At 53.5% G+C, this 70,009-nt stretch overlaps 2 protein-coding genes across 2 annotated transcripts; one reads left to right on the top strand and one right to left on the bottom strand.

The window, feature by feature from the left end:
* Positions 1-6,305: 6,305 nt before the first annotated feature.
* Kdm8 (lysine demethylase 8) lies at positions 6,306-26,065 on the top strand. Its single transcript, XM_076840098.1, has 8 exons — positions 6,306-6,429; positions 13,802-14,329; positions 15,706-15,872; positions 17,765-17,897; positions 20,452-20,496; positions 23,154-23,303; positions 23,968-24,060; positions 24,146-26,065. The coding sequence occupies exons 2-8, from the start codon at positions 13,823-13,825 to the stop codon at positions 24,308-24,310; spliced, it is 1,260 nt and encodes a 419-aa protein (XP_076696213.1). The 5' UTR covers positions 6,306-6,429; positions 13,802-13,822; the 3' UTR covers positions 24,311-26,065.
* Positions 26,066-30,023: 3,958 nt separating this feature from the next.
* On the bottom strand, positions 30,024-59,490 carry Nsmce1 (NSE1 component of SMC5/6 complex). The gene is made up of 8 exons (XM_076840358.1): positions 59,435-59,490; positions 52,408-52,554; positions 37,227-37,348; positions 36,958-37,035; positions 35,761-35,907; positions 31,582-31,698; positions 30,656-30,776; positions 30,024-30,252 (listed from the first exon to the last, which is right to left on the bottom strand). The coding sequence occupies exons 2-8, from the start codon at positions 52,541-52,543 to the stop codon at positions 30,173-30,175; spliced, it is 801 nt and encodes a 266-aa protein (XP_076696473.1). The 5' UTR covers positions 52,544-52,554; positions 59,435-59,490; the 3' UTR covers positions 30,024-30,172.
* Positions 59,491-70,009: the final 10,519 nt, after the last annotated feature.

The raw sequence follows: 70,009 nt of genomic DNA on the forward strand, positions 1-70,009 counted from the left end.
ACCTGTGGTGTAACTCTGTCTCCATACTGTGACCTGTGAACAAAGCAGAAGCTGAATTTCCTCCCATGGTCCAGCTCCGAGGTCCCACGCATCACCTCTGCCATGTTCTGTTGGCTGAAGCAGCCGCAAGCCTGCAGAGCTCAGGGGAGGCACAGAGGCTGCACCTCTCACAGAGGCCCTGTCCAGGGTTCCTGGCCATCTTTAACTCTGCACTGAACCTGTGATGTGAGCTCGTGGTTCCTGCTGGAAAAAAAAAATCGCAGGAGGCATGGTCTGGACTAAGTTCCTCACCAGGCACCAACCCACTGGGCTCAAAATCAACGTGGAGCCACTGACGCTTCAGTTCAGCTCTCCAGGCTGAAACGAAGCTCTCCTCTGATCTCATGAGAATCAAGGTTCCCAACAGCCCAGTTTCACTGGCACGATGATGAAGTCCCTCTGCTTTAATCCTGATGTCCACCAACCAGCGACTGTGGTCTCCTCTCCCTGTCCCAGCTTGCAGGCCAGCGGCTTTGACACGCAGTGACCAACCAGTCTTTGCTATTTGCTTCTGCTCTCCGGCCTTTCTGTCTATAAAACCAAACTCCTCTTCAGAACACGTGTTCTATCTTAGGGAAGGAAGAGTGGCCCAATTCTAAATGGCAGATGAAGCCAATGAAGGTTTTTAAATTTGTTCTGATTTCATCTTTAGACATTCCCCTTACGTCAGCTGCCGGAACAACTGCTCGCAGGTATTGCTATTTATGACTCTTTTATTAAATATCCCTGTACCTGGCTTCTCCTCCACACTGTGAACTCCTCACACTGCAGTGATGTTGCTCTTCTCTCCCAAACTCCACGTGGCCTCAGCTTCACGGCCATCCCCAGGGCTCTCCCAGGCCCTCTTCCAACCTTCGTAGCCTCCGCGCTGTGCCTTTAGACGCCCAGTGAATGTCCTTCTGTTCCCTTGGCCTGAGTCTTTCTTCCCACAGCTGAACACATGGCTCAGGCTCTCCCTGCCTCAGTCTCTGCTCAGGTGTCACCTTATCAGAGAGGTTTTGAGCGTCCTGTGTAGTGAGTGCAGTTCCCCGACCCACCTGACACTACTGACCTCCCTTCCCACCTTCTTTATAATATGGCCAGCCTCCATTATCTAAGGGTTCTGTTTGGTTTTGGTACCAGGGATTGAACCCAGGGGCACTTAACCACTGAGCCACATCCTCAACTCTTTTTATATCTTATTTTAAGACAGGGTCTCACTGAGTTGCTTAGGGCCTTGCTAAGTTGCTGAGACTGGCTTTGAACTCGTGATCCTCCTGCCTCAGCCTCCCAAATTGCTGGGATTACAGGCATGTGTCACCACGCCCGGCCCCCTATCTATGGGTTCTGCGTGCACAGATTCAACCAACCTCAGGTAGAAAACCTCATGAAGGAGGTTTTCAGGGGGAAAATGATTGCATCCATACTGAACAAATTCTTTCCTTATTGTTATTCCCTGAGCAATGTAGAATAATAACTCTTTGCATAACATTTACATTGCATTGGGTGTTTTAAGTAATCTAGAAATGATTTAAAATATGCTGGAGGGGTGTACAAGGAGTATGCAAGTCCTACACCATTTTATATAACGAACTAGGGCAACATAGATTTTGGTATCTGGTGAAGGGGGTCCCTGGAACCAATCTCCCGCAGATACCAAGAGATGACTGTGTAGATAATTATACACATAATTATGATTTTTTAAAAAATTCTGTTTCTCAGGCTGCAGCTGTAGCTCAGTGGTAGAGCACTTGCCTGGCTTGTGAGAGGCACTGGGTTCCATCCTCAGCACCACATATAAGTAAATAAATAAAATAAAGTTCCATTGACAACTAAAAAAATTTTTTTAACTTTCTGTTCCCATTGCCAGAATGTGGGCAGGGATGTGTCTGTTTGCTCACTGTGATCATAGCAAAATTTGTCCTGACTCTTCACCTTCTCTGTAGCTAAGATTCTTGCGTTGTGACTTCGCGTCTCTGACCTCCAGCAGTGGATTCTCTTTTAACATTGTGCTAGAGTTTGGACCCTGAATTTTCCTAGTGGCACATGTGTTGAAGGGTTAGTCCTAGTTTGGGCGAAACAGTTAGGAGGTGGGGCCTAGAGGGACATCTTTGAGTTACTGAGGAGGGGCGTGTCCTCAAAAGGGATGCTGGAACCCCAGCTCTTCCTCTTGCTTTCTCTTGACTTCCTGGCTGGCCTGACGTGAGCATCGCTGCTGCACCAAGTGCTTCCCCGCCATAGCGTGCTCCCTCACCACAGGCCCCAAGGCAACAGAGCCAACTGACCATGGACTTAAACCTCTCAAAATGTAAGCCAAAACAAACCTTTCTTTCTAAGAGTTGATTCATTTCAGATATTTGCACAGTGGTGGACAGTTGGCTAACACACCCTTGTGACTTGTCTGTCCAGTAGAATGTGATTTGATTTAGCCAACAGAAGTAGTTCAAGTCATGGATGAGTTAAGAGGCATATAGCACCTGTTCCTTCTTTGAAATCCTGCCACATTCATGTGAACACGCCCGTCTGGTGATAAGAGGCTCATGACTCATCGCCTTAGCCAACAACTAGCTGGCCACTCATGTGAGCAAGTCCCACCAAGATCAGCCAAGCCTGCCACAAAGGTGATCTGTAGATTTATTGTTTTAAACCATTGAGTTTGGGAATGGTTTGTTACGCAGCATCACCTGTGGTCCTAGATAACTGATACAAACACTTAGCCCCATTCCTGGTATAGAATCATGCTCAAGAAAAATTTGCAACACAGATGAATCAATGAATGAGGAGAAGGAATACATTCATCTTATTGGTCATTATTACTCCAACACCATATACAGTCTTTGATAAATATTTGTTGAATGAATGAGTAGAGAATGATTTCAGGGTTCTACTGTGGGGTGAGGTGGGGATGAGAGAGATCAAAGAAGATCCGTCTTTCAAGAGTTCAAGGGCTTAAAATAGTACCTGAGTGGGGAAAGGCAGTATCATTCATCTAGAAGAGAACTAATGCTTGCGCCTGTCTGACCAGGAGCTTTGGGCCGGCTGTGGCCCAGGTAAGGGCTCTGTGTGCAACACAAAGAGGTACTACCTGAGAAGGTCTCGAAATAGGAAGAGCTAGGAGCCAGCCCTGGCCACGAGGCTCCAGGCCTGAACCTCAGGTCAGTTTGATGCAGTTGCCAGACCCTCTAGACAGACCTCTGACTCCCCCTCTCTGGACCTCTATAATCCCCTGGACTGTTTCTCAAGATATGGTTGCCATCCATCTCTGAGTTTCCTAAAATGTTAGTGAAAATTCAGAATCCTGGGTCTGACTTTAGAGCTCCTGAATCAAAATCTCCAGAGGACGTGCCCAAGAACCTGTATTTTAGGAAGTTCTGCACCTGCTTGGGGGTCCTTGAACTTGGAACAGGAAGGGCAGACTGCTGCTACCAGCAAGTGAATGGAGGCTTGGATCATGTGAATTCTGGGACAGGCAGAGCAAGGAGAAGAGCTTGTCTTATCTAACCTTCACAACATCCTTAGGAGGTAGTGGTCACACCCATTTCAAGAAGATACTGAGCCCCAGAGACATAGCAAGTATCCCATTTGAAAGGTCTTGCTTGCACCCTAGAGGAATCCACACAATATGGTACCTTGTGTAATAAACAACAAAGGTCATTTTAGGTCACCAGGTCCTAGCTCAAGCAGGGATGGTCCCATGCCACAGAGGAATTAAGACACAGAATAGGTGAGCCACGCCCTGCTGTGTGCAATGGAAGGTCTGGGTGGAGTAGCTGGAGGATCCCGGAGGTGGGAGGTCTCACTCTCCTCTTTAAGCAATTGGAATAAATCCAATGTCTCTTCCGTGGCAAGCTAAATGTTGTTTTCAAGTCTGGAGCCTTTGTTTGTATATTTTGAATAAATTTGATAATTAAGCCACACATGCTCCCAGCACACTTGGATATATTTAAATTACAAGCTTTTGATCTAATGGAGAAAAATCACAAATATGGGCCAAAGCAATGGCTCTTTGTGTGTGTGGCGCCTTTCACAGCACTCAAATGGGTCCGTGAGCTTAATGGCCAATTCCAAAGCCACCAGGAATGAGGGGAAGGGGTGGGGTGGGGTGGCAACAAGACTGTGGGAAGTGAAACCCAAGCGTGAAAAATTGTGGTTCTTTTCTATTAAGAAAACATTTCACTTGTGCCCATGATTCATCTCACCAAGCCACTCTTGGAAACAAGCAAGCCCGGGGGCGGAGCTCGGTAGTGGGGCAGGCTCAGCCTGCCTGAGGTCCTTCAGTCCCCAGCATCAGAAAAACAAAACAAAAACACAAAAGAAATCCGCAAAAGGGTTTGTCTCTGTAAACAGCTGGGCTCCATTCCTGAGCACCGTGGAAGGAGGTCCTGGAAGCAGGGTCCTGGGCTCAAACCTCCTGTGGCCCCCCATTATGGGGTTTGTCTCGGCAACTTGGGGGCCAATGTGCACCCGACTGGGTAATCCCTGTAAAGTAACAGCCCTGAACTGTCCAGTACACACCAAATTCAGACTCAGCAAAGAGAGATTTCTATTTGAGAGGATTATTTCAAGGAGGAAAGGGTCTATGCTTTGGGGGAGGGAAACTTGGAATAGCGACACTATTGTGGCCATTGGGTCTGCAAGCACCCTAGGAATTAGGCAAGAAGAACTTTGCTTTTATAGGGAGTAGGCTAGTGGGATTAAACAGAAGAACAGGAGAGGTAAAGAGGTGTGGGCTAGAAGGCCATGAATACTTTATCCTAAGAGCTAAAACATTTGGGGCTGCTTGCTGTCCCAGGCTGAGAGTGGGCCAACGTCCAGGGGCCTAGAGGAAGGAGAGGAGCTAAACCAGAGTTTGGTGCACAAGCACTTTGTTCTGACTTGTGGGAACAAGCAGTTCTGTGCATCACTTGTGAGATACAGTGTTATGGTTTGGATGTGAGGTGTCCCCCAAAAGCTCACGGGTGAGACAATGCAAAAAGGTTCAGAAGTGATCAGATTATGGGGGCTGTAACCTAAATCACTGGATTAATCCATGGATATGGATTAACTGGTGGTGACTGTAGGCAGGTAGGGTGTAGGCAGAGGAAGCAGGTCACTGGGGTATATATTTATATTTCATTCCTGGCAAGCTGAGCTCGCTCTGCTTTCTGGCTGTCAAGTCCTGAGCTTCCCATCATCACACCTTTCTGCCGTGATCTGTCTCCCCTTGGGCCAGGGCCACGCAGTCAGCCAGCAGTGGACCGAACCTCTGAAAACCCATGAGCCAAAGATGAACTTTCCCTCTACATTGCTCTTGCCAGGTCTTCTGGTCACAGTAACAAAACAAAACAAAAAAAAAAAAAGCTAATTAAAACCCCGGAGTGTGGTGATCGCGATGGTCTGTGTCTGCCCTTGACGCAGAAAGGCTGGCCCAGAGCGGGGCTTCCCGAGTTATCACCAAAATCCTACGAGGAACAATGTTGTGCTTTCAGTGAGTCGCCTCTGGCTCGCGGACGGCTGAGAGCACTTCCTCTTTGCCTGCACTGTTTTCCAGGGGCACCGAGCAACACTGTCGCCGCTCAATGGTGGGGTCATCCCCCGGGGACTCTGGATGCATGACCCTGGAATCAGTCCCCAGCTCCCGGTGAGCCTGGCAGGTTATGGGGACGTGCTTCCGGGAGGCCCTGATGACAACAGCTCTCACACACACCCGCTGACCACCTCCCAGCCTGTTCTCGGACAAGGTCTCCCTAGTTTCCGAGGCTGGCTTTGAACTTGAACTCGTCCTGCCTCCGCCTCGGAGCCGCTGGACAGCAGGCGTGCGCCACCGCCCCGGCTGATCTGGACACTTCCGAGGTGTCCTGCGGCGGTGGCGGCTGCGCTGGCCTGGGGCCTCGGCTCCCCGTTGCTAGATAAGGCCCGGTAACCCACCTCTCGGGTGGGCAGGCCGCGTGAAGGGTCCCCTGCGGACCGGTCCAGACCCAGGGCGGGCCGCGCTCTGAGCCGCCTCTGCTCACAGGGAGCGCGCCCGAGGCCGAGCGGGGCTCATGTCCCTGGCCATCTGCCGGGTCCTTCCAGCGGAACCGCCGCGGACGCAGCCCCACTGAGGGTCCAAATTCTGGCGCTGTGGCCACTTTATTTCACCCAGCCTGTTTACTTTTCTATAAAATGGAATATACACCTCGTTGCTGGAGTCAGAGTAAACGGAGGGCGTGAACCTGGCGGTACGACGCCGCACCTTAGGCCCAAAGGCGCCCTCCCGCCTTCCGTAGGGAGGGCGGGGCCGCCGCATCCATCGCTCGGCGCTCTCCTAGGCAGTCGGTCGTGATCAGACGAGCAGTGAGCGATCGATAGTCCGTGTGCCGGACTGACCACTGGGAGAGGGCCGCAGTGTCCGGACTAAAGAGGACAAGACATCGTCCACATGCGAGAGGGGTGAGTTTGAGCAATTGGGAAGCGCCGGTACCTCCGGCTTCTAAGAAATGGGGTCGGGAAAGACTGCGCAGGCGTCCAGATAAGGAACCGAAGTGGGGAGAGGTACGGCATTACGCACACGCCGCGGCGAAGCTTCTGAACACAGCGCATGCGTTCTGAGAACGCATCCCGCTGTCCTGTGCTGCGGAAGGATTGGGGAAAAACCCAAGCGTGCGCAGTGTGCGTCCCGTGGCAGTCTAGTTGCGCATGCGCCAGACCGGCCTCGCGACTGCATTGTTGTGCGCCTGCGCTGTTCTTGGAGCGGTGTGGGTGGCTTTGGTGGAACGCCAGTGCGCCTGCGCGGCTGTTTGTTAACGTCGATAGAAACGGGTCTTCGCGGTGCTGGACGGTGGTTGTCCGCGTGGAGATAGGCCCACTGAAGACCCTGCGCTCGGCCCCGAGTACTAGCCATGAGCAGTGCAGCTGCGGGAAGGCACTGGGGAAGGGGAGGCGGACGGTTGCTGTGGAGCCCGCCTGCAGCCCCGGGAGGAAAGACAACAGTCTGTCACTCGATAGGGTTAACTCAGCATCCTGTCGCCTGCCCACTCAAGACCCAGCAAAGGGAGGCCCCTGCCTGAGTGTCAGGTAGCAAGGTCAAGGCAGGTGTTAGGGCCAGAGCGACGACATTGCACACCCGAGACGTCGTCTGCGTGGCCCTTAGAGAGCCGGAGGTGCCCTGTGCAGTGCAGACTCCCTGCAGGGTGTCACAGAGCTCTTCCTGTGCCATGCTGCCTGGAACTGAAGAAGTTACCCAACTGACCACCTCCCTGCAGGGTGTCACAGAGCCTTCCTGTGCCATGCTGCCTGGAACTGAAGAAGTTACCCAACTGACCACCTCCCTGCAGGGTGTCACAGAGCCTTCCTGTGCCATGCTGCCTGGAACTGAAGAAGTTACCCAACTGACCGGCACCTGGAAAGCCAGACGGAGGCTGCGAGATCTGGAAGTCCCCCTTGGGAGGCTTCCTCATGGCCTGTGTGGTGCTGGCTATTGCATAAGGCCTGCTTGAGACCCTCTGGAACCTTGGTGGCTTCTCCCCGCACCCTTACCCAGGCCGTGTCACCAGCCTGCTTCAAGGCTGCTGGGGGCAGGGGGTGCTTCAGAGCAGTGGGGTTTTAAAAATAGTGGTCCCAGTGGCTTCCTAGAAGGCTGTGCCTTATAATCAACTTGCTTTGACTGTGTTCCAGCAGCACCATGAACTCCGGATGGCAGATTTAGGAAGCCGAGACCTGCCCTTGGCTCCTTGGTTTAGTACAAAGCCCCACTGTAAGGCGCAGGCTGATTTATAAAGCCAAGTAAAACCACTCAGGCTTGCTCACACCATCTTTATCTGACCCTCTTAACAAAAAGGTTTGTTTTGTACGCCAACAAGCCTTTATTTAAGGCCTTTTAGGGGCTGAATTATTAAGTCTATTGAGAAAAATTGTTGATGTAGCCTGTACCTGACCTTTCCGTATTACACGTGGTGTCTTCAGGCCAGTGTGCAAAGCCAGGACACAGGACCACTCAGGATCTCTCTATAACAGATACCACCACTGTCAAAAAAAAAACCCCAAAACAAAAAACTAACCGCAAGACCGCAAGAGGTATTCAAGGCCGATACCTGTTAAGTTCTGGGAGACCGACTTGTTAAGCGAGGACATGGAACCACTGAGGCTTTTTCAAGGTTACATTGTTGAGTGATGGAGGTGTCATTTTGCCTGGAGTAACCGCAGCTCTTTCCTTTTCCAGACACTTAAATTAATAACATCCTGGTTTAGATGATAAGTCGTATGTGTAGTTAGTGTGCACCTGACTCTTTATGCAACTCACAGTAAGCCCTTTGATGTGAAGCTCTGGGAACCAGTCCGCACTGCCATTCTAAAAAGACTTCCACATCTTACACTCGTCTCCCTCCTGGGGAGGGCTGTTGGGTGACTATGACCTTTTCTAAAAGGATCTCACTAAGAAGTTCCAGGAAGCCGATCCATGAGGCCAGCTCACCAGGCTACTCAGGCTGGTGCCTTCTGGAAAATGGCTTGAACCATCAAGAAATCTTTTTACCAGATCCACACTTGGAGACTGCTCAAAGTTTGTTTCTGAAGCCTGCACAAAAGGCCGTGCAGAATGGCAGCTCCACTGAGCCCGGACTGCCCTGCCCTGCCCTGTGGGGCCAGTCCAAGCAGCTGCCTGTGCAGAGCCTGCTTCTTGCAGCCCACATGGGGCCGGCTCCTCTGGGAGACTCTCAGAGCCAACAAGAAAGTGTTGAACCCTATAGTCTAAGGCTCCTCCTTTTTTTGGGGAGGGGCGTACCAGGGATTGAACTCAGGGCCACTGACCCACACCCCCAGCCCTATTCTGTATTTTATTTAGAGACAGGGTCTCACGGAGTTGCTTAGCACCTCACTTTCGCTGAGGCTGGCTTTGAACTTGCGATCCTCCTGCCTCAGCCTCCCAAGCTGCAGGGATCACAGATGTGTGCCACCTTGCCCGTCAGGCTCCTCCTCTTGTAAGGCCATTCGCTAAGTTGACTGGAGCCAACATGAGGCTGCTTCCTGGAGACTCAATAGATAAAATCAAATGGAACATTTCAGGTGTTTGATTATAAAGCAACCATAAAAGAGTGATTTGTAAAGTGAAGACAAAATCCGATTACACCTGGTCCTCAAGCCTCAGTCTATAAGGAGGCTAGTTTTAAAAACAGGTCACAAGGCCACTTTGGAGGAGTTCCACCGATCAGGCTGTGGCGCCTCTTGATGTGGCAACATGAGAGCTTGTGGGAGGGCCCTGGAAGCAGGCTGGCAGGTCCAGTGTGCCACTTCACTCTGACCGTCTCCTCGTGCTGCCAACATACAGCCCTGGCTGGGGGTCAGGGGTTCCGTCAGCTGTGAGGCCTGTTGGGACACCATTCCAGGTAGCCACAGAGGTGCTCTGAAAGCCATTTTGAAAACCGACTCACCTGGCCTGGAGCTCTGGGCTAGTGCCCAACAGGGCCGACCGCTGGCAGACACCAGCTACGGGACTCCACATTAAAAAAGAAAGACTATCTTATTTGGTCCAGAGGAGACCTGTACGGCCAGCTCGGGACCCGTCCCAGAGGGCAGTTCAGGTGGTCTGCAAGGTCCTCCCAGAGGCAAAGGAGCACACAGGACACCTGGGGAGGACCAGTGAGAAGACACTCGGGCCCCTGGGAAGCTGGCCTTGTAAGGCCCATGTGACCCTGTAAGGGGCCATTTCAGAATCCACCGTGACACCAGTATATAAAGCCCATAGTCTGCATCCAGGGGACTGGTCCTAGCCTGTTGGAAACCCTCTGGAGACCATTCACGGTGGCTCTGCAGAGCAGTTCACAGAGCTGCCAGGGATGTCCCCAGTGGGGGCCGATTTTGAAGTCAGGCGGGGTCTCCTGGGGACCTTCTCACAGATGTGTAGGAGAAGCTGGGGGTGAGGCTTCTGGGATCTTCGGGCCCCAGGTGAGACTTGTGTGAGGCGCTCAGGCCGTGAGCCTGGAGGCCCTGGGGAGGCCAGCTGTTGGGTCCCCTTGTCATGCCAGGGGACACCACATTGGAGGGTTGGATGTGACTCTCCTCAAGAAAGCTGAATGGGGCCAGCACTAGACCCCCAGGAACTTTCTGGGGCTGGCAGTAAGACCCGTCCTGGTGGGTTGGCCAGGCCAGCGGGGCTCCCCAAGTCCCCCATCCAGCCACGCCAACTAGAGGCCCATCCACTGTGAGCCCAGGACGGCGACAGGCCCTGATGCAGGTGCCCCGACACTGACACCCCTCTGAGGCCGAGGGCTGCTGTGGGCCGTCACTGCCACTCCTAGTCTTGGACCTCAGACCTCACTGCCGCTCTGCGGGTGTCACCACAGGGCTGCGGGCTGTGCCACGGTTTCCACGCACTGCTGGCCGGACTGCGCCACGTCGCTTCTTGCTGGCTTTAGTTCCCTCAGCAAGGTGACGGGGTGGGGACGTGAGCACGGCCCTCTCCATCTCCCGCAGCACCGGGGGCTAGACCCGAGGGAAGGGCTCGGAGCCAGGGCGAGGGCCGCAGAAGCCGAGCAACCTGACGCCACCGGTGACTGGGACAGGAGGAGGGACTGCAGAACACGGAGGCCTAGCGGTGAGGAGCAGGGGTGGCCTGTGTGCAGCTGACCCCCGCGCCTCAGATTCCCCGACTCCGTTTTCTCATCCGCAAGGTCACGGGTCCAGGGGACGTGCCACCTGTGTGGAGTCTCTGCGGCCCCCGTGGTCCTCCTCCACCTCAGCTGGTCTGGGACATGGGGACGATCATTCTCCTCAGGGCTTCAGCGAGTGCTCCGAGCCCCTGGCCTTGTGTGTCATCAGCTGGGGTCACCGTGAGGGGGTCTCGGTGAGGGCTGAACGAGGACGTCTGCTGCACTCAGAACCCTGCCCGCAGTGGCTGCTCCTGAGCTGGGGCTGGGGAGCGAGCTGAGGAGGAGCCGGGGGTGGGGGGTGGCACCTTCTGGGACCTCTCCAGCGCCCTCACTGTCCTTGCTCCCTGTCTGCTGCTGGGTGCACTAGGCTCGTGTGAGCTGAAGGGGCCATGCCTGCCCGAGCTTCTGTGAGTCGCCCGCGAGGCCCGAGCTTCTGTGGAGGCCCGGCTGCTGCGGAGGGATGTGGCTGGGCTGTTTGCAGCAGCGCCGTGGGCAAGCGCTCCCCTGGTGCACAAGGCCCTGGGTTCTGTCCCCAGCACCTTGGGGGAAAAAAATGTCTCTGAAAGTCCACGTGTTGGAGACGCGGTCCCAGCGCAGCCGTGTAGAAGTGGGGAGCTCTCGTGGAGGCTGGCGCACAAAGGCTCTGCACTCGTGGACAGAGTGACCCACTCGTGGACTCTGGGGTTAACGGGCCGGGGAGGGAGCGGGCAGTCACCTCCAGGGCGGGTTTGCTACAAAAACCAGTTGGCTGTGGCTGGTGGCCTTGTCCTACCCCAATGTGGAGGAAGTCCCCAGCAGCAGGACAGCCCTCTGCAGGTGCTGGGCTCTGCTCCTGGACCTTCTAACCGCCGGAGCCATGAGCTAAACGCACCCCTAGTTATAAATGCCCCGCCGTGCGTTCAGTCACTGCGACAGAACACGAAGACAGGTGTCCCTGAAATCTGGACCAGCTCTGTCGCTGCGCAGCAGGTCATAACTGGGTGGCCTGAAACAGCACCCATCGTGACCTCGGTGTGTGTGGGTCGGGAGTGTGGCATGGCCAGCAAGGTCCTCTGCACGGGGAGCGCTGGCAGAGCTACGGTCCTGTGTCAGTCAAGGCCAGTTCCCACCCAAAGGCTCAACTGGACAGGGGTCCAGCTCCTAGTCTGTGCCGTTCCTGCAGGGCTGCTGGGCAGAGGCCTCAGCGCCTCTGTTGACCACAGGTTCCCCCAGTTGTGGCCACCCAGGGCCCTCCAATGTGGCCTCTTGTGTCATCAACGTGTGCAAGCCGGTGGGCAGAGGGTCTGCTGACAGGGTGCCCCTCAGTCTCATGGAACCTCATTACAGAAGTGGTGCCCCCAGCTTCACCCAGTCCTGTTGGTTAAAACGAGTCGTACTGTCCACGACTGCTGGGCAGCTCACCACAAGCCTGTGCTGCCAACAGCACAGATTCATCACCTGTCACACCTGTGGGTTAGAAGTGTGCCGTGGGTCTCACTGGGTTAAAATCAAGGACTCAGCAGGACCTCCTTTCTGCAGGCCCCAGGGACAATCCATTTCTTTGATTTTCCCAGCATCTGAAAGTTGCTCACGTTCCTGTGGGGAGTGGCCTCTTCCTGTGTCCCCAGCCAGTGCTGCTAAGTACCCCTGTTAGAGACCCTGAGCATGTTTCCAAAATCACAGTTAAAGAAACCATTCCTTAAGGCCTCAGGTATTAGGATGGCCTCATCCAAATAACCCAGAATAGTTGCCCCATCTCCAGGTCATTATTCTTAATCACCTACAGGCCATGTGGGTTCTAGGGAATTGGGTGTGGACATCTGCAGGGGGCCATTTTCAGAAATAATAAGCCTGCATCAGGGCAGGGTTGCTGTTGTAACAAGCATCACCAGCACCTTTGTGCCTAAACAAGTTCATTTTTCGCTCATAAACCATTCCAGCCTGTCTGTTCCTAGCTGGGTGGCCTTCCCAGGCTTCTTTTCTTAAAGTGCCAACTTCCTGCCATCCTGTGGCTCTCTCAGGGAACTTCACTTGCAGCCAGAGGACAGGTAAAGTGTGTGGGATCCTGTGGGAGCTGTTTCTGGGCCAGGCCTGGGAGCGGCACACATCCCTGCATTCACAGTCACCGGCACACAGTAGGTGACAGCTAATTGCAAGTGAGCCTGGGAGACACAGCCTAACTCTGTGCCTGAAGAAGATGAAGACTTTGCAGCATACAGGAGGGGTTGGCAAGCCACATCTAGGTCACCATCTGCTTTTGCAAATAAAGTTTTATTAGAACACAGTGATGCCTATCGGTTCATAAATGGTGTATGGCCATTTATGTGCTGCTGTGGCAGAGGAGCAGCAACAGCGCGTGGCACCCCTAGCCTAAAACATTCTCTGCAAAGAGCATCAGGGCCCCTGTCACTTAGCTCAAATGAGATGAGGGATGCATCTCATTCTGTTTTGTGTTGCTGTAACAGAATACCTGATACCAGGGAATGTATGAAGAAAAAAGTTTTATTTGGCTCACTATGCTGGTGACTCTACGTCCAAACAACATGATGCCAGCATCTGGTGTGGGTCCCTGGCTACATCACAGCATGGTGGACAAGTGAAGGGGAAGCAGGTGCAGGGGGCCAAATGCAGGGGACCTCACTTAACAACCTGCCCCGTGGTGATAGGCCCACCTTGCAATGGGAGTCCCCAGTGACCTTGTCACCTTCCGCGGAGCCCCGCGTCTTAAAGGCCCACCACCTTGAGCATCGACACGCAGGGACCACGCTGCCAGCAGGGGACCTCTGGGAGGTGGACACGTGCCAATCACACACATGAACTGAGGGAGGACTGCAGTCCCGGGGGGTCTTGTGCTAGCGCCCAGGGGGCTCAAGGCCTGGCGGGGGGGGGGTGTAAACAAGTGTGAGGGCAGTGGGGACCAGGGACCTGGAGAGCCCTACAGGCCTCACAGGGGTCATGGAGGTGGGCCTGAGGTGGGTGGGGGTTTGCCAGGCAGGGGGGGCTGGGGATCCAGGCCCCGACGCACCCGCCCTCCCCGAGCGTGCACTTATGCAGTGCTGACTGCATACCAGGCCCTGGAAATCACAGACCTGGACGGGGGGCTGCAGGCCATGGCTGCAGAGAAGGCCGCTCTGAAGAGGGCCCCTGTGGGCTGCGGCCAGGCCCCTCCTGGTCCCTAACGCTTGTTTTGTCCCTGTCAGGCGCTGATCTGACCCCGCTGGATGGCCCAGATGACGGAAGGCACCCAGAGTCACGGAGGCCCCGGGGTGGCAGCTGGCGCGCTCTGGGAAGCCCTCAGGGCTCTGCTGCCGGGCACTCGGGAGGAGCTGAGGCTGGAGCTCGGGGACACGGTGGACAGGAGCGTGGTGCTGCTGCTGCGGCAGGCCACCGAGCACTTCTACGGGGACCTGCTGGCCGAGTGCCTGCAGGACAGTGAGGCGCTCCTGGACGTCTCCTGGGAGAGGCTCAACACGGGGCCCTGGCGGGACGTGCACAAGGACTGGCGGCGGGTCTACGCCTTTGGCTGCCTCCTGAAGGCCCTGTGCCTGTGCCGGGCGCCCCCCGAGGCCACCGCGGTCACTGAGGCCCTGCGGGTGTGCGACATGGGCCTGCTGATGGGGGCGGCCATCCTGGGGGACGCCCTCCTTAAGGCTGCCATGGTCCTCCAGGCGCACCTCGGCTCTGGAAAGAGGCCCGCCCACCCCAGCCCGGAGCCACCTGTCACCAAGGTACAGGGACGTCCGCCCTGTCCTGCTCTCCCTGTCCGCTTCTGCCCCGGGTGAGGCCCCCACGGGGACCTGGGCGCCCTGACAGTAGCCTCTTGCTGATGTGAACGAGCCCCCGGGTTTGTTTTGTCAAAAACCCTCTTTTTCCCATTTCTGCGAGAGCAGCGCCCTGTGGAGCCGGGGTGGGGACACTGTGGTCAGAGAAGCAGCTGAGGAGGCTGAGGGGGCTGGGCGATGTCCCCCAGCCCCAGCGCGGTTGAGTTTATGCAGCAGGCGTCAGAGCCCACCCGTCCAGACCCCGGGCCACCTTGCTTGAGCCAGGACGGCTCCGCTCTCAGCCTCCGTCCCCTCCTGGTTGTGAAGGGGCAGTTAGGGTCCTGAGCCCCAGAAGGGAAAGGCCAGCTTGTCAGGCACCAGGAGTGGCCTCGTGGCTGTCCCTGTGGCCTGGACACTCCCCAGGGTGAGCAGGGTTTTACGCCAGGTAAGTGAAAGGATGTCATTGTCACACAGCCCAACGAAAAGGAGATCCCACTGGGAAGAGAGAGGGACTGTCCCTGTCACCCGCCAAGATAGGTCAGCAGGGCGTGGGAGCCTGCGGGACACCAGGCAGGGGACGCTGCTGACGGCAGGACTGGAGCCGTGGAACCATGTGCCAGGAAGGGGCGACTCCACCTCTGGTTAAAGAGGAGAGGGACGTGGCCAGCACAGCAGCCGGGCAGCCACGGGCTCTTCCTCAGCCGCAAGGCCACGCAGGTCCCAGTGTCCCTGAAGGTGCCAGGGGCCAAGGGCCGGGCATGGCACCTGGCCTCGAGACAGCAGGACAGGTGCACAGATCAGGAACCAGTATCTGTCCCCTGGACCCCGGGTACAGTCCCCAGTCCACCACGTGTCCCACGAGGAGGTGGAGGTGGCCTTGCCCAAGGTCGTCCTGGGGGGGGGTGCGGCAGAAGGATCCGGGAGCCGAGGGTGCCCCGGCTGGTCCCTGCTCTGGGCACTGTGACCTTGCCCAGCAGATGTGGACAGAGGCTCAGGGACCCAACGCACCTGTCAGGTCCCAGGTGGGAGAGGCCAAGGAAAGCTGCTGGTGCTGGTGACAGGGGACTCTTCATCATGCTGTCACCATGCGGTTCCCAGGGGTGGCTGTGAGGACGGGACACTGTGGTTAAGGTGGCGTCCACGCAGGCAGCACAGCCTGCAAGTCCACAGACGTTTGTCCTGAGATGCGAGGGGCCGTTGGCACTGGGTCTCCTGGTGGCCACAGCAGCAGCAGCGATCAGGCCTGTGTGGCTGTGGTGTCACCGAGGCCACCTCAGCCGCTGCCATGGTGTGGGTTCCTGGCTGCCGCCTGAGCTGGTGCCTTGTGTTCTGACTTTGAGCAGAGAGCCAGGCGCCACCGCGTCCCCACTCCAGAGCTGGAGCCGGAGAGGGCCGTGCCCCGGCTGCGCCGCCCGTCCCTGCAGCACTTCCGGGAGCAGTTCTTGGTTCCCGAGAGGCCGGTGATCCTGGAAGGCGTGGCTGACCACTGGCCGTGCATGAAGAAGTGGAGGTGGGTGGTCACCGCAGACCATGAGGACTCCCCTCCCTTCCACCCAGTGTCCCCAGGCCTCCCTGAATCACTCTTCCGGCCACCCACAGGTCACCAGAGTCCCCACAGACACTCACTAGCAGCCCCCGGGATGGATGACAGGAGGCTCGAGGGGCTGCCCGAGGCCGGCCACGTCCCTGGGACAGCTCACTCTGCCCTGAGCCGAGTTTTCACAGGGTCTTAGGTGGCGGTCTCCAGATAGGTCCACTCTGCCCCTCTGCAGGGTCCAGGAGTCCCGCAGTCTCCTCAGGGCCCCGAGGCCCAGCCCAGAATAGCCCAGAGACAGCCGCTTCGCAGACTCAGGCCGCTGGGCAGTGACCACGGCGCCCTGGCTGGGCCTACCCTGGGAAATGAGGTGGCGCAGTGGGCCCTCATGGCCGCGGGTTCCGCTCCTCAGTGTCCACCGACCACGGGTCAGGACTGGACGCAGAGCTACCGTGTCGCCTCTGTTGATCACACCCAGACTTATTGTCACTGTTCCCTAAGCCAGGCAGTGGGACAACTACCCACAGCTTTGACACCGCGTGCCGTGTTTTGAGTAGTGAGGAAGTGACTTATGCGGGCAGGTCTGGGCTGGGTGGTTGTTTTTGTTTTGTTTTGTGCCAGGGATTGACCTCGGGGAGGCACTTGACCACTGAGCCACACCCCAGCCCTGTTTTGTATTTTATTTAGAGACAGGGTCTCACTCTCCCTTTTGCTGAGACTGGCTTTGAACTTTCCATCCTCCTGCTTCAGCCTCCCAAGCTGCTGGGATTACACTGTTTTTGTTTTTTAAATAAGGAACTTGAGCATCACTGGATTTTTGGCATCTTCAGGGGACCTGGAACCAATCCCCTGTGGTGCACATGTCCAACTGTGTAGCTCAAGAGAAGTGGATTGGGGCAGCTTTCCATCACTGTGACAGAACAGCTGAGAAAATCAACCTAAAGGAGAAAAAAAAATTTTTTATGGTTCCAGTCCGTGGTCACTTGTCTCTGTTGTTTCTGGGCCTGTGGGGAGGCAGGACATCGTTCAGGGGAGGCAGGACATCTTGCAGGGGCACGTGGTGGAGCAGGAAGCAGAGCGAGCCAGCAGGGGGCTGGGGACAAAATACAAATGACCGCTTCCTCCGACCGCCCCCTCCTGGCCTCCACCGCCCCCAGCAGCCCATTAACACCGCGGATCCCCCGGGAATCACCCGCTGATGAGGTCGTAGCCCTCAGGGTCCAGTCACTGCGGCGTCTGTGGGGGCCAGGCCTTCAGTGCCCTGAGCTTTGAGGTCCAATCAGCACAGTGGGCATGGGGGGAGTCCTGGGGGGCACTGAGGCTGGCGAGGGGCGCTGGGCTGCCGGAGCCATCGCACAGCAGCCCTCCCGGGTGCTGTCCCTCGGTCCCTGTGTCAGGACAGGCACGTGGCGTGTTTTGCCTCGTCTCATTCCCTGTGGGTCAGGCACTATTGTCACCTCCACCTTGCACGGGCACAGGGACTCTGAGAGGCTGGGCAGCTTGCCAAAGGTCCCCTGGTCTGTCGCTGGTGACGCCCGGATTCCATCTCAGACCAACAGAGTTCAGAGCCGGGCACCTCCCCCCCACCGCCACTGCCCACCATTTGTTAGCTCAGTGACAAGATGAGCAGAGGGAGATTCAGAGGGACCACAGCCTACAGGGGAGCGGAGCAGCCCAGCAGACCTGGCTCTGTGCATTTGCTGTGTGACCTTGGGCAAGTAACCTCGCCTCTCTGTGCCTGAGTAGTCTCTGCCTCGTGAGGTTTTGTGGGGACTAAAGGAAACCACAGGTGAAGTTTGCTCTGCACCATGCCCAGCAGTCGGTAGTGATGGTGACGGTGACAAGGACGATGCTTGTGTCTCTGACAGTTTGGAGTACATCCAGGAGGTGGCTGGCTGCCGGACGGTGCCCGTGGAAGTTGGCTCCCGGTACACAGACGAGGAATGGTCCCAGAGGCTCATGACCGTTGGGGACTTCATCAGCAAGCACGTCGTGAGCGAGGTGTGCAAGGCTCTCCCTGGGCTATGGCGGGGCTTGGCCAGGGCAGGCGGGTGGGCTGCGGTGGCACCAGGGCTCCTCTTTCCAGGCCACCTTGTCCTGCTGGTGTCCTGGAGGTTTTGAGGATATGCCCAATGGTGCCCACCCCCCTACCCCTCACCCCCGTCCCCTTCCAGAAGTCTCCCGCCCTGGGGACGCCCCTGCACATTGGTGTCCTTTCCCATCTCCCTTCCCCCACCCCTGTGACCTCCAGTCGGCTCCCTGTCCCTGTGCACGCGTCCATTCTCTGCACTTCACACCAAGGGATGGCACAGCGCGTGGCCGCTGGGGTGGCCTCTGTCCTCTCCTTCACTCCCCAAGGCCCTCGGGCCGTGCCGTTCCCAGCCGTGGTCCCTGTGAGTGGCTGGGAATCCCATCGTGTGGGCCACGTGGGGTTCGCCCTCCGCCCACTGGTGGGCTCCGGGACATGCGAATTCCTGTGGCTTGTCCCCTGCACCCCCGTCAGTGAACTAGGAGGGGAGTCGAGGCTCACGCAGTGAACCCCCAGGTGACGCTTCGCACAGGGGCCAGCCAGGTTTCCCAGCTGTCCCCAGTTCCCACTGGAGATTCGTGGCAGTGAGACCCGTGGGTGGCAGAGAGTGACTGTGGCCTCATGTGGGCTGAGATCAGGGCCGAGACCCTTAGAGTGAGGGGACAGCTGTGGCCCCGGGGCTGTGCTTCACGTGCCACCAGCCCCTGTCCCCAGCAGCCCGGGCCCAGCCTCTGCCTCCGGAGCAGACTGGATCGTGGATCCTCTCAGAAGCCTGCAGACCTGTGGTCGCACGGCCCCATCCCCGCTGTCCATCTCCGCTGCTCACTGTGAACTCGTGGGGGACCCCAGGGCCCCTCCTCGGTGCCCTTCCTGCCCCATCTTCTCAACGGGGCCCCGGCCTCATCCGTGGGCACCCGGGGGCTCGGCCGCCTTGGCAGCCCGCCTCCTGCTATCCCTGAGGCCTGGGAGGCAGCATGGGCTAGAGAAGTCCCGTGACACCGTGGCCATCTGTGTTCCAGGGTCAGCCTGGCCGGGAAGGCCCTGGCTAGGCCCAGGGCAGAGGCAGCACCAGCACGGGGTTAGGCTGTCCCTCGCTGGCCTGGGCCTCGCCTGTCCTCAGGGCCCGACTTTGGGAAGTTCAGCTTTAGTGAGGTGGGTGACTCAGGGCTGCGGGTGACGATGCCTGTGTCCCCGTGGGGATTAGAGCACAGTGCTCGGCACCGCGTGGCCAGCATCCACCTGGTGTCCTCCCGACCCGCTGTCCAGGATGGAGATGGCGTCAGGGCTGCTGTGTGTGCTCAGCCTGGGGTCTGGCTGTTGTAGGGCTCGGTGGTGTTTGTGGAGAGGACAGATGCAGCAGAGGGTGGAAGGACGGAAGGACGAGGCTCCCTGGGCCTCCTGGAGAGGGGCCTCCCTGCTCCGTCACTGCCCGGCTCAGCTCCCCAGCGCCCACCGGCTCCACTCTGCCTGCAGGGGGGAGAGGTGCCCTGAGTCCCGTCCCTCCCCTGCGTGGGACCCCTGCAGAGCTTGGCATCTGAGCAGAACCCCCAGCCCTGGGGGCCCAGGCTGTGAAGCCCTCATCTCCAGCTCTTTGGCAAAACTGTCACAGCGTGATGACCCCCAGCGTGGGCCGACTGGAGGGCGACAGGAGCAGGCAGAGTCTAACTCGGGGAAAGAACCTGGCGGAAGTGTGAAAATTTAAACACACGCAGGCGTGACTAACGCAGTTTGGGAAGCGCACGTCCCATAAACATGAGCACAGTGTTTGGGGCCGTTAGTCGAAATGCTGTAGCAAGACACCTTGATGTCCCCAAACGGGCAAACGGTTGAATTCATGACCTCAAATCCTGTTTATAAAACATCGTGGAGGCTTTAAGAGAAGGAGCAGTTGCCTGTGTATTGACCTGGGAGAGATGCACGTGGGGTCCAGGTTCTCATCAGTGGGCCAAAAAAAGTGTAAAAAGGAAACGTCAAGGTTGGGAGGCTGGGGCAGGAGGATGGAGAATTCAAAGCCAGCCTCAGCAATTTAGCGAGTCACTAAGCAACTCATTGAGACCCTGTCTCTAAATAAAACACACAGTAGGACTGGGGATGTGGCTCTGTGGTCCAGTGCCCCAGTGTTTGCTGATGTCGGGTTCCACTCAGCAAGGTAGAGAAGGTTCAGAGGTGGGTGGTGGCCATGGCTGTGCAGCGATGTAGGTGTGCTTAACACCAGGACCGTGTGCCTTAAAGGGATTAAAATAGCAAATTATGTGTATTTATCAGTTTTTTAAAATGATTTTTTAAACGGAAAAACAAAAATCCTTGTATACATGGTTGCCTCCATTTTCCCACCAGCAGCCGCCCTGGGGACCAGGTGCTCAGATGGGGCGGAGCCTCGTGGGAGGGGAGGGGCCTCGTGGGAGGGGCGGGGCCTCGTGGGAGGGGCGGGGCCTGGGGCAGCACCTTCTAGAAGCAGCGGCAGCCTCTGGAAGAAGCCTCCAGGCTGGAGCTAACAGCACTTTCTCTTGCTTCATGTCTGTCCAGGCGAGTGACATCGGGTACCTGGCGCAGCACCAGCTCTTTGACCAGGTGAGTGAGGCTGCGCTCCTGTTCTTCACCCTCTCCCCGTCCCCCCAGGGAAGCCTGCTGGCTCACTGCTGCCCACTCGTGCAGGTTCTTGCCCCTCCTCACCAGGTCCAGCAGGAGGCAGTGAGGCTGCAGGCCTGAGTCCCAGGACCCCCAGTGAGGAGGGGCTCCAGCCTGCAGCAAGGGGAGAGGGAAGCCACTGGCAGTCCCCGGGGGTGGGACGCTGTCAGAAGTCCAGGTGCGGCCAGAGCCGAGGAACACATCCCAAAGGACCAGCGAGGCCACAAGGCCACGGGACCTGAGCCCACCAGGAGGGGGAGACTTGCCGCCTTCATCCGTCCCCACCTCAGGTGTCTGATTGTGGCCATCTGCCCGCACCTGGCCTGCTGCTTCTGGGCCCAGCCCCGACAGGCCAGGTAGACCCTGAGCGCAGACTTGCTGAAGACCAGAGAGGGCAGGATGGTCCCAGTGATAGGTGCCCCCGATGTGGGGGCAGCGGGGCCCAGCGCCAGCAGTAGCCAGCCGGGAGGTGTCTGGCTGTCCATCAGCGGAGGCCCAAGGCAGGCAGAGTGGCGCAGACTGTTCTGGAACCTCTCGGCCTCCAGCTCCCCCCAGGTTCCTACCCCAGGACCTTTCACTGGTTTCCTCGCAGGGACTGGTTTCTAAGCTTGGCCACTTCTGCAGGCCTGTCTCCAGCTGCTTGTCACATCATGAAATCTTTGTTCTCTTGGGGTCTCCGAGTCTTTGATCAGTGATTCGGATTGCACGATCGGTTCAGCCAATCATCTCTCAGAAATCCTGATGGTGTCATCAGGAACCAATCAGAGTTCTGCTGCGTGTCCGACAGGGCCAGGGCTGGTGCCACCCCAGCCAGAAGCAGCAGTGTGAAGTGACAGGGAGCCTGAGGTTCCTGGAGGCATTTGAGAATCCTGTAAATGGCCCGAGACCCCCCTGTGGCACTGGGGGCCTCAGTCCATGAATCTGGGTCTTAGCTCAAAGCATGGGACACCACTATTCCACGTCTCTACACTGGCCCCAGGAGATGGGCTCTTACAGGACAGAAGGGCAGCGTCTGGGCCCAGCTCCCTGCAGGGGGACATTCCCGCCTTCCCAGGTGCTGCTGGCGAGGTGGCAGGTGACGCCTTGCTCCCTGGAGAGGCCAAGGCCGCGGCCCTGCTTCTTTCCTCTCAAGCAGGAAAAATACCAGCAGCTCCAACGGGGTCTGGGGTCGGAGCCTCCAGGGACGGCTGGCCTCTCCCCTGGACCTGAGCTGGTCCGTGCCTGCTGAGGGCTGGTCAGGCTGCGGCTGCCTCTGAGCGAGTGGCTTTTCATTCTGAGGCCCTGGGCCTGCGAGGTGACCCCATGTGCTGGCGACAGTCCTGTGGGGCTCTGGGAGGTCCACCCTGACGGCGCTGTGCTCACCCCAGGCCCATTTCCGCGGAGGCCAGGCCTCTGCTGGGGGTGCCTCGCTGTCCCAGAGGGCGCAGGGGCTGGGGGGGGGGAGGGGGCTCATGAGGAAGCACCACAGGGACAGCGTGTGGCCTTTGCCAGCTCTACCTGGAACGTGTTCAGCACTGCCTGTCCTGGGGCCACCAGGCAGGTGCACTGACAGTGTGGCCCCGTCCACCTGGAAGCCCTCCCATCACAGGCTCCTCCAGGTCCCGCTGGCCACGAGGGGCCGGGCACCAAGCCACTCCCACTGGTCAGATGCAGGCGCTCTTTAGCCCTGATCACGAGCCTGTCGCGTCTCGCAGGTCTACCACTCCTTCCACTCCGTGCCCGCGCCCTGCCCACACGCCGGACGCCACGTCCCGCCACAGCTGGGTTATCATGCTTTCAATCTTTCTTATTTGATTAACGGGGAGCGATGACTCATTCTTGGTTTCTCTTGGATTTATTTGCTGAGACGGAAGCCCTCTGTCATATTGGTGTCCATCTGCTCTGGCTTTTATCTGTGTGACATTGTACTGAGGTCTTCATGTCTTCTGCTCTGTGTCCTGACCTCCCACCTCAGCCAGCAGGGAGGGGCTCGGGCGTTTCAGTCTTCAGAGCCGTTTATTCGTTTAAAATGTAACATAGGGATTTTATTATTATTATTATTATTATTGGAAACTGAACCCAGAGGTGCTTTACTAATGAGCTACATCCCCAGCCATTTTTATTTTGAGACAGGGTCTCACCAAGTTGCTGAGGCTGGCCTTAAATTTGTAATCCTCGTGCCTCAGCCTCCTGAATAGCTGAGATTACAGGCAGGCACCACTGCACCTAGCCAATAGGGGTTTGGTTACCAGTAGTGAATTTTAGAAAATCCCCTCTGGAGATTGGGTAACTAACTATCCAATACCATTTTCTTTTTGTTTTCCTTTTTTTTTTTTATTTTAATGCTAGAATATGACAAGCTGTTGTGTGTTTTTTGTTTTTAGTATAAAGCATTAATATCAGGTTCTTTAAAAAGAAATAAATCCATAGACATGGCAAAAGATGAAAATAAGACTACAACTATTATCTGCTAATTATATATTTGTTTTTTCATTGTTTTTAAATTCTTTTCCATTAAAATATGGCCCTAGCTAGGAGTGGCGTGTGCCCACCTGTCAGGCGCTTCCAGCAGCAGGTGCCGGCCTCCCCTCGACCCCCCATCTCTGCTCTGACACCCGCAGATCCCGGAGCTGAAACAGGACATCGGCATCCCTGATTACTGCTGCCTGGGCGACGGGGAGGAGGACGAGATCACCATCAACGCCTGGTTCGGTCCCCAAGGAACCGTGTCCCCACTGCACCAGGACCCGCAGCAGAACTTCCTGGTGCAGGTAGGAGCTGCCACCAGACCAGTGGCTCTGCCTCCTGCTGGCCCAGGCACAGGGCTGACCTCAGGATCCACTTTCAAACTCCAGCTCCTCAAAGAGATGCAGGGACCCTGAAAGGGAGGAGAGCCGCAGGCCTGGGAGGTCCCCTCCAGGGAGGACGGCCTCCACCTGGGGCCTTGGCGGAGGGGCTGGTCCTGGGACATCCCGAGAGGGAAGGGGCACACGGTGCTGCCCAGGAAGCCCCCCTGGCTCTGACGGGCTGAATGAGTGGGGAGGTTGGCATTGCCCGGGGGAGGTGGACAGCCTGCCCAGCAGCCACCAGTGCCATCCCCAGGCAGGCGGCTTTGTGACCTTGGGCTGTTGGCTTAATCTCTCAGTGCTTCATTTTCCTCACCTGGAAATCAGGGGTGCAGATGAACCCCGAGGCCTGTGTGGGCTACCCAAGGTGACGCGCTGGTGAGCAGCAGCCAGGCTTGAGCCACAGCCACGAGCTGCCACCCACCGTGTGCTCCGAGGACAACAGCTCTTGGCCTCTGGGCACCTAAGCAGGTGCAGGTCAGGGAGGGGCAGTGCAGGCCCAAGGAGCAGTGTGGGGAGGGGCAGGGAGACAGGGACCAAGGGGCCTGCAGCGCTGTGAGGCCGCCAAGCAGCCCCTGGGCCTTTCCAGGTGATGGGGAGGAAGTACATCCGGCTCTACTCCCCACGGGACTCGGCGGCTTTGTACCCACACGAAACGCACCTTCTTCACAACACCAGCCAGGTGGGCGCACGGGCACCGGGGTGATGTGGCGGTCCCTGCTGCAGTCCCCAGACTCCAGCAAAATGACATCTTTGGCTTTCTTCAGGTGGACGTGGAGGATCCCGACCTGGAGAGGTTCCCCCGATTTGCCGAGGCGCCCTTCCTGGCCTCCACCCTGTCCCCTGGAGAGATGCTCTTCATCCCCGCCAAACACTGGCACTACGTGCGGGCCCTGGACCTGAGCTTCTCCGTCAGCTTCTGGTGGTCGTAGCCAGGAGCCACTAGGCATCCACTGGCCGCTCGCTCGCTCCTGGGCCTGGGCCTGGGCCTGGGCCTGGTGTGTTTCCAGCCCTGGGCTCTGGACGAGCAGAGGGCGCCCAACTGCGGGAACCTGGGATGAATGGCTGTGCCCTGGGCCCATTGTGGCACGGGAGGCGGGAGGAGCCCAGGAGGACGTTCTGGGCTGTCCACTCATGTGGAGCTGCCGCGTCAGAAAGCTGGACACGTCTGGGAAAGAGACAGGCTGTGTGTCCGGTGAAAAGCGTGGGGGTGAGCGCGGCTGCAGGGTCCCAGCCGGCCCACTGCTGCACCTCCGTGGTGGCCAAGACACTTGGCCCCGGTGCCCGCCCCTCTAGAACACAGAGTGGTGGTGGCCTCTCCCAGAGGCCGCAGAGGCTCACGCAGTGGCCAGAGCTCCTGGCACTCATCTCAGCTGTGATGTGGACTTCATCATGGCCAGGCCCGGGGACCACCACAGCCTGCAGGCTCTGGAGAGGTGGGCGAGGCCCTGGGTACAGGGGAGAGTCCTTGTCACCTGCATAGCAGCCTAAACCCAGTGGCAGACTTCTGTCCTCCTTACTGAAGCACAGACTGCTGCCAGGGTCAGCGCTAGGTGGCGGGTTTTCCTGAGCACACACCCAGGACAGGTGCCCAGGGAAGGACCAGGGCTGCACCCCTAGGAGAACCTGCTCTCCCTCGGGCCATCAGGTCAGCAGAGTCGGGCCTCCCGCCTGTGTGGGCCGCCAACTTCCCGCCTCCGAATGCAGACAGGAGAAGGGCAGAGGGTGGGCGTCGTGCAGCAGGGTCTGGATCTGGACAGCATCTGTCCACCAGGTGACCATGAGGTGGAGGATCCGCTCCAAACCAATCATAAGAGGAAACTTAAAAACCAACGAACCTTCATGTAAAACATCTCATTCCTTCAACTAAAAACCTCCAGGTGTTATGCCATCATATTCAGTTTTGGGTGGCAATATGTGGGGGGTGTGAAATACAGGGCTGGTTGTGACTGAGTGGTGGAGCACATGCTTAGCACGTGTGAGGCACTGGGGTCGATTCTCAGCACATACAAATAAATAAAGGTCCATACGTCTAAAAAAGCATTTTACAAAAATACAGCTAATGCTCAGACGTGCAAATTAAAGCAGACTAAATCAGCACCTCGCGCTCAGTGCCGGGAGGGACAGTGCCCGTGGTGGGCCTTAGCAGGTCAGCAAAAGCGAGTGCCTCAGACACTCAGGCCCACCGTGGGCGACCCGCCCCGCGCTGGGAACCCGCCCTGAGGAAGCAGCAGGAGGATGGAGGGTGTACGGCCTGCGGTGGCGTGAGACGTGACATCGTGGAGAGTAGCCTTCAGGGAAGGAGTGTCATTCACCCCTGGAACCTAGGACGGTTTTTCTTTTTAATTTTGTTGGTCTTTTTTTTCCTCCAGTTTTGGGTTTTTTTGGTTTGTTTTTTTGCTTTTTGTTCTGAACAGTTAGAATTTTTAAGGCCATGGAGAGAGGCGTCATGTGAAGTGAAATGCAGTGTTCTTCATTTTTAGCTAGTGACCTCACGTGCATACCTGTCTAGGAGTGCGTCTGTGGGCATGACAGTGTGACTGCGTGTGCGCGTGTCCCAAGGGAAAGGCTCCAGGTGAACTGTGGGCACGTCGGGGCTGGCAGGAAGACTATGGGTGTTTACTTTTTATAACATTTCTCAGTGAATCAGTTTTTTTCAATAATATAAATAAACAAGAAAAATACAATTACATTTTTAAAATCATTTGTTCAACCAAATTCCCGTGTGGGCAGGGTGGGCAGCGTAGGAGGCCCCGGGAGGGAAGAGTGGGAACCCGTCCCTGACACCAGGGGGCGCGTGGTGCGGGAGCCCCGCATGTCTGTGGCCCCCAGTGCTGGGTGGGAAGCCACTGGAGAGCCCCACAGAGGGAGGAAGGCAGGAAGCAGGGCCAGGGCAGGGAGCGCGGAGGGAACGATGGGTGGGTCAGGGCCACTGAGCCCAGGACAGGGTGAGGGAAAGGGTGAGGGACGCGGCTGGAGGCCAGACGCTGTAATCCCAGTGACTGGAGGCTGAGGCAGGAGGATCAGGAGTCCGGGGCCAGCCTGGGCAAATTAGCAAGATCCTGTCTCAGAATAAAAAGGGCTGGGATGCGGCTCTGTGGGAAAATGCAGTGTTCCCAGGATTGAAAAATAAACACAAATGCAATTAAAGGTCCGGTAAGTGTAGATGGCGAGGCTGGGCGGGCGCCAGGGGGTCTGGAACCCATCTGGTCGGGATGGAACCCAACTGGAACTGGTTTAGGCAAAAACAAAGAAAAATGGACCAAATGGACCAGCAGGGCGGCTGGGAACAGGCCTGGCGTAAGGCCTCCGCCTGCCCGGCTTCCCCTCCCGGGCTCTCTCCTCTGTGCCATTCTTCCCTTTCAACGGGGAGGGTGGCCCTAGCAGGGTGGACACCCTGACCCTTGTGCACTGAGATGCCATGCTCAGCAGCTGGTCCTGCTAACCAGGAGACCCAGGGAAGAAGCTGGTGGCCAGGCCCAGGACCCACCCCAGCCTGGCATGACCCTGAGCCACAGGGATGTCCACTGACTAGTCGGCCCAGCTCGCAGGACACTGGTGGCCACTAGGAGAAATGGGAAACTGGACAGTGAGGGTCAAGGGACCTGAACTTTGTCAGCAGGTCCTGGGGCCCCAGAGTCCTGAGCAGAGGCCATCAGAATATGCATTTTAGAAACCGGAAACGAGCAGGCAGAGGCCTCCGAGGCCGTGAGTGCCGCGAGGGGTACACAGTCATGTGGGCAGGCAGAGTGGGCGTGGGGGAGGGGAGGCATGCGACCTGACCTCAGGTGACACTGGCACAGCTCTGATGAGCTGCTCCCAAGGAGACTCTTCGTCCCCTACCTGGGACTTAGGAAGTTCTTTACGTTTTCGTATGAAATTTACACCAAACGTGGCCACTGAAGGTCGTGAGGTATGAGGCAGGAAAGCCACCATTTCCAGAGACAGCGGTTGCTTGGCAGCAGCAGCGTGACCACCTGGCTCCCGCTCCTAGCCGAGGAACACAGGCCTGGACTCCAGCTCCCACCAGTGGCTCAACCTGTGGCGTCCCCTATGGCGGTGGGCAGGCCTGTGGCTGTCCCGAGCCCCTGCTAGAACGAGCAGCCTGTAATAGTGGGACTCAAAGTCGGGCACCGGAGGCCAGTCGATGCCACAGGTGGGGGCTGCCGAGGAGGCAGATGTGCGGGGACGGCGGGCTGGGAGAGGAAGCCCTGCCAGGGGCAGAGGTCGCAGGGTGGCTGGAGTCACGCGGGGTGGGCTTCAGCTCTGAGGAATAGGGCCTCAGGCTGGCCGGGAACCAGAGTGCCACAGAGCAGAGACGGGAGGCACAGGGACTGGCCTCCCACCGTCACCCATCCCGGTGGCCTGCCCAGGGCCACACTGACACAGCGACAAGCGAGAGGAGGTTTTGCCCACCACAGGGACAGTGGCCATGGAGATCAAGAGTGTCAGTGGTAAGGTCCACAAAGACCTCAGAGCAGAGGGCAGCGGAGAACACGGCACGAGGCGGGCACTGGGGGACAGGTTTACTGGTGGCTGACAGGGAGCAGGAAGCGGCTGGAGTGGGCAGAGACCCAGGCCTGCGGGCGCAGCAGGGAGCCACGGTGGGGAAGGAAAGCCCAGCCCCAGTGACGGTGCCAGTGACAGGAGGGGCTGGGAAGTCCCAGCGGGGAAGTGCCAGTGCCAAGCTGGCGCCACAGCCTGATCGTGCGGCACCTCACAAAGGCCCAGAGGGGGAGGCTGGGGACCAGGAGAGCCGTGAGTCATTGTGGTCCCGTCCGTGAGTCAGGGCGCCAGGGGAGCAGAGGGCAGCGAAGGACAGGGCGGGGCCTGGGACACCAGCCAGGAGCTGGGAGTCACTAAGGGCTTGGCCAGGGAGTGCCACGTGGATGTGGACGGGCACATTGGCAGGTATGCGTCATGGGGGAGGCTGCAGGCAGGGTACTAGAGGGCCAGCGAACCAGGCAGCCAGTGACCCAGGCCAAGGTGCTCGAGGCCCTTGATGCAGGAATGTGACCACTGGAACCGTGTGACCAGACAAACTCCTGCCAATGCATGTTGGGTGCTGTCCCCGGCCTCTGCAGCAGGGCTGTGACACCCTGGCTGGGGCCCCCTCCCCCCAGGGGCCAGGCCAAGGCCTTTCTCTCTAGACCAGCCTCCCGTCTCCCCCAGCCCCTCCCGCTGCTAGCTAAGTGGCCCCTGCCCTGCTGCCTGAGGCACCGCCAAGCCCGGCTCCTTCTTGACAGGGAGGGGACACAGGGCCCAGGAGACAGAACTTGGCACTTGAAGGGCGAGCCTCTCCCACCACATGTCATTTGCCCACCGCATCCCAGGTGCCTGCTCTGTGGAGGGAGAAGGCGGAGCTTCCCTCTGCCTTGGGGAGGCCACCTGTACACCGTGTCCTCGTCCTCTCCCCTGGTCTGGCAGAGCACCTGGCGTTGGCTGAGGGAGCCCCTCCCACTCTGCCCCAGGCTTGGCAGGACGCCCTCCCATGGCCCAAGGGTGAGCCTGGATTTTCCCACGCCCATCGGCTGGAACTCATCCCAGCTGAGTAGTGTCCACACAGGAGCCAGGACATGTGCAGAGGCGCAGAGCCACTAAATGGGACCCTCCCTCCCCCTCCTGGCACCGGGGCACTGAGGTGGGAGGGCAGAGCACGGCGCACACTTTGCCACCATGAAGTGGCTGTTCAGCTCTGGGAGAGCACCTTGCAGGCCCTCAGCACGAGGTCAGCTCACAGAGCAGAGGTAGAAATAAGGGGCCAGGTGAGGCCCCTGGGCCACCAGAGTGAGGCCGCAGACCACGCCTCCCCTGATGGGCCGCTGTGGCCAAGCCCTTCCTAGTTGGAGCCAGTCTGAGGGGTGGGTCCTGGCCTGCTGGGGTAGAAAAGAGGCAAGTGGACAGGAAGTCACAGCAGCGTGGCCAGTGTGGTGACCAAGGAAATGCAGGGAAGGGGACAAAGCATCACAGTGGTGAGGAGAACTGAGACCCAAGGGTGGAGGGCAAGGAGGAGAGCAGAGGGGGCACCCATAAGGTGGGAGGCACACCCCGACCAGCAGGCAGGGGACAGGCACCGGGAGGAAGGTGCGGAGGCCACTTTGGAGCCTCCAGTTGCCCTCCTGTCATTTGGGGAGACCACGCTGGTCTGGCGCAGAGGACAGGAGCACAGGCCCCAGCAGAGCCGGGTGGGGAGAGCAGTTGCTGAGGTGGAGCGAGGGGCCAGGATCTGGCCTGGGGGCAGGATGGGGCAATGGCCGGACGCAGGAGGGGGCCGACTCAGAGTGCAGGATGGGCAGACTGCCAGTCACCAAGAGGGGACAAAGGAGTCCCAGGGAAAGAGTGATCCAGCCAGGCCGCAGGCCTCGCACCCCAGGTCAGAGGAGGGTCCAAATTGGGGAGTGGGGACGCCAAGACTCAAGTGCAGACCAGGGGCTGGCCAGTCCTGCGGGGGTGACTGGCCAAAGCCGGGGGCTGAAGGCAAAACCACCCCAAGCAAGGACAGAGCTGCCGGGCAGGGGTGGCCCTGGACAGTGCACCACCAGGCGGGGGAGCTGGCCATCCTCACCAGCTGGAATGCAAACCCAGGGCTCAGGTCAGGTGTGCTCTGAGAGAGGACAGGCCAGGACACAGGACCCACGCACCGAGGCCGAGCCGCAGGCAAGGCGGCAGCAACTCCTGGGAACAATTTTATTCCAAACCTGTCACCAACAAACATAAAAAACAGAGAAGCCGGGGAAACGCTGATGCCCTCCACAGACCCAGGCCTCGAAGGGACCCCCAGCAGGATATGCCAGCTAATGCTGCCGGGACCGCAGGGACTTTTTGTTGGACTTGGAGACGCCAGCTTCCCTCTCCTTCTCAGGGTTGAAGACCTCTGTGCACAGAAGAGACCAGAAGGCACAGTGAACTGCAGCGCTGGCCGCGGTCACCACCAGCGGCAGCCGCGCTGCGTTTCCCACGCCAAGGACGCCTCCTGTTTCTCCAAAGCACTTCCCTGCGTCCCTCCCCCTGCCCAGGGGCAGGCTGCCATTAGCCCTGTTCACAGAGCAACCGCCTCGGGGAGCTGCAGACACCGCTGTCACATCCCTGCCTGAGGTGGCTGCAGGCAGCAGGCCTGGCCCAGAGACATGCGTGCCCAGGGGCCTCTACCTGTTGCCTCGGCCCACCACTCACCCTGCCCTGCACACACCCTCCCAGGGCTCCCCTGGTGCCAGGCCTACAGCGCCAGGTCAGCCCTGCCCACCCAGCCCTCCATACGGGCCCTCCGGGCTGCGAACCTGGAATCTCATGGGGCCAGTAGTCATTACAGTGGGGACAGTGCGGTTCAGAGATCGACTGGAAATACTTGGCCACGCAAGGCAGGTGCATCCTGATGCCGCAGGTCTCACAGCTCTGACCCTGCAACAGAAGGCCAGCCTCCATGGAGCCCAGGCCCCCCAGACCTCCAGTCTCACCAATCTCAGGAGGGTGCGCGCGAACGGCCAGCAGGCTGTCCAGTCTGAGCGTCCAGGCCCCAAAAGAATACTGGAAATAACCCCAGTCCTCGCCGGGGTTCCACGGGGGAACTCTGAGCACATATACCCAGGCAGAGGGCTGAGGTCCCTGCAGGCCACCTGCGGCACTCGGGCTTCCTGCTTGCAGATCCCGCAGGGGAGGCCTGTCCCCTCAGCTCTGCAAATTGGCGAATGTGCGTCCACAGCCAAAACACAAGAATGCTCTGTCCCGGAGACGACACTGCAGGAGTCAGAGCTCTGGCAGTGTCCCCAGGGCCGCGGACAGACAGCAGGCGGCACCACAGACTACACTGAGAATGATGCTGGAGGAGAGGGCAGGAAGCACCGATGTCCAGCCCAGATCGATGGCGGGACAGCCCTGTAGCACACACAGCGGGAACAGACGACTCAGAAAATGACGCTGACACAGAAAGACATTTGCCAAAAGCCTGCCAAGAGGCACCTGTCACCCAAGAATCATGACGGCCTTTCTGGAGAAAGAAATCTAAGCAGGAGCCCTTGAGCTAGGGTGAGGGACGGGGGAGGAGCTATGTTCCCAAGGGCAGCAGAGACGGCTACCGTGCCCCGTCCAGGAGGCGGCCTCCCTCAGCTCCAGGCACTCCTGGGGGTGGAGGTCCAGCAGTGCCAGAGCCGGCACCAGGAGGACAGGAGGACAGGAGGGCCTGGGTCGGGCCTGGAGCCACTGGTACCTGGATGAGGAGGCCGTGGCAGATGTCGCAGACCTTCACGGCGTCGGGGTACGTCTCCCGGATGTACTGCTCCATCTCCAGGATGGCCCGGCCGTGCAGCGTGAACTCCCCTTCTTTCTGCAGGGACAGAGGGGGTGGCGGCCACCTTAGCCAGGGCCTACCTGGCTCAGTGCCTCTGTCCCTCTGCCGCCCCACAGCCTGCAGCCCAGGAAGACACCAAGGTCAGACATCCATGGCCACGGCAGCTTTTCACCAGCCCAGCCGGCCAGTGTCAGCGGTGTCCCTTTGGACAGGAAAGGCAAACTGAGGCCAAGAACCTACAAGACAGTGGGAGTGCGGTCCCCGTGCTGCTGTGCTCAGACACGACTGCTCCATCCGCGCAGCAGCCCTGTGACAAGAGTCTCGGCAAGAGTCTGTAAACAAGTCAGGATGGCGCCTGGCATTTTGCCAGAGGGAGTGGTTTGTGAAGTAACGCCAGGGAGCCATTAAGTGTGGAGATTCCTTATTGGTTGACTGCTGTATCTAGTTTATGTTAATTAGATAAGCTGTGTGGAATGTATATATAACCCTCCTGTCCTACAATAACCGGCTCCCACTCCTGCTGTATCAATCTACACAAGTTGTTCATCACCCCCCGGTTATTTTGCTGCAGCCGGACTACAGCATCGGCAGCCTCCGGCAGGGGAGGACAGGGCTGGGCAGGGGGACGTGTCTCCCCGGGATGGACACAGACAAGCCCTGCCAAGCACCTGCTGCCCCCACCCTCGCACCAGCACCCGCCTCGCGCTCTGAAAGCAAGACTGCTTCAGGGACATCTGGGCTCACTCCCAGCCGTGTCACTTTACAAATGGAGCTGGAAGGAATCCAGGCCCCAAGCACGGATGGCAGCACCTCCTAAGAAGGCAGGCTGCCTGGGCCCCACGCCTGGGCACAATGACACAAAACAGCCCGAGGACCCGGGAGAGCCACGGTGTGGCACTCAGCATCAGCACAGGGAAGAGGCCAGGTCGAGGGAGCCCTGCAGGGTGGGCAAGGCGAGCCAGGGGCGGGCGCTGCAGGGAGCTGGCTCTTCAGCCTGAGAACAAGGGCAGCCCTGGGTGGGCAGAGTCTCAGGGAGGGGCTGTGCCCCAGCGACAGGCCACTGCAGATGGCAGGAGGGGGCAGCAGAGGGTGGTGGCGTTGCAGGTGGGTGTTTGAGGAGAGAAGAATCTGTGACTGAGGAGGCCTGGGGTTCGGTCAGTAGCTCCCCCACACCTGGAGGGGAATAACGCCCCTGTCCACCCCACAGCCGCCCTACCCAGCCTCCCAGAGCTGCCCTCCATGCTCAGGCTGAAAAGCCCAGTCCCTACCGAGCCCATCCCCTAGTCTTTAGGCTCAGACAGCCTCCCCCACCCCAGGGCCTTTGCACAGGCTGGCAAGGCGTCCTCCCAGGAACCCCAGCGGCTTCAGCACTGGTGTCACTCCTCAGTTGAGGGCCAGTTCCAGATAGAGTTGTCAGAGAAATCCTATCCCCCTTCCACCTGTCTCTACTTCAGTGAGGCAATCAGTGAGCGTCTCTGGGGTCCTCACCAGACAGTCCCCTGAGCGCCATGGCCCGGTCTGGTTTTGCTCACTCCTGGCACCTGGCACCTGGGTGGGGCCAGCACTGGGCACCCCATGAGGAGCTCCTGCAGAAGGTTAAGTGAACCTTGCCTGGACCCCAGGAGCCACCCCCGGACATAAGCTGAAGCCCAACTCGGAGCCCAAGGCAGTTATTCAACAACGCCGCCTCCTCACGCCTTCCCGCAGTGCCCGGGGGCCAGTCAGGGGGGGTTACCCCAAACCTCCAGAGAAGACCGAACCCCAAGTGACCTCCCTGGCCTCAGAACACCTCAAGACGGGGGGCTCCGGGAGCTCAGAGACGCAGCCGGTCCATGGGCCAAGCTCACCCCCAGGGCCTCCTCCCAGGGTCCCCCTGCTCTAGATACCTGCTCAACCGCCCAGCTGCTGCAGCCTTCACAGAGGACAGCACTCTCCCGGCACTGGCCAGAGCCTCCCATCACCAAGGATAAAGTGTCCCTGGAGAGACACCCCCGACAGGAGGACTCCGGTCAGCACGGGCCAGGCTACTCCAGGGGGGAGTCCCAGTTCTGAGGCTGAGGATCAGGCTGTGAAGCATGGGCCCTCTGACCAACGTGGCCCCATGAAGGCCCCTCAGCCGTCCCCCACAGAACCCCAGGCCCCTGGCCAGGCCGTCCAAGTGAGAGCACAGGCCCAGAAGCAGCAGAGGAACCTGGAGGGTCCTTACAAGCCCATCCATCCCCGGGGTCTGGAGCTTTCTTCACAGGCCAGACAGTGAACAGGCAGAGCCCTACCCGAACTGTCCAGTGCCAGGCTGACAAGAAGGAGCTGAGATGCCAGGGCCAGGGTACCAGGGCTGGGGGGGCACCGGGGCCAAGGCTCCGCCTGGAAGCTCATGGAACTCCCCGCCTGCCCTCCCCAGCTCGGAGCCACCCCAAAGAAGGCAGCACAGCACCCCCACTCAACGGGGGAAGGCACAGGAAGGGCAGGAGCCTAGTCCAGAGTGCGGCTCCAGCACCTCTGCTCCCGCCCGCAGGCTGCAGGCGACAGGCCAGGCCAGGGCAGAGCTGCACACAGTGAGCGGGCACCTGCCTACCAGGTTTTGTGAGTTTTAAACAACTCTGTGCCTCTGGAACTTCACCACCTGTCCCGTCGCCCACTCAGCAGCAGTTCCTGAGCGTCTGCAGTGCATTCTGCAACAGCAGGAACGAGAGCGCCCAGCCCTGCCCCTACAATGCTTGACCAGAAAAGAAACCACACCAGACATAACTGCTGGTCACAAGCCAGCCACCCACGACAATCTGATTGCCAAATCCACCCAGAGAGGAAGGACGACTGTGACACAGCGCTGCACCCGCCAGGCCAGGCCTGAACACGGCCACTGTTGGCAGAGTGCCAGCACAACCAGTCAGAGCTGCAGCCGCGAGCACTGAGCTCACAAGCCTGTCGGGGCAGCAGGACTCTCGGGGCCATGCACAGGACGTGCCCAGCAGACCCAGACACTCTCCAGGAACCTTCAGCCCTGCCCTCGGCCCCTGGGGCCTCCCCTGCCGTTCTCCAGAGGCACCAGAGAGATGGAATCAGCTCGACTTCGAGGGGTGGCCACTCCCCATGAAGAAGTGAGGCACTCAGACGGGCCGGGCAGCTCTGTGGGAAGGAACTGGAGGACTGCAGAGGCCACCGGCAGCCTCCAGCCACAGTTCCCACCAGACAGGAAGCAGGGGCAGTGTGGGCTCAGCCCCCCAGACGTGGGGCAGGCCCTGCGCCGCAGAGCTGTGGCAACTGGCCACTGAGCCCCTCAGGTGACCTGGGAAACGGTGCTGCCTTCCTAGAAAAAGAGCTGCCACATGGGCCAGCTCTCCCCAGGGGGCCTCGTTACCAGGCCTCGTCCTCTCCCAGGTGTCCAGTCACCTCCAAAAGCGTGCCCGCACTTCCTCTCCGCTCCTTCAGAGCCACCAGCTTCAATAAAAGCACCAAGAGCCCCGGCCCTGCACACGCCAACGATGACACTAACGGGACCCTGCACCTGCTCCCAGCACCACGCCCTTTACTCTTGCCCCTCCTTCTCATTGTTCCTGCTTAAGCCTCGCTCCTGTCCTCCCAGGAGGGGACTGTACCACACCAGCCACAAGTGGTAAAGTAAGTCACCTGGGCCAGAGGTCAGGCCCAGGTCAGACGCCACAACTGTGCTCACACCTGCTGACCTACCCACCTCACTGTCCCTGACCTTCCCACCTCACTGTCCCTGACCTACCCACCTCACTGTCCCTGACCTACCCACCTCACTGTCCCTGACCTACCCACCTCACTGTCCCTGACCTACCCACCTCACTGTCCCTGACCTACCCACCTCACTGTCCCTGACCTACCCACCTCACTGTCCCTGACCTACCCACCTCACTGTCCGTGGACCAGAAACTCAAATGAACCCTGGAGCCCAAACCCTGGGTGCAGTTCCCAGTTCCAGCACTCTGGCTGTGACATCAAGAGAACAGGAGGGGCCCAAGTCCCCCCCACAGGGCCAGGCTCAACAGACATCAGCTGGACACAAACATGGTTTTAAAGAAAAAACTGTCATTTAGTGTAGAAAGCGCCCAGGTGGGAGGCCACGGGCAGTACCTCAATCAGCCACTTGCTCTGCACAAACTTCTGCAAAACGTGCTCCGCCTCCTTCTTCCTCATCTTCTTGCCTTTCAGTTGATCAACCAGGTTCAAGATGTTTGTAGAAGATGCAAAACCAGTTTCCGAGTCAATAATCAGCTCCAGCTGGAAGAGAACCCAGGCTCCTCAGTCACCGATTCAATTGGAAGAACAACTCTCAGTTCTGGAAGGACAACCGCTCCGTCCCTGCCACCTGCACACAGCCCTCAGGAAGGCAGTTCCATAGTATGTATCCAAAGCCAGAAGCAGGTTCAGTCCTGCGGACTCAGGGCCACTCCTGTAACCATCCCAAATCAATGATCTCCATGTCCAGAAACCCAGGAGGGTCACCTCCTTCTCACGCCCCACCCACCTCTCTGAAGGAGAAAAGGCAGGAAAGGAGTTAGGGCTGAATGGGGCAGCGCCTCTCCTCACTAAAGGTGTGTGGGCAGGAAAGGCAGGAGAGCGGGCCACGGCTGGCCAGGGCGAGAGGCCACGCAGGAGCCCACTGGCCACCTGGACTCAGGGCCAGGCAAGCACTGTGAAACTCCTGCACACAGCAGGACAGAAGCCAACAGGAACGTGGCTTCCCACACACACAGATGTGTGCCTCTCGTCCTAGAGCCTGGCTCTCAACCATGGCCGCTGGCAAACCCCCCCGGTCTGTAAAGGACTGGCTCCAGGCCCCGTCCTCAGAGAGTTGGACTCCACAGAGCTGGAGGGAGGTGATTGTGGCCTTGTTCACCTCCCCAGTGACTGCAATGGTTTGAGGCTGAGAACCACTGTCTCAGCCAGGTGCCCAGCCAGGCGTGTGACTAGAGGGCTGGGCCAGCAGCTCCACGGCCTGGAGAGTGTCACCTCTCAAGTGTGGCTGTGCTGGTGGCTCCATGGGCACCTGGTTACCAGGCAAATTCAGATTTGTCAGTGTGAGTGGACCAGGGGTCTAGGGTCCCCACCAAGCCCCCGGGTGCAGGTGCTGCCATCCTGGACAGCACCCCGATGGCGGCACTTGTCACTGCCACGAGGCCCTGCTCATGCAGGCCAATGCTTCTTTCCCAGGCAGCTGCGGTGGCCTGTGGTGTCCCCGCAGTGACCCTCGAAGACTGTCGTCTCCTTTCTAGAGGTGGAGAAGGAGTTTCCCATGAGCAGCACTGGCAACGGAGCCTCTGTACTTACAGCCTTCCTAAACAGATCGAGTTCATTCTCTGCAAAATCTGTGGCCATTTTTGAAATCGAAGTTGTAGCAAGATTGACCTAAAAAATAAGTCAGCACGATGATCAGGCTGTGCCTTCACCCCAGGGGCGACGTGCTGTCGGTTCTCCCCGCGTCCCTCCGGCTGAGCCGCGTCAAGTAGGGAGCTCTCCACCGCCCAGGGGAAGCAGCCTGTCCAGCCGGCCGTTCCAGCTCCTCGCAGCGCCACCAGAGGGCACCGCCTTGCACTTACCAGGGCATAAATGGGCCTCCCGTCATCTTCAGTGACTCCTTTCTTGATCTCGATGTACAAGGACTCCAAGACACTGTTGATGTTGTTGATGAAGTCCTCCAGCTTCTCGACGGTGGCACTGCCTGGGAATCGACACACAAGAGGTGGAGGGCTTCATCACAATGTGTGGCCCATCTCTGCCATTCCATGGCACCTGAACACACAGGCGGCCCAGCAGACAAGAGCGGAGGCCCCACCCTGCGGGCTGGACACCCACACCTTGCGGTTTCTGCCTTCCTGGAGTACTCAGATAAGCAGAGGCTGGACGGGGGCTGCAGGGAGGCAGAAAGGCCCGGAGCGGGTATCTGAGACCTCCGCAACTGCTGGGGTCTTCCTGTCTCTGCTCACGGCCAACAGCAGTGTCCCCCTCACAGTCCCCTGATCCCAATTACTGACCCAATGCACACCTTCAAGACACTGCTCAGTGTGTGCAGTGCCTGCAGTGAGCTCCCACTGCACACAGCATCATGTTCAGATCGTCACCGTGTCCCCACACAAAGCCTGTGTCCCTGCACATTCTCACAGACATGGTAGGCACCTCCTTATCCCTTTGTCCCCTCCTTCAACGTCCAAACATGCACAGAGCACTTGCAGGCCGGGCCTGAGCTGCATCCTGGGGGTGCAACAGTAAAGAGCAGCTGCCAAGTGAGTAGAAGGCTCGCACGGGTGCCTGTTCTAGCATCTCTCATGCAGTGACCGATGGGTCCCACCAGCCCTTCCAGGTAGGCCTTGGCACCTCCTGAGTACAAGTGATGAGGCTGAGATGGAGACAGGAGTCCAGAGTCACACCACCAGGCCTGTGGAGCCAGCAGTGAGCACAGAGAGACTGGACCCAGCCCTGACCTGCGCATTCCTCTGACTGCAGGAGCGAGAGCCAGAGGGGCCCACGCGCCTGAGAAGGAGGTACCCAGCACCCAGTACGAGGGGGATGGACATCCATTAGCTGGAGAGGAAGGACAGGGAGGCTTCGGTGGGCCACGGGACAGGTGCCCTTCCTCCTGCAGGCAGAAGGCCGCTTTAAGACTGGGAGCAGAGGAGGGGGCTGGCCAGCTCTGTCGTGGAGTTCCCTTGGCGCAGGGCTCCCTGTTACACTGGGCGCATTACTGAATGCGATACTGTTTTCATGTATTAAAGCCATTTAAAAAGATCTTGTGTAAAAGATCCTCTGAAAACCACTGTAGGACAAAACAGACGTCTCCCACTTCTGCCATAACAGGGACCGCCAACACAGCAGCACTGCGGGCAGCCATGACTAGGCCACCATGGGGGAGGGTCTTCAATGGGGGTCCTCATAGGGACCCTGAGCGCTGTCCATATCTGGTTTCTTACAGAGAGAAGGGGTTTCTGAGCTACCTACATACCTAAAGTGAATTAAGTTTAAAAAATAAAAGACCATGTTGGTGGCAGAGGGCACGGCCGTGTAGAGGAGTGGACCAGCCCAGGCCCAGGCGCCCCAGCACGGGCCTACCTTCTAGGACTGCAGCTCCCAACCGGAGTTCACCTGCCCCACCCAGCACAGTTGCTAAGCCTTGATTTTGTTTTGTTGTTTTTTGTTTTCAAGGTGGGACGTGGATGTGGCAAAGTTGAGCAGGAAGCATGAGGACACCCCCTGGCCCCACAGCTGGACCCTGCTGGGACAGAGGCACACGCCGCGCCTCCCGCCTCCCTCGCGCGCCTTGCTTTCTGGCTCCTTCCTGTGGGCTGCCCTCTCCTCCAGTTCCCATTCCTGCTCCTCATCACAAGCCACACAAATGGCTCTTTGTCCAGGAAGTGGCTCTTCTGTCCGGGTCATAGTACCTAGCCGTTCCTTGGAGCAGCCTTCCACACAGCCTCCGCCCCCCGGTGAGCAGAAGGCCACAGAGCGCCCAGCTCTGGAAACTCAGGAGGGAGGCAGCCAGGCATTCACAACCCACCTAGACTGGACACAAGGCAGGGAGCACCCGTGTCCACCCAGCATGACACAGTGGCAAATCCTGAGTGGCAATTCACATTTTCCACCCAAGAGGTCCCTCTGGGGTGTCAGGCAGAAACATGTGCTCCGTGGGCAGATCAGAGGCACCTAAGGCACTGGGCTTTCCGCGTCCGCGTGCAGAGGAGCCGCAGCCCTCGCCCCTGCCCTCCGCCTCTGGCTCACGACCAGCCCCAGATCTGCCGCATGAAGGTTCTTCCTGCATCTTCATTAGAGAGAGAAGAAACGGCAGCTCCGGGCTGGGCTCTGCACAAGGCCCGCAGCAGCACAGAGGCCCCCTTCCTCCAGCTCCAGCCCCTCCTCCACGCCAGCCCTGCAGCCCACCGTGTCCTCCTCAGCTGGCGACCCGTGGAAGCTCTTCACACAGGCCCCGGTGCCCCACACTGCCCCTTGACCCCGCCCAGGCATGAGCTCCTCCACACAGCCCCCAGCCCTTCATCTGGATGGCTTTCTGGTGGCGACTGTGGCAGCCTGCGCTGCGGACAGCACCAAAGCCGTGGCACAGCCTGGTCTTGCCCTCCCTCTGTGGGCCCTGGAAAAGTCTCTCCCGTGTCACCTTTGAAGGCCACAAACTCACTACCTCCAACCTCAACTGTGTCTAAACCTCTTCCCTGGGCCCCAACCCCAACCTCCCAATCCTCAGCCTCCTCCTGTCCAGGGCCTTCCTGCCCAGACCAGCTGCGGTCAGCTCTGCCCTCCCCTGGTGGCAAGCACCTCCTCATCACAGGCACTCCAGGTCCCCCGTGTCAGCGTCCCCCACGGTGGTCAGGTGGCAATATCCAGGTGCCTGACAGCCAGCTCCCGCCCTAACAAACCCAGCTGCTTTTCTTGGGTCTGTTTTGAACTCTCCCCCACCCGTGGGCTGGGAGAGCAATCTCCAGCGCCCACACCTGGGACCCAGAAAGCTGGAGCTGAGAAGTGCAGAGCCAGCATCAGCCAGGAGTGGGCTCCGAACCAGGTCACCCTGAGCAAGGGATAAAGTGCTGCCTGGAGTTGCTTCCAGCCTCAAAGCTACAGAGGAAAGAGATGTCACTATGCTTCCTGTCCATCCTCAGCCTGTCACCCAGGTGCTAATCAGCCCTGTGTCCTTTGCCCAATAGCCTCCCCAGCAAATTCCTTTCTAAGTTGGCCATAATTGGGGTCTCTTGCTGTGAGCAAGATCCCTGGCATGCCCACAAATGTCAAGGCCACACCAGGTCGGCACTGCCCACCTCCAGTCTCTAGACCAGCCAATGTCCCCTGCTTGGCCCCTACTGCTTCCCTGTCCCTGGAGGCCTTGGTGGAGAAGCTACAGGGTACAGATCTGCAAGGACACACAGGGCTAATGGCATCTGGCCCTGATATCCTATGAGTCCACGGAGATGTCAAGTGCACGAGACAAAGACAACGTCACGTGACCTGGAGGCAACTGCTTCCAGTTCTAGAAACGCCACTTTGAGGGATTTAAGAGAATTAATTAGTAACACTGCTCCTCTCTTCAGAATCCCAAATCAAAACACACACACAAAAGTACATACACACACACACACAAGTGCACACACACCCAGGCTTCAGGAAGTACCAAAATACCTAGCGTCCTGCAGGTCCAGCTGAGGAGAGAAGAGCACTGCGTCTCTCTTCTCAGGGAGCAGACACCCAAACTAGGACAGCCAGCACTGCGCCCGAGCCAAGCATGGGGTCTGTGCGGCTGGGGTACCACCTGGAGGGCAGCAGCACCAGGCTGGATCGGGCAGGTCTGCAACACGGGATGTGCCCTGCCTCGCCGAGGGCCAGGTGTTACTCATTAGCTCGGCGCATTTCACCAGCCGGTTCCAGTAACTCCAGCTGGAGACGGAAAGCACGGGGCAGCAGCGAGGTCAGATGCCTGAGGGCTTCGGAAGGAGGAGGCAGCACTCGACCGGGAGACTTGCCAGAAACCAGGTCCAGTGATGATCTCTTCCCCTGGGTCCAGCCTGGAGCCCTGGGTCAGACCCCCGTGTGGTCAGCACACACCAGCAGAGGAGGAGCTGAGGACAGGAAAGGGCCCAGGAGAGGACAGCGCCACTGGCCTGACAGGGAAATGCCTGGCAGCGGGCAGTGAACGCAGGGTCCAGGCAGCTGATGGTTGGCGCCAGCAGCGCCCTCCAGGAGGGGCACTGGCTCCACTGGCTCTGACACACTGCTTTTTCTGGCTATGAACATATTTTCTCCTTTTCTTTTAAAATTAAATCTTACTTTAACAGTGAACCGCTTGTTAAAACAGGCCCCTGCTTCCCAGAGGCTTCTGCAACCTAGGGCTCGCCGTCCACTCGAGCAGGCATCAGGAGGCCAGCTGGCCTAACCTCTGACCCCAAAATGGCTCTGTTCTCAACCAGGCACCAAAATGGAAAATGCTATTTTTAGGCAGAGAAAATAAGAGCAAATAATAAGCCCCAGGGGCCCGAACCGCGTGCAGGCCAACTTGGTGCTGTGACAGCCCTCTCATCTGACTGGACAGGCAGGTGGCCCTGCTGAGTTCCACACTAAGGATGGAGCAATCCAGATCCTGCACGGGACTCAGGTGCTGGGCAGAACTGGCCCCAAGACGCAGAGCCCTGGCTTCCAAGAGAGGCAGGTGGGGGGACTCTGGGCCCACTGAGCAGGCAAGGGTCCCACCCACTGGCACTTTTAGAGCAGAGCTAGTGCACAGTGATACGGGGCAGGTCTGCAGGGAGGGCCATTTCCTGTGTGGCAAATAATTAACGCACTGGCAAACCCTCTGCAGAAGCAGGCGCCTCACCACACGCGAGCACTGCCCTCACTCTCGGAGCAGACCCCCAGGGACACCAGCACGGCAGGTGGGAGGACAAGTGTCAGCGAGGTGAAGAACTCACCCAAGATCACAAGGCCACAACGTAACAGTCCTGACCAGATGACTGGCCACTGGTTTAATGCAATGACAAAGACTTGGGCCCTCATTAAAAAAAAAAATCTTACTTAGATGAGCAATGATGCTGGAATTCCTGCAAAATGGTGAATCACTTCCAGGGTGTGAGCAGCAGGGGTACAGAGGAGAGCAGGTCAGCCATCGCTCTGACTGGGAGGTGGAGACAGGCTCTCGGTACTGTTCTCTCTACTTTTCTCTATTTTCTATAGTACATACTTAAAAAAAAAAAATCCTAGTGCCACCAGCCACATAAACTGACTCCTGAGTCCTCAGGAATCAGTCAAAGGAGAGAAGGATGAGCACCCGGGGCCCAGGTGGCCATGCTCGGGCCCACAGCTCTGGAGGGGCGGACCTACAGGCTGCTCTGTTGCAGAGGAAGCGCTCTGAGCTCCGAGCCCAGCACACAGGCCATTATTTGAAAAAATCAGGAGCTCATCTCAGTAGGAAAGTCCGCTCTCTGCCGGCTGCAGCGGGGGCATGAACTTCGTGCAGCACGCAGCAGGGCTCCTGCATCCTGGCGGCCTGGGTTAAGGGCCCCTAGGAGAGCACCCTGGCTTGGCTGGTGAAGGGACATACCTGCTGTTTCTGAATGTAAACCTACCTGGGCGCCTTCTGTGACACTCTGTCCCTGCCCCTGCCTGCCCCTGAGCCTTCAAGGAGCTGATGAGAGGACTCCATAGGTGAAGGGTCGGAAGCTTCCTGGCTGCCCGACAGCTGAAAGCAGAGCAGTACGGCTCCTCCTCAGATCCCAGTGGTGCCAAACTTGCTGAAATTAACAACCCCGCCACCACCGCGCCAGACAGGAAGCACAGTGAGCGGCCACAAATCCCACCCAAAGACAGGGCTGCTCTGCCCCCAGGTTCTCCAGGTGGCTTTTAGGAAACCTGGTGATTGGTTGTTTTTAACACAAGGAGTAGTTTTTGAAAATGAGAAACACCCTAGGGCAAACCAGCCATGCCCTGGCCAGACTCCAGTACCCCGCCTCCTGATGTGGGCGGGCCCTGCTCTGAAGAGCTCCTCCCTGGCCCCTAGGCAAGTGCGGCTTTTTCTCAGGCTGGAAGGTAAGCACCCCAAAGGACAGACTGGCCGTGCTCATTCCCTGGAGGGATTGACACACAGGCAGAAGGCAAACGGCCAGATCACATAGAAACAGAACTCTGACCCACGATCCGCAGCACCAGCCTAGGAACCCACCATGGCTGCAGTGCCTGCCGGGAGGCCAGCTCCCCACCCCAGGCCAGACCACAGGGAGTCAGACCACCACCTCCAGCAACCAGTCCAGGGAGCCCCACCAGAGCCCCGATAATAACTGGATGAATAACTCACCGTTTCCCTGTTCCCAGCCTAGGACCACCAGACACAGGCAAATGCCCACCCCTAACCAGTCCCACAGGATGGCCACTGGTCACCCACCTGCCTCCAGCGTCAGAGCAGCCCAAAGCCTTGCTTCCCTTAGGAGGCCTTCCCGATCTGCCGCCTGACTGTGTCACCACTGAAACACGAGGAGTGCGCTGGCTCTCCGCTGCAGAAGGCTCAGGATGGTGGCCTCTGCTTGTCTTCAATCACCTTCTACCTGCAGGACCCAGTTCAGGCCTGTTCCCAGGAGGGGCAGTGACCTGCGAGTGCAGTTGTGTGGTCCTGTCAGAGAGATGGCGCCAGCCTGCCACTTCCATGCCAGCCCCTGTACCCAGCCCTCTTCTGAGTCCCCACCTTGAGCCCAAAGTGTGCAACGCCTCCTCTGGTCTCTGGGTGTCCCCTCCATCTGTCCTCCGCAGGCAGCCTAAGCAGAGACAGATGCCAGCATCCCGCCTGCAAGCCACGGTGGCTCCCTGAGCCCTGCACACTGCTGCGCGACCTGCCCCAACTGCTCCCCCACAGGGTCCCTCTCCCACTGCCACATTGACCTTTTAGTCACTTTTGCCTGAGGTTCCTCCCATCTCAGCCCCTCTGCATGTGTCCTTCCAGGGTACAGGGTCTCCCTGGATCTGCAGGGCTGCTCCTGATCACCAGGCACTCCCCAGGGCACCTCCACAGGAGGCCCAGCAGCAGCCACACCCAGGTGCACTCCCGCACAACCACCAGGTGCCTTCTGCCAGCACTGGCCACCCCGCGCCCTCCCTGCTCTCCAGAGCCCTCACCCTCCATTCTGCTCTCTGTGATGAGGGCTCTGAGGCTGGGCTGCTGTCTTGGTCACCCTGACCTGGAGAACACCCGGGCACAGCTGAGGTCTGACGTGCTCACTAACCAAGTCCCATGCTTGGGTCTTGAACGTCCCCCAAAGGTCCATTGCTGAAGGCCTGATCCCCATAACGTGGGAGATGTGGTACCTGTAGGAGGTGGGGCTGGCAAAGCCAAGTCACCGGGGCCTTGGGGATATGGGACCCCCCATCTCCTGTGCTTACAGGGCTTCCTAGACCCAAAGGATCCCGTCTCAGCATGTAACGACTGCCTGCTGTAAATTGGGCATTTAAAAAATTCGAGTCACAGATGTCACTCTTCATGCTCATTTTTTGCCACTTTTCAGTTGTGGTCCTGGATTTGATCCCGATTAACTAGAGAAGCAGCTGGCGCTAACGGTAGTGAGCTGTGTTCCTCGTGGCCAAAGGGGGAAATGAACGATGGAATCGTGAAACACAAGGTGCTGTTATTTGGACGGAGTTTCTAATCATTACTGAGTCTATCTTGGGAAGAGAAGGTACTTATAAATGTGATGGCAGATCCAGTCACCAGCACCGTCACCACCACGACCATATACAGCCTGATGACGCTCACAGGCCTAAAATCACATGAGGACACTGGAGCCAACGCAGGCAGGGGAGTGAGCATCTGTGTCCTGGGCAGAGCAGATGGAAGATCCCAGAGACCAGAAAGATCTGCAGACGTCCATGTTCCAGCGACACTGTCCTCACCGACCTGCTCTTGCGCATACGCACTTCAGGTGGCTGGGTTTGTCTAAACTTATTACACTCAATGGAAAAATTCCAGATCCTAATTTTTTTAATCTAAACTTTTAGATATGGTACCTAATTTGTCTTTAGAAACTAGATAATTCAAAAAAGTCACTAAAATTAACATGAAATGTAACAATATAGCAAAACCAGTCACAAAACATTAGGGCTGGAGAATATGGACCGGCACCTCACAGCAGGTGGCAACATGTCTTAAGAGGAAGAAATACCAACAGATGCTAAAACTAGTGGGTCAAGTTGCGAATGCAATACTTGACCTTGTCTCAAAATACCACCCTGCAAAACACTGACCCCAGAGAAAGAGCTTTGCAGTGGAGGATCCTGGCAGGCCCATCCTCCTCCGCATCGCGCCCCGGGCAGGGAGAGCACACCACTCTGCAGGCTCCTAAGGCAAAGCCTGACTCTAATCAGGAGGACGCGTCAGACAAACCGAAGCTGAGAAGCACACCAGGGATCAGGCAAGGGGGTCCCCAAGAACTGGGCCAGGAGGCAGGAAGCAACACTTGTGGTAAGCCTGGCACCTGTGAACCACCTGGCTGGCAACCAAACCCTGAGAATTTCTGCTTCCTGGTTTGCAAGGTGAGGAAACTGGACCTGATGATGCCCACCACAAAATTCTGGCTGCCCAAGCTGTTCTCTCAAAGAACAGGAAGATCAGCTCCCAAACATCTTAAAGCAAATAACTCTGAGGGAGCGGTTACCAGTTGTGGGTTGTGGTGACTTTGTGCCTCTGCCCCTCAGTAAACACACATGATAAACAGAGTAGAGACTCCAATCAAGAGTGGGCTCAAACCCCACACAGGGACACACCACACAGCTCACTGCAGGGACATTCTACCACAGAATGGGCAGGCCTGAGCACCTGCTCCCCGAGGGGCTTTGGCCCCTGGGAAGGCCCCAGAGTCCAGGCTCTCCATGTCTCTTATTCTTAGGAAACAGAACAGAAGGCACTTCCAGTAACTACTGTACTTACTGGCTCTCTTCTGAGCAGACTTCAGGAAGGTGCTTCTTGCAGGTGGCCTGGGTCAGGGCCTGCACAAAGCCATTTCCTGATAAGTCACCTGTCCTCCTGGAGTCCCATGCAGACAGCATAGGGCTTGACATTCTAGAATTATCCCATGTGGCTACTGAGCACTTAAAATGTGCCCTATCTAAATTAAGACATGATCTGAAGTATAAAATACACACTGGATTCCAAAGACATATTTTTTAAATGTGAAATAATTCATCAGTAACCTTTTATGTTGATAATATATAGAAATAGTATTCTTTTGGAAATTCATTTCACCTGTTTCTTTTTACTGGAAACTTACATACGGGGCTCACATTATATTTCTATCAGACAGTGCTGTCCACAGCATAACTAGCCAGTGACAGTTCCTGCCTGCTTTACAGTTGGGGACTTGAAGCACCCATGTATGGGGGCTTGACCAACACTATACAGACACCAAGTAGCAGACTGAGTTTAAGCTCTGATTTTCGGTTTTGTTGAGGTACAACTGACACAAAATAAACTGTCCACATTTAAAATGTACAATAAAGTCTGACATATATACATGAAACCACACCACAGTCAAGATAACACATATATCTGTCACCACCCAAGTTTCCTTGGGCCTCTCTGTAACCCCTCTCTCCCACCTCCCTCCACCCTCCCTTATACCATCCCAGGCAATCACTGAACTATTTTTTGTTCTGCAGCCTTATGCATTGCCTAGAATTATATATAATGGGTTTCATATGGTATATGTTTTTTTTTTCCTGGTTTCTTCCACTTAGCAAAACCACTTTGGGATTCTTTCACACGGTACCATGTAGCTTTTTATTGCTAAGTAGCACACCATTGTATGTACATACCATAATCCGTCGTCTATTCACCCACTGATGGGCAACTAGTGTTTCTCTGGGGCCATTACAAGTAAACCTATTCTCAATATTTCTGTGTAAGACTTTGCATGCGCTGAGTGCAGTGGCGCATGCCTGTAATCCCAGAAGCGTGAGAAGCTGAGACAGGAGGATGGCGAGTTCAAAGCCAGGCTCAGCAACTTAGCAAGGCCCTAAGCAATTCAGCAAGACCCTGTTTCTAAATAAAATATAAAAGGGGGGTGGGGATGTGGCTCAGTGGTTAACTGCACCTGGATTCAATCCCAGTACCAAAAATTAAAAATAAAAAAGACTTTTGCACAGACATGTATCTTCATTTCTCTGAGTAAATACCTAAGAGCGGAATGGCTAGAACATATGAAACTGTCTGTTTCCCCAAATGGCTGTCACATTTTACATTCTTCACAGTGGTATATGGAAAGTTGAGTTCTTCCGCGTCCTTGCCAATTCTTAGTATTCAACTTCAACCCCTCTCACAGGTGCACAGCGGGGTCTCCTTCTGGGTTTGCACCCCCGATGCCTAATGCTGAGCATCTTTTCATGTGCTCACAGGCCACCTGTATAACTTACAAATCTTCTGCCCATTTTTTATTGGGTTGCATATTTTATTACTGAGTTTGGAGTGTTCTCCAGATTTTCTGCATGTAAGTCATTTATCAAATAAAGAATTTGTAAAGGTTTTCTCCCAGTATTTTGCTTCTCTTTTCATCTGCTAAACAGTATATTTTAAAGAACATGAGTTTTTACATCAAAATCTTATTTGTTCTTTTTTTAAATTTTTTTTTAGTTGTTGATAGACATTTATTTCATTTATTTATATGTGGTGCTGAGAATCAAACCCAGTGCCTCCCACAGGCCAGGCAAGTGCGGTACTGCTGAGCCACCACCCCAGCCCCTATTTGTTCTTTTTTTCACATTTTTTTTTTTTTAGCTGTAGATGGACACAATACTTTTATTTATTTATTTTCATATGTTGCTGAGGATCGAATCCAGTGCCTCACACTTGTGAGGCAAGTACTCTGCCACTGAGCCACAATCCCAGCCCTCTAATTTTTCATGGATCATACTTTTGGTGCTGAGTCTAAGAAATCTTTACCTAACCCCATGTCACAAAGACTCTTTCTAGAAGTTTCAGTTCTAGGTTTTACTTTTAGGCCTCTGGTTCATTTTGGTTAATTTTTGCACAGTGGGTCAAGCATGGCTCAAATTCATTTTTTAAATCTGGAGATCCCATTACTCCAGCACCATCGTGGAAAAGACTATTTCCACTGACTCGCCTTCGCACTTCTTCAAAAACTACGTGTGACCATTTCTACACTCTGTATTTTGTTCTACTGACCTATGTGTCTCTTTGTACCACTGTCCCGTTGTTACGACACAGGAGCTACCCGAGTTTTGAAATTAGTGGTGCTAGTCCTCCAAGCTTTCTGAATTGAATTCTTCATAATGACCCAATAAATAGATGTTGCCTGTCCTCCTGAGTCTTGTGAGTCATTCCAACAAATTATCAAACACAAGGAGAGGGGCTATGGAAACCCAAGCTTCAAAGATTGTCAGCCACAAGAACAGATGGCCCAGGACTTGCCAGACTGAGTCCTTTTAACTTGGGGACTCTGGTGCTAACTCTGGGTGGACAGTAAAATAAACTGCTGGATACTCAGCTGGTATCTGGAGAACGGGAGAAGTGGTGTTACAAAAGGTATCGTGTGTTTAAGGTCAAGAGGGAAAACTGCCTGCCTCTCAAGGGACCACTGTCCTTCACTGACTAACATCCAGGATTCCATACATTTGCCCACTTCTGGAAGGTTTCAGGCAGGTAAGTACACTGGTCCCTGTATTCCCTCTGGGCCAAAAGTGGAAATCCTCAAGCCTGAGTCTTCTTACCCACTGCTCTCTACCTCCTGGGCCTGCTACCACCAAGGGCTTCTGCTGGAACCCTCTGACCCCCTTGTCTGGTGACTCAGGAGACCCAAGGAGAAACAAAAACTAGCAGATACATGAGGCTCTCACACAGCTTTGCTGGCTAAGGGGACACATGCACAGAAGCTAGCTCTGGCTCAAAACCAAAAGTCTCTAGGAACACAGGCCCTCAGCACCATTCTGAAAGGTCAGATCCAAAGCTTTACATTGGAACTTCAGAAAAGAATCTAAACTCTTCACTGGCCCGAAGAATCTGGGAATGTTTCCCCTGAAAGACAGGAAGAAGAGAGCCCCCACAAACCCCAGAACAAGAAGTGCTTTTGACAGCTGGACGCACCCCGGGAAATGGCACGTACACGAGCCTGCAGGTTCAATCACTCTGCAGCCTCCCAGCTCTCCTAGAAGGGAGATGTTTTCCCATTTGATTTTCAGAGGGGATTTTCCTGGGCGTCTCTTCACAACACAGGAGAGTCCTGCAATGAGACTGAGTCTGGGAAGTACTGACTTGATTTTAATAGCTTCCTCTCATCATTACTTGTTTTAAAATCTCTCTAGTAACAAAAACACAGGGGAATAAATATTTTTTGTTTGTCTTTAATGAGGAACAAGAGAAGACAGACTGTTGCTATGTCCTGCTCAACCCGTCATGACCACATTTGGGGCAGAGAAATCAAACATAAAGTGTGAAAAATACAGTAGCCCAGCCCTCACCTCCAATCCACAGATTCACTTTCCATGGTCTTAGTCACCTGAGGTCAACCACAGTCAGGGTCAGTACAAACAACAGGTATCATAAGAAAGAGAAAGAGACGCTACGTTGATATAACTTTACTCAAGTATACTGTTTTTTGTTTTTGTTTCTTAATATTTATTTTTTAGTGTTTTGAGGGGAACACATTATCTTTATTTTATTTGTATGTGGTGCTGAGGATCGAACCCAGCGCCTCATGCTAGGTGAGCACTCTATCTCTTGAGCCCTAGCCCCAGCCTCTGGAGCTCTGGAGTGTACTGTTCAAGTTGCTGTCTTTATCATCAGTTGTCCATCACTACTGTCTGACTTATAAATTTTATCACAGGTATATGTATGTCAGTATAGGAGAAACCATCACACACACACACACACACACACACACACACACACACACACAGAGTTCAGGACGATACCTAGTTTCCGGCATCCACCACTGTGGATCGTGCACCATATCCCCTGTTGATAAGGGGGGAAACAAACCATAAATCAGTTCCTAGACACAGTCTATAGGACTTTCCTAAATTAGATCATAACTATTTTAAAGGTCAAGAAAAGGCAAAAACACTTTCATTCTGACTACTCAGGCCTCTGTGGCTCCTTGTACTGAACTGTGAAACTTCCCCATCGACAGTGAAGCTCACAAACGGACTTGTGTAAGAAACTAAAAGGGAGAGAAATGAATTGTCACAGAGATAAGAGTCAGTCTCATGCTATCTCTGGAGGACCCAGAGGCCCCTTTAAAGTCCTATTGTGCTTTTAAAGAAAAGGAGAAGCCAGATTGACAAGTATCATATTCCCTTTCAGTACAGAAGTCTCACATTGAAAATCCCTCCCCCCGACAGTTCAGACAGACACAGCATTCAGCACAGATCCTCACGGGACAGTTCTCACCTCAGTGTGGGTTATGCCTCTTCCTCCCTTAAGTTCCCCAAGAGGTCTGCATTGCCCCAGGAATTAAGCCACAGCCCACCACCTGGCTCCGGACTCTCACAGCTTCACCTGCACTTGAGGAGCGTACACTCCCTCCCCACAGGTCACAACTGCTGTTCAGGTCCCAAGGCATGTTTTTAGTGGGTCAGCGACATCTGGGTACACACAAGTGAGCACAGCTAAGCAGGGCTCCTTACTGCAGGACCCTCCAGGTCTCTCACGTGTTCCTGTGTACCGTCGAGCTCCAGGAGGCCCCCAGAGGGGCTCAGCGGGACCAGAGTTCGGGATAACACACCTTCCTCCACCTTCTTACACTCCTCCTCCTTCTGCACAATTTGCAGGATCAGTCTCTGTGCCCACCGGCCGGCTCCCCTGCTGACCCTGCACTGATCAGCCACCTGGGACCCGCCTTCTGACTCCATCATGCTGCACCGACTCAGTTCTGGAAGCCTGGCACCCTCTCCCACGGGCAGGGACCTGTGTGCTGTGCACCCCACACCCCAGCCCCTTTTTCTCACTCCTCCTGCCTTGACTCACCGCTGTTATTTTTCTACTTTTCTCTTGAAAAGGAGAGATGCAGAAAGACAAAAATGCAGAAGAAAGATCACTTAATTCTCACAAATCAGAAGTGGCAGCCATTAGACTGTGCTAGGATGGCACGTTGTCCTCAAGTGTTCTTTTTAATAAAAGACACAACAGGATGAAGATGAAGAGTCCTCCGACTTCCACTGCCCACTCACTCCCTCCTCTCACCAAAAGCAAGTGGCTCCCCAATGCCTGCTCACTCTCTCCAACGCCTTCTCACCCTCCCCGACGCCCCCGCTCACCCTCCCGGTCTCTGCTTCACTTCCCTTGTGGATAAATTCCAAAACAACAAAAATTATTTTGTACTTTACAAAAAATGTAACAAATTGACAGCATACAATCAGTATAACTCTTCGACTTCCTTTTCAACAAGATCTATTCATACTGACACTCAGCCAGATCTTGCATTTGTTTGGTTGTTTTGTTTTGGTGCTGGGATTGAACCCAGGGGTGCTTCACAGTCCCTCTGCAACTTCGCCAGCCCTTTGTTTTTAATTGTTCATTTTGAGACAGGATCTCACTAAGGCGCTTAGTCCCTCACCAAGTTGCTGAGTCTGGCCTTGAACCTGTTATCCTCCTGCCTCAGCCTTCCGAACAGCTGGCTGAGATCTGCCAGTATTGATTCTACTGATCCCTCAGGATCCACCCTGATGGTTGACTGCTGTCTCCAGGTCCTGAGAACATGAACCAAGCCCTGTCTCCAGGGTGCCACACGTTCCCTCCGACTCCTCCCAGTGACCCACTGAGAAGGTGTGCTCCCAGCTGGCACAGGGCAAGGACGGCACTCGTTTCAGGTCTTACTGGGTGTAAGGCTGTGCCCGCTGCCTGTGATACGCTGCCCTCTTGCTAAAGAGAGCACTGAGGTCTTTCCCATGGTGCTCTGTATGCATCACCTCTCCTGGCGCTCTGAACCACCCTACGAGCTGCATAGAATTACTATCCCCATTTAAGAGTCAAGGAAACTGAGGCCGAGCACATGCTGGTGCCTGGCTGTGAACCACGACTTTACGGCTTCAGAGTCCAAAAGTTCTCCTCTGTTGGGCTGAATGTCAGATTGACTTGCGGGGCTGGGGAGAAGTGGGCGAGGAGCTTAGAGAGACAGCTGATGGAAGAGACCTGAATGCTCTCGGCAGACTTACTGGCAACTCGTCACCTGGCATTATACCAGTATTATCAGTTCCAATTGACACAGAACCAGGACGCGCTGGGAACGGGGAGGCGGCACTTACTGTCATGGACCCTGTAGCAGTGCTTCTGCAAGCGTCTGACGTCCCACTCTTCCAGCACACCGTGAGTCATGAGCAGCTGCAGGAAGCGTCGATGGACGTCGGTCATGACGCCCATTCTCTTCGTGCTTCCCTGCATGTGTGGAGGAGCTGGAAAGAAACAAACGGAACCCAGTCACCCTAAGCACACCCCAAGCACTGTCCGGGTTCGTATTAATTCATGTTAATATAACTTTACTATGGTTTTAAAAATCAAGTTTTGCACGCCAACTACTACACAAGGGGCAGGGGCTGGGTCCTAAGGTGGGGAGCGGGCAGGGATTCTGGAGCCAGAGGCCTGGGTTCACAGCCGGCTCCGCCACTTATTAGGTGTGTGCAGTTAGGCCATTTAGAGTCTCCCCGGGTTCCATTCCAATCTACAAAGTGGGAATCATGACAGAAACAGCCACCAAAGAACTGCTACAACGACTCAATGAGTTCATACACATAACAGTCTGGGAACACAGTATGCACTAAATCACTGCGAGCCATTTTTACTATTAGATAATTCTGAATCTGACCCTTGGCTCAACCACTTACCAGATTTATGGCCTTGGAGAAACTTAGCAGAGGCCTTGTTTTCTTCCTATAAAATTATAATAACATTCATTGCTTAGAAAACTGCTAGTAAACACTTAATAAAAGTTAGCTTCCTTTTCCTCTCCACAAACTTCCAATAAATCACCTGTCATGGTCGGGCTGTGGGCTATTCTTAACATCCCTGCTAGCCAATAAAATGGGCTTTCCACAAACCACAGAGAACAAATGACACAAGGCCGATCCAAACACCTGCTCCTACCACAAAGAGGCAGCACAGTGCAGGGACCAAGAGCAAGGACTTGGAACCAGACAGGCAGCCCTGGGACCTGGGTTGTGTATTCAAATGCTATTCAAATGCAGATTCCAGGGCCCAGTCCTGGAGGGTGCAACTGCGGTGGAACTCAAAATTCTAAGGTGCTAACAGTCACCTTGGGTGAGACCATGACTCAGGACAAGAGATCCGCTGTGACTTCAGGAAATCGACAGCACAGAGACATTTTCAGCTAAGTGCCCAGTGTCCCTAAGGCTAAGTCTACTCAGCTATAAAGCAGGGAGTAGAGTTAAGTACTTTCAAGGCGTAAGATGAGGTTCAAGAGGGAGGTGACCAGCAAAGGCTTGCCAAGAATCTGGCATGTGACAGATACACAAAAATGGGCATCATCAGGTGGACCTCCAGCCCAGGTCCAGCGTCTCTGCCTGCCTGCCTGCCTGTCAGATGGCTTCCAGAATACCTCACCAGCATCTCCGCCCCAAATGAACTGGACCATCCTTTCCTCACAGCACCTCAGCCCCTCTCCCCGCTGAGTCTCTCTGTCAATCATCTGACCTGGAAGGTCCCAGCCATGCAGCCCTAGAGACCACTGACCTCAACTCAGACTCCTGTCCTCCTTTTCCCCAGCCTCAGAACCCAGCAGTCCTCAGGTGCATCACCCACCAAGAGGGCCAGGAGCCTTCGTCCACCTGTTCTGATTTCATGAGTTCAGCACCTTCTGGCTTGCAGGGCACACAGGGATTCGATGTGCCAGGCCAGGGGACTTGGGCTTTGATCCTGGAAACTGTGGAACTGAGGCCTTCCAGACTAAGGGTCTTCAAGGAGGAAGACAACTGAGCCACACTGTGGAGGTGGACTAGCGGGGAAGACACAGCGTCCAGTAAGCAACCTACCCAACACATCCAGCAAGCAGGGATGAGGGTATCAATGAAGTTTGACAGAGGGGACAAAGGATAGGAATCATGATCACAACCATGACATCACCATCAAATCCAAACAGGATGAATTCTAAAATATCTAGCGAGGCACATCCTAGTAAAAGTACAGATGAACAAAGATTAAAAACAACCAAAGAGTAGGCAAGGTTACTTTCAAAAGAGCAACAAGGAGACTTGACAGCTGACTTCACAACAGTAAAAATGGAGTGTGTCACATCTTCAATGTGCTGGGAGGGTGTGTCCTTCAACAGACCATTTGATACCCAGCTAAAGACTGAGGGTGAAATAAAAACATCTCCAAATAACAAAAATAAATAAATAAAAAGGAAGAGTAAGTGACCAACAGACCCTCCCTACGGGAAATGCCAAAGTACAAATTTCAGGAAGAAAGGGATACCAGCTGAAAGGTCTAAAATGCAGGACAGAGTGAAAGTGGTAAATATATGACCACGTTCTAGCTGATTTGTTAAGTGTATAAAACAGTAAAAAGAGGATTTGAGATCTTTTTAAATTAAGATAAATGAAAATAATATCATATAAATTGGGAGGTAACTGGCCACTAGAATTTCTGTTCTAACATCCTTATGATGATTGTGAGAAGAATCAAAACACTTATGAATTGTACACTTGCATTTTATAATTTCTAGCATAACTACTTTAAAAACCAGAAGTAGCATACATTTTCAAAATTAGGAAAATAATAGGAGAAAAATATAATTAATCCTAAGGAATACAACAAAGGACTAAAGAACAGAGAACAGGCATACATAATAACCATAAAAAATAGGCGAAATAAATCCAATTAGATTAGTAATCACAATGAACAAAAATCGACTACATATTCTGATTTAAAGAAAAGGACCATCAGACCAATTTTAAAACTTTTAAAGTTAATAATAAAATCTAGCTATATATTACAAGCAACTTGCAAAATATAAGAATGCTGAAAAACCAAAGGCAAAACAGTCGAGAAAGATATAGTCTGCAAACTGACAGAGTTGGTGTGATTTTAAGATGAGACAAAATCAATTTAAAGGTAAAAAAAGATTACTAGCGATAAAGAAGGTCATCCCAAAGTGATAAAAAGTTTCATCAAGAAGATATAACAATCTAAAACGTTTAGGCAGTTAATAACAGAGAATCAAAAACACTCTAGATACAATTGTCCAACTACAAAGCTAAACTCAGAAGTGCAGAGTGGGAGATGTCAACACAGCCTTGGATTAAAGTGGACAGAACAACCAGTACAGAGAGGAGATCTGCAGGACACAGTAAAGCTCTAGCTGACAGGCGAGCATAAACACTGTCCCCAACAGCTAGAATATGCGCATCAGCGCACCCAAAGTAATCATGCCAACTGCCCAACAGGAGGCCAGAAAACAGGCCTTGGCAAATTTCAATGGGCCTCCTACTGACTGCGGCTCTGACCCTAAAGGAAGGAAGCTGGAAACCACAAAGACCCTCATTTGTTTAGAATTTAAGAAACACATTCTAAACAATCCATTATCAAAGAGGAATTATTAGTAGGGATCAGGAAATATTTTGAACTGAACAATCACAAAACATTACACAATAAAAAGTGATGGGAAACAAATCAAATAGAAAATAAACAGCACTAAGTATTTGTGTTCTTTTTAAAAGGAGGAAATGAAATAAATCAAATTATGTTACATGTATACACAAATGTCACTATGAACACCTCTATTGTGTACAATTATTTACAAATATGTCACTATGAACACATGTGTAATGCATTAATAAAAGGGGGGCTAAAAAATTAATGAGTTAGGAATCCATCTAAATAAGCTATAAAAAGAACAATAAGTGTTAAAGGAAAATAATGCACAGCAAAAATTAATAAAATTTTAAAAATAAGCCTATACCTAAGAACAAAAACAAAAATATTCTTTAAAAAACCAACATAGTGAACAGACTCTGATGAGATTTCCCAAGAGAACACTTACAAATAAATAAGCAGTATTTGGAATGAGAAAAGAAAAACTAATTGCAGATGACACAAAGATTTTAAAAGAAAAACAATTTATAACAATCTGAAATTTTAAATAAGTACAAAGTCATAGGAAACTCATTCAAAAGTGATGAAAAAAATTTGAAAATATAAATAGCCAATATCTTTCAGGCTTCAATAGTCCTAAGCAAAATGTTAAACCTAACTCCAGCAACATGAAAATGAAACATTTTTATTTGGGTTTATTCCAGCAATGATTATCATGTGAAAATCAATCACTGTGAGTCACCACATTATAAGGGGAAAAGCATACAATTATCTTAATAGATGCAGAAATAATTGACAAATTTCAACATTTATTCATACTAAAAACAACAAATTTGGAATAGAGGGAAACTTCTTTTATATACTGAATGACATCTACAAAAAACCTACAGCAAACATAAAATGTTGAAAACATTTAAAAATCCAAACTAACCCACTGCAATTTAATCAATGAAATTCCAATTAGAATCCCAGCAGGCTCGGTGTATATGTCAGAATATGATTTGACAAGATGATTCTAAAATGTACATGGAACACCTGGAGGCAAAACAGCAGACATTCTTGGGGAAGAAGGTGGGAGGACCTGTCCTACTGGATATCAAGACTTATTGTATCAATACAATACTTACTGTATGGATATCAAGATATCAAGACCGGAGTAATGAATAGAGATGGCAATGGTATGGGATGTCAGGACAACTGGTCATCCATGTTTAAAAAAATTAAATATGATCTCATACAATATATAAAAATTGATTCTGGAAAATTAAAAACTAAGGAAAAGCTATAAAACTTTTTAGCTGACAATACAGGAGAATATCTTTTACATCTCAAGAGTAGGAAAGACTTTCTTTTTTTTTTAATATTTATTTTTTAGTTTTAGGTGGTCACATATCTTTATTTTACAATTATGTGGTGCCGAGGATCGAACCCAGTGTCCCTGCATGATAGGCGGGCACTCTACCAATGAGCCACAATCCCAGCCCCAAGAATAGGAAAGAATTTCTCGACAATTTTCTTTGAAAAGGTACAATCCAGAAACAAATATGCTGATAAATTTGAATGTTCCCTCTGATATGAGGATACTAACCCAAGGGAGGGTAGGGAGGGGCAGTATAGAAGTTCACTGGATTAGACAAAGAGGAATGAAGGGAAGGGATGAGGGATGGGAAGAAGAAAGCCGTGGAATGGAATGAACGGGACATTACTTTCCTCTGCTCACATATGAATACACGACCAGTGTAACTCCACATCCTACACACCCACGAGAATGGATCAAAACTGTAATGGGTGGCACCCCGTGTGTGAATAATATGTCAACATACACCCTTACTGTCATGTATATCTAAAAACAAATTAAACTTTTTTATTTTGTAAAATTAAGAACCTCTGTTCACCAAAACACCAAAGGGTAGGAGAGAGAGGAAGAAAAGGGCAGGGGACGATCACAAACTAGAAGATATATAAAAATACATGCAATCCACAAAGACTTTATACTCAGCATATATAAAAGACTCCCACAAATCAGAATGGGAAAGAAAATCAAAAGAGAAAAATGAGCAACAAAAAATTCACAGAAAGCGGATGCACAAGTGATAAGTAAGCTCATTAAGAGATGCTCCATCTCAAGGCTATGGCACCAATGAGCACGAAAGTCAGAGCCCAGTAATGTCGCACCCACCAACAACTGGGTAAAAATTTTAAAGAATGGTTGAGGGTCAAACTTTCATCCACTACTGGCTGAGTACAAATTCTTATAACCACTTCAAATAACAACCTGATATATCTGCTATTAGGTATACACCTTAAAGAAACTTTCACCTGTGCCCCAGGAAATATGTTTCTAGAAGAACTATGTAACAACAAAAGCCTGACAGCAGTATGAATGCTGCCCACTGAAGAATGGCTACATAAAATCATTATATCGTGATATTCAGAACAGCAATGCAGGCGAATGAAAGAGAACTACTCACATCAATCTGTGTATTGGGATCCCATTTATATAAAACCCCCAAACCAGCAAAGCCACATACTGCACTCATTAGAGAAAAACAAGAGAATGAGTAACAAAATAGTTAGGGTGGTGGCTTTCTTTGGGGATGGGGAGAAAAGGACTTAACGGGGTTTAGGGGGATGTGATACCATATTTCCTTATCTGGTATATGGGTGTTCATTTCATTTTTGTTCTTCAAGCTGACATTCCCACGTGCTTTTATAGATGGTTACATAGAATAATGAAGAAAAACGTGTGACTATGTTAACAGCCAACGCAAACGTTCGCGAGAAGAATGAAGTAGAGACGGGGCTCAAATGTTATCACCTGGGGGAAAGGGTGGCAAAGTGGGAGTGGGAGAGACACAGACAGACATGCTTGTTCACGCATGTCGGGTGCCTCTATGAAAGATTGTGACAGGGGGATTAAGACTGTGACAGGGGGACTAACCATAGACATGTACTACTGAGCCAAACAACTTAAACATCAAAATGCTTGTGTGCCACAAAGCGAGCTGGACAAAGCGCTGTGCTTGGCTAGCCTGTTCACTCCTCACGGGAAGGACTGACCCCATTTCATAGATAAGGAAACTGAGGCCAGGCACGCAGCGGTGACAGGGACGGGGCTGGAGGTTTGCAAGTCCAGGTGAACGTTAAGGTGAACAATAAAACCGTGACCTAGGTCCCTTTCTGCAAGTGTCTGACCTCAGGGAGCCTGAGAACAGCACTTTCTTCTGTGTGAAAACCTGAGGGGACCCGAGAGGGGCTCTGGAGGGTTCTGTCCCCACCACGTGAACACGCAAGGTCCTTGGCCACGGGGACGGCTGCGGCCGGCGGGGTGGGACACGACGGGGAAACGCACGTGCACCACGGCCCTCGGCCGCCCCCGGGGAGTTCTGGATTCGGAACACGCCCAGCCGCGGGGCTTTCAAGCCGGGGCTGCGCACTGCGGCCCGGCAGCAGCTCTGCACGCAGGAGCGGGGCCCGGGGCGGGGACGGGCCGGCCGGGTGCGCCACAGGTGGGGCCGGCGTGGACCGACCTGTCACCGGGGCCAGTCGGGCCTCCCCGCGCCGGCGGCCCCGCTCGGGCTGCTTCCTCAGCAGCACAGAAGCCCCCGCCCCTCCCGTCCCCAGCCCCGCGCTCCGTCACGGCACACCGGGGCCGACCCCGCCGCCGGACCCGCCCAGCCCCACCTTCCGTCCTCCCCTCTTCCTTCCCCGCGGGCCCCGAATTACCCGCCACAGCACCCAAGGCAGCCCAACTACGCCGGCGGCTCGGGCCGGAAGGCGGGCTCGGACACGCCCACAAGGCGGGGTTAACGCGAACGCCGCGCTCCCATTGGTGGACCCCGACAAACGTGCTCCGCCCGTTGGGTGACGCATTTCCGGTTCTCCCGCCCGCGCTGCTGGCCTGACTTCGCAGAGCGGTGGGTTGGGTCCGGAGTTACGCGGTTTCCCGCTCGGCTCCCGGTCCTTACAGGAATAGGCTTCCGCTTATCGCCCTGCGGCACCACAGAGGTATCCCCGACCGAGAGCCGGGAAAAGCAGGCTCGCTGCCTGTGCTTCCCCTCAAAGCCGCGATTCCGCAGCTGAACTGACCTCCGTTTCCTCATCTGGGGACCCACTGGCCTCGTCGCAAAGCCTGAGGGCCTTGTTGTCCTGCAGCCTGCGCTAGAATCCCAGCGCTGCCACTTGCTGGTTGCCAAGTCACGAGCCACTCTGAACCTCAGGGTCTTCTTCTGTTGAATGGAATAACAGTCCCCATTGATGATACCCCTGAGATTTAAGGTTTACTGCGTGGCCCGTGGTTAGCGCACACTTGGAAAGTGTTGTCAGCAAATGCTGGTTAAACGTCAGCTGGCATCTTACCTGGGGGCAGTGGCAATAAGTAAACAAGGTTGTGAAGGGAAGTAGAGGAGCTGCTTTGAATTTCCAAGGCATTCAGTTTACAAATGTATTCCAGACGCTAGTCTGAGAGCCGGGAGCGGGGACTCAGATGACTAACTATAGAACAGTAGTAAGTGCAGGATCTGTCTCACTGAGGATAGCTCAACAGTTGTTACTTGGCACTTACCACCCCGTGATGGGGACAACAACCCCCTCGCCTCTCTGGGCCCCGTTCCTCATCTGCTGATGGGGACAAGTGGATAAAAGCTGGAACTCTGAGCTGGATGGTCCAGATGGAATCCTGGTCTTTGAAGTCAAAATCTCTGAACTCCAGAGACAGCACTCAAGCCCCGGCCGGTTGGTTTGTTCATCTGTAAAGCAGGGATGACCACGGCGGCCTGTTGATTAGGTTGTTCTGAAGATTAACCACAAACCACTTAGGTGTCCGTCCGGAGCGTGGTGACCCCTGAATAAGTGTGAACTCCCTTTACTAAGAGAGCACTTTACCAGTTGCCTTCTGGGCCTAAGGAGGGACATGTGTGTTTTGTTTGCCAAGGATCAGTATTTAAAGTTGAGGTGTTTCACATAAAATCTGGAGAGATCTGACTGCTTTTAAAGAACAGGGAAATCTGGTAACAATGGGCCACCGTCCTCCCTTGGCCGCCTTGGTTCAGAGCGTGGGAGAAGTTGCCTGTGCTTTCTTGGTGTATAGAGAGAGGCTAGTTGCGATCAAGACTAGGGAAAGCTGGGAACAGTGATATTTCGGGATCCAAGGGCCAGAGAAAGGTAAAGAGAGAAGCAAGAGAATCAGTTCTGGTTTCAGAGACACCCAGGTAGGGTGTGGTCAGGATTGTCAATGCTCTGGAGAGTTCTAGAAAAAAAAATGTCACTGATCTAGAGTTTGATGATCAATAAAAGCAGCCTTAATCCCAAGGGTCCACAGCAGAACTCAGTCTGAATTCATCAGCCGACTGCGGTTGGGGTGTCAGCTGACTCCAGAAGGCAGAGCAGCTAGAAGATGTCTTTTTGAAGTGATCCCCCAGGGCACGGGAAGGCAGAAACAGCCAGAAGGGACAGTGCAGCCAGAGGTCTCCAAGAGGTGGCTCCAGCTCAATGGGAAGAGGTGGTGGGGAGGGATTGGAGTTCCTCATGCAGGTGGCTCCAGCAGAGTGACCGTCCTGCTTCCCGGTGACTCTTGTGGGCTCAGTGAGTATGCACAGGAGCTTTGACTTGCCAGGCCTGAGATCGTCCGCCTGCTCCTGGACAGCTCTTTTTTTGTTCGTTTGTTTGTAGCTGGGATTGAACCGTGGGGCACTTAACCACTGAGCCACATCCCCGGCCCTTTTTCATCTTTTATTTTGAGACAGGGTCTCACTGAGTTGCTCAGAGCCTCACTAAATTGCTGAAGCTGGCCTCAAACTTGCAATCCTCCTGGCTCAGCCTCCCGAGCTGCTGGTGGCAGTCATGCGCCACCACGCCCGGCTTCTGGACAACTCTTGATAGTTTAAATGTTCTTCTGAAAGCTGGCCCTAACATCAGAGCCATGTGCACATAAATCTGCTGTACGTTGGGGAAGTGGCCAAGGCTCCGGCTAGAGAGGAAGGTCAGGGTCATATAATACGCCAAGAGGGTTGTTCCTTCTCCTGGGACCATAGAATCTATCCTATCGGAGAAGAAATAATGAAATTGGATTTGTATTTTAGAGCAAGAACTTGGTGTATCTAGTTTCAAATATTCTTGGAACGTGCACAAAAATTGATTGCATGTTGGGCCACAGGAGAAGCTTTGGTAAATTCCAAAGAATCTGTCGACCACACTCATGAACCACAACACAGCCAAGTTAAAAATCAACAACAAGACGAGATCCAAAGAGAAACCCACACCACACAGAAAACACACCTTAAATTAGTAACTGCAGTTGCTTCTCAAGAAGGGGCCAGGAAGTCAGAATGATTTATTTTTCTATGCACATCTATAACTCGTGAAAAATAAGGCTAAAAACTGTCAGCATACATTTGAGTTTTCCTTCTTAAGCTAGGTAATAAGTACAGGGGTGTGCACAAGAGGGTTCAGTATATTAATTTTTCTACTTTGCAGAAAGTTGGAAGATCTCATCATCCATTTTAAAAAGAAAAAGAATACTCTGGAAACTGAGAAATACAGACAGATTAAAAAGAAAACCAAAATTATGGAAACTTCAAAATATTCAGAAATGAAGAACAATGAAAGTCTGACATAACACACCAAAATTGTAAGATTCAACTAAAACAATAATGAAAGGGGAATTTAGAGCCTTAAGTGTACTTATTACAGAAAAAAAAAATGTAAAGGGTCAGAAAAATAACAACTAAATAAACCCAAGGAAAGCAGAAGGAAGGATGTAAGAACAACTAAGCAAAAATAAGTTAAAAAAAACTGAAGTTGATCATAGAAACCAAAAGCTGGTATTCTATTAGAGACTAATAAGCCTATGAAAAACTTCTTATAAGATTGATCAAGAAAATAACAATATCATAGATTTCGAAGAGAACATTCCAGATAAAGTAAGAATTTTAGAAAATGTGAGCGAATACTCTGAGCAACTTTATGCTAACATATTTGACAAATTAGACTAAAGAGGTCATTTTTAAAAAATTATTTTTTAGTTGTAGTTGGACACAACACCTTTATTTCACTTGTTTATGTTTTTATGTGGTGCTGAGGATCGAACCCAGGGTCTCGCACGTGCAAGGCAAGCGCTCTACCGCTGAGCCACAACCCCAGCCCTAACGAGGTCATTTTTTGACCAAAAGACCAACCAAAACTTGAAGAAAAGCAGACTTAATAATCTTTGACGAAACTGAAATGATCTTCCAGAGTCTGCTCCAACTCCTAAAATGCCCCGGTCAGGTTTTACAACAGTGATCCACGAACACAGAGATTGCACCGTGCACACTGCCCTGGAGTGGTGAGGAGAAGCTTTCCAGTATGTTCTATGAGGCTAGTCTAGTCTTGATGCTGCAAAGATGGAGCAACAGCAAAGTTAAGGGAAATGGCAGGTCCACTGATATCACAAACTCAGGCAAAAATTGAGTCGACGAGTGTATCAAAAGAATCTCTTGCAGAAGAGGAAATTCCAATGGCTAATAATATATTTATATGAAAGGTTGTTAAACCTTATTGGATATGGAAAGTGACAAACCCCCAAATAGTGTGGCCTGGGGAGCTGTGTGGATGCGGGAAAAGGCGATACATGACCCTTCCCCATTACCTTCTTTGGCAGTGACAAGACACACCCCCCCGGGAGAAGATGTCCACCAAGCCTGGAATGAGTCACTGGGAAGAGGCCAAAGCATTGATTCTTCCCCAAACAAATCCTTTTCAGATGCTCACCACTGACCCCAGACCCCCATCTCGCCCAGTAGGAACAGATCTCAAATTCCTGAGAGCCCAAATTGACATGCTCATAAATAAAGTCACCCCCTCAGTGTAACCTGTATAAGCATAAACTCCCCCTTTGGCCGGTGGCTCATTTTCACGAGGAAAGTGGGTCAATCAGAGACGTGAGTCCATTTGCTAAATAAAAAAATTTGCGTCCAGCCTGGTCCTTTTAGTTGGAAATAAAACAAGGAAACAAAGATACCAATGTTTCCCCCACGAGAATGGCACGATGTCACCGTGGTGAGGTGGGACCAATGTTCTCGTATGCACCTACTGGGGTTGTAAGTATTTCTTAGAACCCCTCTGAATTGCAATCCAGGGTTATTGAAATTGAAAAGGCTCATCTAGCAATTTCATTTCTAGGAATTTAATGAGAGAAAAATCTTTCTCACGCACTCCAGATTCGCTGCGATGATATCTGCAATGGAGGGGGAAACGGGGCCTTCTACATCCCATTAATAAAAAAACGAAAAAGCCAAATGTGCATGCCCAACAGAATGAGTCGACTCACAGATATCTGCCTGAAGGAGTCTTGGAAGCACAGAGTGGAAAAGCAGAAAAATACAGAAATGATAAAGCAGTGTTACCGTTCATGCAAATTTGGTAAAATGCAAAATAGTAATTTTAGGTATTTCCAGTGGATATGTGCATACACGTGAAATTATATTCAAGGCTTGAAAATATGGTTATAGAATTCAAACTAAAAGGCTCTTAGGGGAATTGCTAGTCGGAATAGAGAATAAAATATCTTCTATCTTATCTATAATTTCTAATTTTAAATTAAAGTAATAAAACTATTCATATCTGTGTAACTTCTCCAAATTTGCCTTTAGGAAGGGGATGTAGGCAGATCGGCCATCATGTCAACAGTGATTGATGTTGTGGGTAGAAAATGGAGGTTCAGTTTTTTTCCCCCCATTTCTACTCTTCTGTCATTTGTTGTAAATTTCTAATAGGAAGGGGGCTGGGATTGTGGCTCAGCTTACAACCCTTGCACGGGGAGGACCCAGGTTCGATCCTCAGCACCACAAAAAAATAAAGGCATTGTGTTGTGTCCATCTACACCTAAAAAATAAATATTTTTTTAAAAATTCTAATAGGAAGAATGAAAACATGAAAGAAAAACAATTTTTATTTTTTAAGCGCCCAATAGTAAGAAGAAAAATGGGAAGGGAAAGACTGGAGAGTGGCTCTCGCTGCAGCCTGGGTCACCCTCCCCAGGACGGTCCTGGTCAGTATCTGTAGCTCACATGATTTTGGATTCAGCACATTTTAAATTTGATCCAGCAGAAGTGACGGATCCAAATTGATGGGAAGAAGGGGAAATTATCCCCTGGGTACACACTGCTGTCTTTTCCAAAAGTCAAAAAAAATTTATTTGAAGATCCTGATGGGCCTTTTAATTCACAGTTCTAAAGCGAGCAGCCCTCTGAAGCAGAGCAAGTTCAAAGAACTCCAAGGTCGTAGGTCAGACCAATGACGGACAGAAGATGAAAAGCAGATCCAGAGGCAGCTCCCGGGTTAGGACGGGGTGATTGGCTCATTTGAATCAGCCCTCCTGCCTGCCTGTTTCCCGGGCTGGGCTGCTAGACTCGGCCATTTGCTTCCAGAGGGTTCTGCCACGTTAGGTACCACACCAGGCTGCAGAAGCCCTTTCTACAGAAGGGCTCAAGCACAATGACTTCCTCTGGTTTAAACCTATCTTAACATCTCAGAAGGATGGTGACAGTGGCCCAAGGTCAACAGTTAGCACACTTCCTGAGTTGAGAGTCAGTGAAGGCTCAGCCCTGGGCTCAGAAGCAAGCACACTGCTAGAGGCAGCCTAGACGGGTCCACGGTTCTGCAGGGCTGTGCTCATCAACAGCCCGGATGCGCCCATGTTCTTGACCCCGTGATTTCGCTTCTGGGAATCCCAGCAATCAGAGATGCCCACGGAGTTTGGTGTATCAGGAAGGGCATCGCGGCTTAGCCACGTCAGGCACAAGTGGAGACGTCTCCCTGGGAGAATGTCCAGAAAGGAGAATGGTTGGTGTGAGTCAGATTCTTGTGGAACACCGTGTAGACGAAAAATTGTGTTTCAAAAAACCACTTGATGTCAGAAAAAAGCAACTTAAAGAGAGAAAGAAAAATAGAAGGGCATACATCAAAATATTATAGGCCAACTATCTGATTCAGAGTAACTTAGGTCAAAATGTTTTGTTACCTTTTTATATTGTCTAATTGTTCTCCAGAACATGTCTCATTTTATAATCATAAGATATGTTATTTTTAAAGTAATCGAGTCAGTGATCATATATATTTTAATTTCAAGAAATTGATACTATATATGTACATATACATATAAACACAGATAAATGGATGAGGGATAGATGAATAGATACAGATATATTTGGGATAATGTTACAGCCATATTTACCTAGTATCCTCTGAGTGTTAACATAAGTGAATTTTCCATATACCCTTATAAGCCCCAACATTTTAAAAAACTTTTTAATGGCCTGTGTTAATAAGTCTAAAATGTATACATCTATACACAATATCTCTTGGTGATGAGAACAAACATCTAGAATATTTTGCCTTTACAGGTTGTCCTAGTCAGCTTTCCGTGACTATAGCAAATACCTGAGATAATCAACTTATGAAGATAAAAGGTTTGTTTGGGTGGTCTTACTGGTTTTATGCCTCTGCTGGTGGAGGTAGGGGCTGCAGCCCATCTTGGTGATAGCCCATGGCCCCTTCACCTCTTTAGCTGGAAGTGAAAAAGAAAAAGAGGAAGAGTGCCACTATGGTCTTCAGGGTCATGACCCCAGTGACCTGAAGACCTCCAGGAGGCTCCACCTGTGAGAGTGTCCCCCGTCCCCTAATAGCAGCACCCTGAGGAACAAGTCTTTAATACTTGGGTCTTTGAGGGACATTCCAGATCCGAACAGTGGCACAGGGAATACCCCAAATTACCTGACTTTTTAATTCTGGGGCCAGCTTCTGATAATATTCCATCTCTTTCCTTCCGCCAGCTGGCAGTGGCCCTGGTCTCTCCTTACGATCGCCAACGTTTTTATTATTATTAAGTGGGGTCTCACTATGTGGCCCAGGCCGGCCCTGAACGCCTGGGCTCCAGTGAGATTCCTGCCTCCGGCCTCAGCCCCGGGAGTGGCACCACTAATCTGCCTGCTTTTCATGCTGTGTGGACGAAACAAACCAATGGCAGGTCTTTTTAGAAAAGTGGCCAAAAAAATAAAGCTCAATATCAGTCAAGGGCACACGTTTTTAGTTACAGAAAATTCGTTAAGTCTGCTTTTACTTCTCAGACCTCTGTTTCACCCACTTCCGTGTTCTTGCCTCTTATCTAAAAAAGATGAAGTTTCCAGAGAATCAATTTGCAGATAAGACACAAGGTATCAGTGATTTCCTAATCAACCTGAAGAAAGCGATTGAAGGTTGAATTAGGGCAAGCTGATCAAGACCCCGGATCAGGCCCTGGAAGAGCTCTTGGAATGCAGTGTCTATAATCACAAGAGTTTTCTGCTTTTAATTCAAGTATGGCCCATGGGCCAGCAGAATTGGTTTTACCTGTGACCTTGAGAGACTTCTAGCAAGGTGAATCTGAGGCTCTGCTCTGTCTTTTATTTTATTTCATTTTGGGGTACCGGGGATGCAACTCAGAGGCCACTCGGCCACTGAGCCCCATCCCCAGCCCTATTTTGTATCATATCTAGAGACAGGGTCTCACTGAGTTGTTTAGGGCCTCACTTTTGCTGAGGCTGGCTTTGAACTCACGATCCTCCCTCCTCAGCCTCCTGAGCCACTGGGATTATAGGCATGCACCACTGCTCCTGGCTCCCTGCTGGGTTTCAACAGGATCCGCAGGTGAAGGACACGCCTGTGAAGGCTGGGGAAGCACTGATCTGGAACACACCTACACCCAACCTTAGACGCGAGTCCTGTGCTCTTAAAGCTTCTCCTAGCCAAGCCAGGTCTCTCTCCGCTCTTCTCCCCTCACTGGGAGCAGGTTGTTAATCATTCCCTCTTCACATGTGTTTCTTTTTAAATGGACAAAAATGTAGTAATTTCCTCTTCTCCATGGTTTATCTTCATGGTTTCAGTGTCCTGGGTTTTGTTTCCTGATTTAATCAAGATTTTCAAAGTTTTCAAAAAAAAAAAACAACTTTTCCTTTTGCTTATAATAAGAAGATAGTCATCAGGATTAGGAGTTGGATCGGGTTGGAAGATGGAAGAGTAAAAACCCTCTATTTTGTGTCTGTGACAGATTTAAGAGCCCAGTGAATTTTGTTCTGATGTTTCAAAAGCATTTTGCTCTTTTGGCACTTAAAGTTTTTTGAAGTTATAATTATATGTGATCAAATATATATATATATATATATATATATATATATATATATATATATATATACATATATATGTATGAATGCTGCTATCATAATAATAGAGTTGTAATCTCTTACAAAATCTTTAAAATTATAAAATGATTAAAAATATTTATTATGGCCAGGCATGGTGGTGCACGCCTGTAATCCCCGAGGCTCAGGAGGCTGAGGCAGGAAGATCATGAGTTCAAAGCCAGCCTCAGCAAAAGCAAGGCACCAAGCATTTCAGTGAGACCCTGTCTCTAAATAAAATACAAAATAGGGCTGGGGATGGGGCTCAGTGGTCCAGTGACCCTGAGTTCATCTCCTGGTACCTGCCCCGACAAAAAAAAATATTATGGGAAATGAGGCTGTAGCTCAGTGGTAGAGTGCTGGCCTAGCACACATAAGGCACTGGGTTCGATTCTTAGCAGTACATGGAAATAAGTAAAATAAAGGTCCACTGACAAAATATGGTTAATTTATTATATATGCCATTTATCATAACACAAGTAGAAGTACAATCATATTTTTAAATCTCTTTTAATTAAAACTCACTTGAAAATGGATTAAGAAACCACAGTTGAAAAGGAAGTATCTAGTTGACTCATCAAATTTTTCATTTTCATTCACTTTTTGTCTTCTTCACAATAAATATTCACCAAGAGCCTTGTAAGTCTACAGCAGCTTGGTTAGATGCAAACAAGAACTATTTACAATACAAGGATTGAACAAAGGGCCTTGCCCATGCTAGACAGGTGCTCTACCACTGACCAATATCCCCCGCCCTGTGAGGATGGACTTTAATAGCCCCTGTGGTCAAGTTGTTTTCAGCTGATAAGGAAAAATTAAATAGATGCACATTAGTAAGTGTGATCAAGAAAGAAATTGTTAAGTGCTGGTAGAGTTTATTTGTTAAGCTGTTTTAGGTTCAAGAAACTGACTCCAAATAATTTAAGCCAAAAGAGTTTATTGGAAGGGTATTGGGTATCTATTAGTCAGGATAGACTAAGTAATGCTGCTCTAACAAAAATCCCCCAAATCATTTTATGTAAGTCATGGTACATAGCCCATGTGGGTCAGCTTACCTTCACTGTAACAAATACCTGAGATAATCAACTTATAAAGAGAAACATTTTATTTTGGCTCACATTTCTGGAAGCCCAACCCATGATTTCTGGACCCCATAACCTTTGGACTTATGGTGAGGCACAAGTGGCAGAAGCACATAGTGTAGCAAAACCACTGAAGTCCTGTCCAGACAGCAAAAGAGAGGAAGAGGAAGAGAGTGGGGTCCCCCTGTGCCTTCAAGGACATACCCCTAATGACCCCTAGTGATCTCCCACGAGGCTCACAGCTGACAGTCCCCCTCACCTCCGGAGAGCACCAAGGTGGAGACCAGGCCTTCGGAACTAGAGCAAGGAGGCTCTGACCCAGACCCGTGAGCAGTCTGCCACCTTGCAGCCATGCCACCGCAGACACGCAGCCCCACGTGACCGCAGGTTTTCACCGGGTTGGTTTGTTTTCAACAGCCTCAGCCTGAAAGCTAGATGTCATTTTCCACTCTGGTGTCATGGGTCAGAACTGGTCACGTGGCCCGACCTAACAGCCAGGGCCTGGGAAATGCAGAGGAACAAATGGGGTGCGTGGGGGGCACCCCTGTCTGTTCCAGACCGCTTCACGGGCTCACAGGGAAGGCCACAGGACAGAGGAGCCTGGGAGGCCCGCCAGCAGCAGCCCACGGAGGTCGGCTCAGGCCTGGCATCCGTCTTCAGTTCTCTGTCCCCTCTTCTTAGGATTTGCTCCAGAGAGAGGGAAAGAAAGCAGCTGATTGGCCCAGCCGGGCTTTAGGTCCCACCCAAGGGCCTAAAACGGACAACTTGATTGACAGTTCCACTAATATATATATATATATTTTTTTTTAAGAGAGAGTTCATCCAAACAAAATAGATGAGCTGTTAAAATAAGAAAGGGTGGGCTAGTGGATGGTGCCTGAAAACACCCAATATTCCCAAACGGGTCAAAATACCCAGCATTCAGAGTGGACAGAATCCAGACTGTTCCGCAGAAGAAGTGGCAGCCAAGATGAGTCCCTGAAGAACAGGATCTGTTTGGTGAGGAGGAGCGCTGACCCCGGCTG

Source organism: Callospermophilus lateralis, chromosome 19 (assembly GCF_048772815.1).
Source record: "Callospermophilus lateralis isolate mCalLat2 chromosome 19, mCalLat2.hap1, whole genome shotgun sequence".
Taxonomy (NCBI): domain Eukaryota; kingdom Metazoa; phylum Chordata; class Mammalia; order Rodentia; family Sciuridae; genus Callospermophilus; species Callospermophilus lateralis.

Excerpts from the sequence above, each read along its gene's own strand:
- Nsmce1 (XM_076840358.1), bottom strand. The coding sequence starts at position 52,543 with ATGCAGGGAAGCACGAAGAGAATGGGCGTCATGACCGACGTCCATCGA. Across the intron at positions 37,036-37,226 it reads GGAGGCCCATTTATGCCCTG|GTCAATCTTGCTACAACTTC; the intron begins GTAAGTGCAAGG and ends CTTATTTTTTAG. Across the intron at positions 30,253-30,655 it reads CTGGCCCCATGAGATTCCAG|AGGTCTTCAACCCTGAGAAG; the intron begins GTTCGCAGCCCG and ends TTCTGTGCACAG.
- Kdm8 (XM_076840098.1), top strand. The coding sequence starts at position 13,823 with ATGGCCCAGATGACGGAAGGCACCCAGAGTCACGGAGGCCCCGGGGTG. Across the intron at positions 17,898-20,451 it reads GCAAGCACGTCGTGAGCGAG|GCGAGTGACATCGGGTACCT; the intron begins GTGTGCAAGGCT and ends ATGTCTGTCCAG. Across the intron at positions 23,304-23,967 it reads AGCAGAACTTCCTGGTGCAG|GTGATGGGGAGGAAGTACAT; the intron begins GTAGGAGCTGCC and ends GGGCCTTTCCAG.